The sequence below is a fragment of the Helicoverpa armigera genome, chromosome 6 (assembly GCF_030705265.1).
Source record: "Helicoverpa armigera isolate CAAS_96S chromosome 6, ASM3070526v1, whole genome shotgun sequence".
Lineage (NCBI taxonomy): Eukaryota > Metazoa > Arthropoda > Insecta > Lepidoptera > Noctuidae > Helicoverpa > Helicoverpa armigera.
Window position 1 is genome coordinate 1,105,060 of NC_087125.1, and position 72,089 is coordinate 1,177,148.

Sequence of the window (72,089 nt, forward strand, 5' to 3'; positions counted from 1 at the left end):
CATACAATGTAGAATGGCACAATTGCAACTTTCATAATTTAGAATGAAAAACAAAAAACATCTCCAATTTTATAAACCTCTGAAAAGTTGTCAAAAAATACAATTACTTAGCTACACAGTTATTTTTGCGTGACTTCTCTCTGGTCCGCACGAGCGACTCTCGTATGCTTGTTAAAAAGGTAAAAACGTTCCGCATGAAAACATTTGCGAGTCGTAAGAATAACTCGCACTCTAAACAATAGTCCGGCGACCCTCGCCATATATTAGGGCCTCATACAAATTCAGGACATTAGTCAAGCCTCGTCCCTTTCACACAGACCTCACATATTAGCCTCCCCGCAAAACTAGACCGAAATAACCTAATGCGAAATGGAGGGACACAATTTTGACTTTTTTGCTCTAATTAAATACGTCTGAGCCTTTGGAAATTGGTATTAATATTAAAATGTACGTCTGCGCGATTTAGATATACGAGCTTAAGTTAATTGTATCGTGAATATTTTAGTTTGCTTAAATGTTTATGTAAAAAATGAAAATTGTATAAACACAGTATGAATTCTAAATGGAATCTCAGAAATCTCGGTAAAATAAATACTAACAGGCAAGAAGTAACCAATGTAGAATTTCTTATACATAATCTAAGCTATCCTGAATAATTCAGAAAATTTTAAAAATATTCCGATTTTCGGTCGCAGTTTCACGTCTAGGACTAGAACCAGAGAACGGACTAAGGCAATTGGTCCCTCGCAACGTGGGTTGAACCGCGAAGTACATCAATTTTACAACTATAATAACATTTTCTCATTATAATCCGCAGGTAGCCTCGCACTAGGTAACTGTAAGTCATGTTGTGAGAAAGGTCTGAAACTCTGAAGCTATATATATTCAGGCATATGAAAATGAAATAGAACTTCCCAACTATATTTGTGCGGAGCATATAGTTCCAGCAAGTCATGCACCTGATTGGAATCCTGCTCAAGCCGCGTAAAACGGAACGTGTGAACATAAGAAAAATTACTCGACCGTTCCTTATAAGCATAAACATTTTTCTAGAAAATAACTACTAATAATATTACACACAACCGTCGTTTTATTTTCCACACATGGAAGAGAAACTTAGTTTACTTTTTATAAAACATTTTCTAATGTTGTATGAAACATTTTGAAAAAATAGAATAGTGTACGGTTCGTTGGAGCTTGGAAAATGGGTTCTATCTGACGTAGATGTAGAGTGGTGGAAGAGACATTGTAACAGAATGTATCAACTTGTTGCCTTTTTTTAAACACACCATCATTGCAAAAGTCTTGAGATCCTTAAATGAAAATAAATGCAAATGAATTAATCCATAACTTATTAAGAAACCATTCCATGATATAAAATGCGGGAAATTAATATAAAAGTAGCTAATTAATTAAACTAGCTTTGCCGGCGGCACTTCCCGTTTCTAAGGATTTTAATTTGCCTCAATGAAAAGTAAAGTAGGTTCCTTGTGTTTGAGCTAAAATCCATTAAAGCTGTATCCACAGACTAATAATGAAATTAACTAAATATGCTATTAATACACACAATGGAGCGTGATTTTGTAAACGGTACAAACAAGGGGAGATAACAATATGAAACAAAAGAGCCAAAGGTCAACGTTATAAACAACAAAATAAATAAATTAAATTCCAAAAACTGTTTATAGCTTTGAAAGTATTCACAAAATGTGGAGTGTATATAAAATAGATATTACCTCGACTCGATCATACACACTACACAGTTCTCATGATGTATTTAAAGTCGCCCTCGGTATATCTAGTAACATGTAGATCTTGAAATCTATTCATCTCGTCGCCGAGTAAGTCAATGAGTAAAGTGAAAAAACTCTGTCCGTCGCCACTACAGCGCCGATCAATCTTCTCACACCAGAATTAATGCTGATCCCACTCTCTAGTAATAAAATTACTTAGAACGCCTTGTATATGTAGACGATATATTTCGATTTTTTCTATACTGTCATTATTTTGATCGAAGGACCATTTTCGCTTGAACCAAAATTTTACAATATGTCTCCCAGATCACGATAGCGCAGGAGAACTCAGATTAATCTACGTAGACTTCAATAGATCGTAGAGATGCCCTAGCTAAAGTGATCTCGTTACTTGCTTTACAAAGTTCTGAGAAATCCGGTCTACGTGAGATTAATCTTTTATAGATGAAGAGCTTCAGTTAAAATGTAATTGGAGCACAGCAGCATTCAAACATAGTGTTTGTTTCAAAATTTAACAAACAATACCTCCCGAGCAATCATAGTGAGCAGGATTCTCGTTATATGTTTGTACACTTTAAAATTCAGTTCGCATCTCAGCAAACAGCGGAGAGCCATAAGAGCATCATTCGGCGCTCAACGCGCTGTAAATCACGTAAATGCAAAAGCAAACGTTTATTGCGGCCTACACTAACATTTACTTAGGTAGAAAGGGCAGGTATAATAAAAATGATCGGAATTAATACAAAGGTCATGCTGGGCCGGCTGCCGTCTACCATTATCGTCCCACTCCGCCAAATTACATCGTATTTGCTATTCACAATGCCTTTCTGCCGGTGACCTATTTCGGCAGCGCGATGGTATTTTTGGACACGAATAGGTGGCGGAAACTGAACGTCTGTTTTGTTTGCGCCGACGAATATCGTTGATCGGCGGGTTTGCCTGCGCTTGTTGCCACGGTTTTGTTAAACCCTGATTGGGAGATCGCGCTTTGTCTTTGTGACAAACAGAAACACGTTGCTAACTTTTCGGGATTTTGTGATTACGCAGAATTGGAAGTCTTTGGTGTATTAAAAGTTTTGGCGCGGATTAAAGTCTTGGAGATTGCGAAACTAAAGCAGTGAAACTACTTCTGTTGGAGATTTTTATTCGGATTACTAGACAGAGGGATACTCGCATCCTTTTAAATTACATTATTAACACAGTTTTTGGATCATTCACGCCAACCCAGTAAACCAAAATTCGACAAGAAAGCAGCGCGAAGTAATAAACCATAAAAAGTTCAGATCAACACATTTACAGAAAAAACTCGAGAGATACGCGAAAAAACACACTCAAGTAGATCCCTTAAACTCGCTGAATCCCAAAGAGAAAAGTTACAGAAATGGTTCGCGTCAGACGCGTTTAAACGCATAATTGTGCGCGAGTGAGTTCTGCGGAACCCGACGACACAAGTTGGCGGAATGTCGTTTTAATCAACACGCGTCGAACTTAGGGATCTCTCGGTTCATAAGATTTTCGAGTTACCGTCCCTAGGGTGAGATGGGGAAGAGCGAAATTTTATTTTGTTTGCCCGATTTTTTAAATTATATTTTTAAGACATTTTTTACTTTGTATTTGAGCTCTCAATGCAACCATTTGAAGCTAAATGTACGTAAGTATCGTTTGATCAAACAATCGTAAAAACAAAAGGACTATTACGAAATAAATCTTAACAAGCAACACTTTTTTGCTTTCCACAAAAAGGCACCCTAACAAGACCGAAAAACCATAAAACGTTCAAAATCGAAACTCCGTAATCCCTTTCATTGACCATCGAAACTTTGTAACGCCAAGCACTTTGCTAAAAGATCGTCCTTTTAAAATATTTGGGGGAACTTTTTAAGGACTTTCGTAGGGTAGGTTAGGTAGTATTGTTACGTAAGTCTACCGTGATTAGTTTCTATCGTAAAGACATTTATTGGGATCGTTTAAGTATGTTAGAACTTTAGGGATGGAAAAAAGTAACCAGCTGTAAAGTAAATATTTATGACACTAAATGGTCTTAGCATTGGGAATTAAAATATTTAGTCCTTAATGTGGCTTAACATTTAATTGCTTCTCCTGCTTTCACAAGAATATAAATTAAGACCAAGAACCAAGAACATACATGATAAGATAGAATTGAACCTGGTTACCACAATCAAATTTTCGCAACATACAGAACCGTGAGGTTAAAACATTTCTGAACGACAAGTCGAGAATTCATCAAAAGACAGGAGTCGTTCGGAAAACTTGTGAAACCACCTTAGCCACGAATCTCAAAAGTTTTGTTCTACCGTTTTTTGCGAGTTTTCTGTATTTATTTTGGCGAAGACGGTATTTTCTTTTGTAAGGCTCTTAACTCAGAGTGACTCTTCACGTCGAATACTGGTCGCTTCGGGGAGTTCTTGAGATAGTGATTATCTCAATTTGAAAATAGTTTTAACGTTATTGAATATTCTAGTCCCGTTATTTGTGAAGTCTATTGTTTTGTGAGAGCAAATAGAACCGTTCAATGTGCATTGTAGTGCTGTTATACATGTTCTATTTTATATTTTTATTTCATAGTTCTATAGGGTTAACAATCACATAGGTACTATATTTTTTAGACTTATACCAATCTATTGAATAAATAGCAATCCTAAATATAATAATAATAATAATGTCGGGACACCTTTTTCACACACGGTCGGTTAGCCCCATGTTAAGTTATTAATTAACTTGTGTTATGGGTGCTAAGACAACTGATAAACTACATATAGCTACATATATACATATAAATAAATACATATTGTAACACCCAGACCACGGCCAACAAGCATGCTCATCACACAAATGTCGACCGAACCGGGAATCGAACCCGGGACCTCAGGTCCGGCAGTCCGGCATGGTGACCATTGCGCCATCGAGGTCGTCTAAATATAGCTATAAAGTTGCATTAATTAATTCAGCTCGATTATCCTTTAAAGTTACTGGTAAGTAGGTACTTACTATTGTTTAATACTACAAAACAAAATACGTTGTTACCACACGCACGATGTTCTGTCATAAATAACGCAATCATCCCATTTCCGACACTAAAAATAACTCCTAAACGAATAACATCTGCTTGGAATCGCAAAAAACTCGATGCCTACACGATTCACGTCGACGCACTCTCGATTACAATCCGAATAGCGATCGCGTTAGGGCGCACATCGATAAATCAACAATTCGATTATAATAATCTTTTACAGTGAACAGGAATCATCTTCATCACTCTAGAACGACTTTATTTCGGTGTGTAGGCTCTGTTGCTTCAGGATATTAATAGGATAAGCTATGCCTTTTTCTATTTTACTTTGCATTTCTTTTGAGCTTGAGTCACAGACAAGGCAAGATTTTTTATTATTGTCATTTCTTTATCTTACAACATATGATTTATATTTTTAAATATTCGATTATAGAAATAAAAAATATTTTCTATTATTATTTCAGTTACTACGTTGCATTAATTAGCTATTCTGTAAAAAATACTCTGTAGCTCTGCGATGTTTACTGATGACGCCATATCACGAAAACTTCACATACTTAGTCATTTCGTGCATACTCTTGGTTATAGATTTCAAACCGATTTAATTTTCAATAAACGAAATATTTAAATGTGTTGTGAAGGCATAACAACTTTCCAACAGCACTACTCTAAAAAAACTGATACCATCTAGCGCTACATTGCACATTCATACTCAAACCTCAACTTGAGCCAACTAATATTATTGGTGCAAAGAGCCATTTGTTCCTGCTGGAGGCTGCCAATAAAAGCGTTATCGCAGATCATTGCAATACTAAGATAAGCCGCCGCCGGCGCACGAGTACTAACTCATATTTCTATTACCGTAAATCGGAACCAACTTTACTGATACGCACTAGGGGATCGCACTAGGCATATGAATTGTAGGATGTAAGTTACGGTAGGTAATAATATGTGTGTCGGTAGTTTTATAAAGAGCCCGAGGGATTACTTGCCGCACCCGGATAAAAAGTATCACAACCTTATTCGAGAGTTTCTAGTTAATAATTATAAATTTTCATTCTGGTCCAATAGTTTCTGAGATTATTTGGACGTTGAAGTAAACAAAAATTATTCATTTGTGATATTGGTACAGATAAATGATTTGGTATAATAACTAACTGTTACCAGTTACGGAATAAATGAAACTTATAGTAAAACTTTGCAATATTTTTTTTGTGCTATTGAATTCACACACGCATCAACATTATTTTACACTCGGGATGAGTGTACTTTGAGTTTAAAGTCAGGATAAGGACTCATCATGCAGGTAAGTAAGTGGGTTAGTCTCAGAGACACCAAATGAGCTTCCTCTACCCACACAAGTATAGCGTGAGCCAAGTGGAGGCCTATTGTAAGCGGATCACACACTAACACGACGTACGCCGTAAAGATCTGTAAAGAACTGTGCGATTCCATGCTTTCACTTCTGTTGTAATACGCATGTTTTATATAAAATTATTTTTGAAATCTGCAAAGGAAGGGGACTCTTTTGTATACTTGATAGACCAGTCATAGCTGCGTTGCTGTAAATTAATGGATTGCTTGCCTAAAGTATCGGAAACTTACTATGCTAAGGAGAAAACGTAAAGCTGTCGTTGATAGCTATGACCGATCTGCCGTGAATAATCTGGTGTCACAAATCTGAATATCAGGAGCATGGTGTGTGAAGCAAGGGCGGATCCAGCTTCGGCGCCAGGGGGGGGTCACACAGTCGTGGTTTGTAGAAAATGGCTCGAGTTGAGTGAGTGCAATTTTTCGTATTTAAACCTACTACAGATACGTGCCAAAAAAAAGCGCGAGCGAAGCGAGCGCGAAAAATTTTGTTCATGTCGAGGACTAAGGTTGGAAAAGTGTTTTTATGTAGAAAATGGTCCGAGCTGAGATAACGCGATTTCTTGGAAATAATCACAGATGGGAAATTGAAAAAAGCGCGAGCGAAGCGAGCGCGAAAATTTTTTTTCAGTTCGAGGTCTAAAAGTAGATGAAAACGCTTTCTTGCTGTATAACAAATATACAGAACAAATACAAGAAAGCGCGATCATAGTAAGCGCGAGATTTTTTTCAGGTTGAAGACTAAACGTTTGAAAAGTATTGTGTACGCAGAAAAGGGCGCGTACGTTTTTTATTGCAGCAACAGTAAAACATTTTCTATTAAAACTTCAATTGTCTTACTATTGGTAAGGGTTCATGAGATCAGGCCCGTCTCTAGCTCATGTACCGCCTGGGTGCCATCGTCACCCAAGCGCCACCTACCTATGTATCTATTGAGTAGTACATATTGATCGACGTACTTTACAAGGAATATAAATAAGAACGTTCGAACGAAAGTCACTTTTTTGGTAGGTAAAGGACTTTAAAAAATGTTTCCAAATCATTGTAGGCTCAAACTGTTAGCCAGATATAAGTTATGAAAGTCGATACAGGACAACGCAGTTGTAAAAATGAGCGCGAGCGAAGCGAGCGCGCAAATTTTTTAATTTTGGGTCACAAAAATTCCAATAGTTTTAAAAAGCGCTGTAAAGTAATAAGTAGTCGGAAGCGCAAACTGTTTTGTTTTTGAGGACTCTATTAATATATTTTTTTGCTATATTTGACTTATGAAATTAAGTGTATAATATTGCGCGAGCGAAGCGAGCGCGAATTTTTTTGAGTCTACGACACAAAAGCACCTGTTTAAGTACATTGTAAAGCAACAAGTAGTCGTGAGCGCAGCGAACGCGAACTTTTTTAAATTATTTGTTTGTTTGAAGACTCACAAATCAGACTGGGAATTACGTACAAATAAAAAGGATCCGTGATTAGAGCGAGTACCATTTGTGTTCGTTGATTCGGTGCGTCAATAAAAATAATAAACAATCAGAAATACAGTACAGACATAGTCATTTACTCGCGAGCGTAGCGAACCAGAATTTTTTCACTTAGTTGGAGGATGTTAAAAGTTAAAAATAATCAAAATGATCAATCCAACAAAGCGAAGGCGACTTTTTTGTCAGTATCATGATACAATGTGGAACTTCCTTATCGAACGGGTGTAATTTCTTTGAAATTTCCCGGTGGTGGGGCGTCCCGCGGCGCCCCTGATATCGAGGCGCCCGGGTTATTCGCACACAATGCACCATAGGTTAAGACGGCCCTGCATAAGACTTATACATTACAGCAGGTAATGTAGAGAACCCGGACAGCGGATTCTTAGTAACAGGGTCCCGTTTCCTCCTTTTGGGTTCGGATAAAGAGTAAATAAGGAATAGAGAGCGAGCGTTGCGAGCACGAATTCTTCAGCAAAACTACTCTACCTGTAACTAAGTAGGTATCTACCTATTCACTCGAAATAAATTTATCTTATACATATAACAAAAACATAAAACATCGTGTTTAACCATTTCAATTATTGGTTCTCTTAGGTCCTGAACCTGGCCCAGGGGGGGGTCATGACCTTGTGACCTACCCCCTGGATCCGCCGTTGGTGTGAAGGAGTCTAGGTAAACTGCACCCGAATAGTCTGACCCTTTATAGATTTGCCATAAAAATAGCAGACATTAAAAACTTCTCCATACCGTGGGTGTTGTGTGGTCCGCCCTCGAGGCACTAATTGATTTCCACACAGTGGAGGTGGGTCTAACTGCTGGCCTTTTCATTTGAGCCATTACGCCTGAGCCCCGTGGGTCACGGCCACTCAATAAATCCTTCACCGACAACCGAACATGTTTCTGAATTCTGAATACACAACACACGTGGAAAGATATTGTTAAATTGGTAGGTATATTTTTAGATTTCTAAATACCTGTATTTAGAGTGGTTTAAAAATAAAAACATATAATTTGAGTTAAAAAGTCCTTGAAGACTCGATGAAACAGCTTATATCGTAACTACTAGCTCTAGTACTAGCTCTAGTTCAAAATATACTTCTAGTTCATTATACACTTACAATATAAGGGTATCATTATTTAGCAACTTTCAACTTTAAAAAACGAAAGTTGATTGAAAATTTTGTTGTTTGTAAGAAAATAAAAATCAATTATGTTTTTATAAAGAAATTGAGTGGAAATAAATAGGTACCTACTTATTCATCTCAAGATTAAGCAGTCAACTTACGCAAATATTAGACATTTAAATAAAACTACTTTTACGGATTTTATCGCGGTTATATTATATTATTTAATCCCGACGTTACGCGCGGTATTGCGGTAGCTGTTTGTAACTAATATATCAAGACGACCAACACCTTAGTCTGCCCGTGACCATGGATGCTGTAAAGGATCCGAAACGTCGGGATTAAATAATATAATATAACCGCGATAAAATCCGTAAAAGTAGTTTTATTTAAATTAAGCAGTCAATTTCAAAACTAGAAAAAAATTTGTATACACTACACATTTTAGACCAACATTAGTATCTTTTTACCGCAGTAATAAAAATCTGTTTAATTAAAAGATCATGATAACATAAATTTCAATAAAACTTTAATTTTAGAAATAATTTAGGATTACCGAGATAACAGTGGTGTTTTGCTTCTTCGTATGAAGTAAGAGTCCCCCATACTATTCCCGACGGGGCCAACAACTCTTCGCGGCCGGTTTATGGCGCGTCCTTATTTATACTCGCTCTGATAGAGACATCCCTCACTGTGTAGCTATTTTAAGACCTTCCTATAAAACAGTCACTCTATCAAAAATAGACTTTATATGAAAGTTCAATAAACTCGTAAATCATTTGTGTACATGTCAAAAACATTATTTCCTTTTTATAGAGTAATATTTATTTACAAATAACTTTTTACAATAACTTAATAATAAATATATATACAACATACAACTAACTTATTACCTAATATATACACTTACTATAAATAAAAATATTTAAAAAATTGCATCAAAAAACTCCTCCTCATCGCTGCCCACCGGGAGTGTACCCAAGAGGCTGGCAGCATTGCCACGTTGGATGGCAATGCTTACTTTTTGGCCAAAATAAAAACCAGCCCTTGGGTCACCTGAAGTGTCAGCAAGTCGCTTAGCGATATCCTTATATAGGAGATGAGCACTTGGACCCCACGGCCCGAGGGTTTCAACCCCAAACGGCTCAAAGGTATAGTTACCCACCAGGGTACTATATTTGCGCCGTTTGAGGTCCTCTGCAGCCGCAGCAGCGGAACCAGCACATCGCGCCGAGCTAGGAAGGTGAGATGGTGCAAGAGTATCGACACAGGTCGCGTCCCATACTAAAGACCTACCCATCTTCCACGGGAACAACGACATACCGTCTGGTCTCTTGCCATCGTCGCGTACCAGACCACTGGGTTCTAATATGGCTGGAACGCCGACGGCAACAAGAGCGCGACGGATTATGTCATTGATATTCGCATGCCGTGCAAAACGGCCGGTGCTGCTGTGGTGTCCAAGGCTGCTGACAGCTTCACCACATGGGCAGCGGTGAGGAGAGCAGCACGGAGCACCCAAACGCAAGCAAATAGCTAGCCGGAAAGTGGTGTCGTCAAACAAGGTGCCTATGTTTGACGACGGAAGTGCCAGAAGCCATAAACCCGACTCCCATTCGCCCACAGCCAGAAGGCGCGCTCGCTCTGCAGAAGAAATTGACGTATTAATCAGATTATTCCGTGTAGCTCTGCAGAGCGGCTCATCCCACTGTCTCTGAGAGGATGGGTTGACGGGTAGATCAATATTCGGGCAGGTGATTTTCCAAGCCTCTACAGCCTCAGCCAGGCATGGTACCTCGCAATTGACCAGTGTGGAAGGGAGAATTTTCCTGGTCAATTTCTCAGTACCACGGACGGAGGATATAAAGGCCGGTAAACTTATACTAGAAATATTATATTTCCTTGTCAATAAAAAGATGACAAATTTTTGATCTGCAAAACGATGTGTTATTCAAATCAAGTTGCTAAAAAACTTGAAACTAATGGGGATGAACTCCATTGGTATATTTTCCACAAGTAAATTATGCCTTATTTCCACTTTGTTCGAGCAAATGGATATTTTTAGCAGTTCTCTGAAACAGACAATAACTTTTTGAACATGTGATATCATATTCGATAAAAAAACTCAATAGAAAACAATGTTTTCTGAACAATCAGTTTATACGTTGGTCGATTTCGTTTTCTAGTTACACTACAAACCCGATTTAGAAGTTATTAATTTTAGAATCGCGTATTTCAGTCGATTTATTTCGATGGAGACTATTCGAGTGCAACCATAGGAAAAAACCTAGTTTCATAATAAACTTCATACTCAACAAAAGTGTGCAGTTAATACATACTCGCATCTCGAGTACCAGGCGCGCAGAGATCTCAGGAGGTCCCGGGGGACTCGCCACCAGTCAGCGAGGACTTTATGACGCCGCAGCCCATTGAGGATAACTTAGATACGGGAATACTATGACATTCTTCATATTCGGAGTAGCTAGTATATTACTAAAATAATGATGTGTGAAATCATAGTCTCTGATTTTGTAAGTGGGATTTGGTAGACTGGGGTACCCTTTATGTAAACTAAACGAAATAAAGCTTACTAATCAAAATGGGAGGAGCTCGTGGTCGTTTGCTTAAAACGGACCTTCAGACAAAAATGTCACGTTACGATCACGAGGGCAATTGTAAGTCTTTTTGAATAGGTTTATAAATACAATTTCGTAGATATAAGACATAGATTAATTCATCATCAACCCCAACTTTAAAAACACCGCCATTGTTTTCCAAAAATAACAAAAAGATCACACAGTTGACCGAATAATTAATACATCTGCCCTTGAATGCAAGACTCAGTCTAACCAGTCTACCTCAGTCTAGACTATTCTTAGTCACACTGACGTATAGTGTTACCGATAATACTTCGCGCCAATTATTTACTGCCTTAGGCAAATGAAGTACACTTGACAAGTATTGCTTACGTGGTTCGTGCCAAATAATAGACGCTTGTTTTTGACTTTCAACAGTTTTCTATTGTTCACTCGTCATCTTGTTATCTGCTTCAGAATATCTATTAATTTAAATAAAACTACTTTTACGGATTTTAAATAATATAATATAACCGCGATAAAATCCGTAAAAGTAGTTTTATTTAAATGTCTAATATTCGCGTAAGTGTCAGAAATCAATATATCTATTAATATTATTAGGCTTTGTTTAACGACTTTGGTTGATCTTCAGTAAATAAAAACTCGATATTATTTTGAAGGAGTAACTTCTATACAGTTAATATAAAATGCAAGTATAGTCAATGTTCAATAGAATACATTGTCCGCGTAGCAACTGGCTACGAATCTACGAGCTACGGCGTAGCTAGATGCTCTACGATTGAGTGGACTTGAAAATAGTTATGAAATACTTTACTATCCTTTGTGTTCCTCTAATAGTTCATTGAGTTAATAACAGTTCTATTAGTTTCCAGGAAATTCCCATTTTTAGGCATGTTTTTTTAGGATTATGATCGTTTATAAAGGTAGCTTCCTTCTGTTTCAAAAAAAATTTTGAAATATTCTTTTCTTACTAAAGTGCGTAATAAGAATTATGTAAGAATCGGGAAAAATATCAAGCGATTGACGCAATCAAACCATTGAGCCTCAAAACGTGGGCTTTCAATTGTTCCGTGAGCCCGCAATTTGTATAAGTTACGAAGGCAGTTATAAATAGTTCGAAGTTTATCATCACGCCCACTGTTTATATAATTATGACAAAATTGAAATACCCAGAAGATTAAATCTACCTACTTATATCGAAGCTATATTTGGTTACAGCCAATTACAATGAGTTGGTACGAAGGTATTACGATACATTCAATGATTGGGAAGATGCAAGGTTAAATATGTAAAAGTCTTCTAATTATCAAGTATTAGTATTAGGTGGTTGAAGGATTTTATATGGTGATTAAAATTATAGACAAAATAAAAGAAGCTAAAGAATAAAGGATGTCTGTTTGAGCAGTAATGAATAGAGCATGCACATTATGAATCATTAAAAGAAACTTAACCAATAGATCATTTATCACATCCCAGTCGCTATAAAACCGAGCTACCAGCAGATACACCCAGCCTCTCACAACTCCGCGGCGTCTCGGCGAAGTCCCGCCAAACTTCCATCAACAAGTTCGTCAAAAAGTATGACATTGAACAAACACCAAACAAACGAGGCACATAATGAAATATGTATATTTGAGAAGACAATCAGCGTCTCCGTTATTTTTACGGGCATCGGCCCGAGCCAGATGTTACTTTGACAAAATTTACATATAACCCCCCCCCCTCCCTCCTTGCTTCATTCCATGCCCTCTGTTCAGGAGTTCTCGCTTCGCCCTTTGATCCCGCAGGCACCCGAACCCTCGGTACAAATATTAATAGGATTTTTTTGTTGTTCTTATTATGTTAATACGCTCCGCCGGTTATGTAAGATGCCCGGGTCGTATTAGAGGCCCATGTATCTCTTGTTATGGGTTTGATGCATGGCTGTGCAAATAATAAGGACTTAAATGTGCGACTGATACGCTTGTTATATTGTCTGCCTCATTGTTATATTGTACGTGAGCAAAATATTCCATTCGTCAAAACTCGTGACAGGCAAACCCTGATTGAGCAATTTCGTCAAAGATGTCGGATTTCAATGGCTATTATCAGGCAACCCTTCGCCCTTGTGTCGGGCAGACATGCGAAATGGCTGCGTTCGCATGTAACCCTAGGACTGCTATTAGGCTCGACGTTTAAGACCTAAACACAATAACTCGAGTCCTCGAGACGTGATTATTTCGTATTTACTGACTCGTTAAACAAGATGTATGTGTACAACGAACTTATGTGAATATTTAAAAGTCACTGCGGCTTCGCTCGTAAAATAAAAGTCGAATTCATAATATTTGGCTTACGAATAATATTTTGACTGTCATTATGTAAATCGCGGGTACAGCAATAAAATACACAAAAACTTTAAAATAAAAGCTTAAGTCTTTACACCTCGCGGCGCTCGAATATTTTTAATTTTACTAAAATATTTATTTTTATAAGTCGGTATTGAGTTGAAAAATAAGTACATAATAAAGTTTTTTTTTCTTCAATTTTTATAAATGAAGATTACGTTTCATAAGAAAGCTACTTAACTGACTATTATTGAGGAAAAATATAGCGAAAAAACCGGCCAAGTGCGAGTAGGACTCGCGCACGAAGGGGTTTCGTACCATTATTTATAAAACCGCATCTACCTGAAGTTATCGAGCAAAAAAGTGTTGTATGGGGGCCATACAACAAACGTTAAACAAATAAAACTTTCACTGTTTCTGCCATTCAGATATTCACAGCTTTTAGCAACAAATATCAGCGGTTATTAGCGATCATCTTTCGGCATTCCAGCTCACATGAACAAATATTGAGCGAACTAATGATTAGTTTCCAAACGTATAGCGGGAATATTGCCGATCCACTTCTACGAATATGCGATGACCCAAGCCGGGGTTAATTACTGAACTATTTCAGGTAAAATCGAGGAATACTTTGAAATAGATATTGTATGTATTGACTTAACTAACTCACACTAAAATAAAAATATCTACTAAATAAGTTTGATTTGTTTGTAGGATGTAAATATCATAAAGCACTGATAAAATCGGCACTCGCCTGCCATAACATAAAATTTCTCTGTCTATATTTGAAATACTTAGAAAAAGATCTGTTAGAAATGAAAAAGAAATAAGTTTATTTAGGGACTTCTATCCACGCTCAAAAATTACGAGGAACTGTACTTCATACTACGACAATAAAACGCCCTTTGCGACGCGTTTATGTGGTTCGGCTCTAAGAAAAGCTCGCTCCTAATCTACGTGTCATAATATAGTACCAACAACAAAAATAGCTATTAACCACTTCAATTCTTCTACTATGCATCCCAAGTGTTACTAAGAAATACGGACAGCCCATAGGTTCATTTCTCGGCAGCTCTTAACTCGCAGACACGTGGGCGCTTGCCAACACATACACTGCACTTATAAATTCCTAGTATGCATTTATCTGATTTCTACGGAATAAGGATTTGAGATATAACTGGAATGAGCAGTGCTGTTGTGTTCCCACTAAGAAATTATAGTAGGTATAACTAGCGTCCGCATATTCTCCCTCGTCCCGTGGGTACTATTTCGTGCATCCAGATGAAAAGTTGCCTATGGCCTCTTCGATGAATGGGTCATCTAATACTAAAAGAATTTTCCAAACAGGATCGGTTCCTGAGATTAGCACCATCAAGCAGGAAAGTGAACAAACTCTTCAGCTTAAATAAAAAAATACAATTAAGATTCCGTAGCAGAAACATGTCAAAACAATTCAACATTCCAAGAATGTTGTAATATTTAGGATATATTTGATCATGACCCATTATCAACTAGTTTATTAAACCAACATTGATATTTAAGTTTATCAATAAGCATAGGTAAGTGAGTTTAGAGCGGCGATACAAATATTGATAAAAGGCGTTCTGCAAACGTCGCCGTCACAACCCGGCGGGCGCCTGCAGGCGTTTCATTACGTGACTACACTGCTGACATACTGGGACACACGGCTCAATAGAATTACCAACATGGTCGTAACTAATGATTTAGTAATTTTGTGCATTATACTAGAGAAATGTTCTGTAGTATAGTCAAAATTGTTAAACTGTCATTAGGTCAAAATACATGCCATACCTACATTTTAAAACCAAGATAGAGACAAGAATGAATGAAATGAAGTACATTAATGATTATGATTCATAACAAAATATGGGAAGCTCTTTTTGTTGCTTGACAATTAAGTACTTTGATCTTCAGGCAAAAAATGATTGAAAATTACAACCTTTATGCTTTAAACTACCTTTTGAACAGCTCGCCAATATTCATAGCAGTGTGTGTTACACGCAGTATTAGAACGCGTGACGTCACAACTCGCTCCAAAGCGCAGCTCGCAGCGCCGAACTCGCGACGAAAATTAACGCTTAACACCTGCGTACTAATAACTAGTGCTTGGTGTACCCACATCGCTTCAATTAACTTAATTGCATATATTATTAGGTGTGAAACGAGAACGGCGTCATAATTGCCGACTACTGGTTGCCAACATTATTAATTTCATGCGATTTGATGGGATATTTCAACGCCGCAACACGCCATGTTAATTTGTGTGAATCATTTGTGTTATGTTAATTTGGTTTGGAATTATTTTATTGGCTTATTCGGCTATCGGACACGGAATACTATTGGAAATAACTGCAGTTCGTTATCATTTCAGTTGATTGTTGAGGAATGAAATGTAATTGAAAATGAAAACGTTTCAGACACAAAATGATTCCGAAAAACTTACAGGGATTCCGATGCCTATTTTATTTTTTTAACATAATGCACTCCAATAAAATCGAAGTAAACTCCAGTAATTTGTCTTGTGACGGACAGCAGTTACAATGTAACCAAGCCGTTACCAACCAAAACAAAGAGCCACAAAAGTATCTTAAAAGCCTTAAACCGATCCATCTTGCAAGCGCAGTGTAAGCACAATACGTTTACTCAAACGTGGGGATGATACTGCACCATCCATCATGCGGGCGATGCATTGACGCCGCGATAAATCTTCCGCAGTGAGCCAGCGATGTATACTGCGCTAGGCGACGATATCGCCGGGACGTGTGGACGTGGCTTTGGATTTAGGGCTCCTGCTTAATGTGTTGGAATCTTATTGGACTGCTCCTATTGTTGGCAGTCAGGTGCTGCACTCAAATTGGAATGGAATTTCTATATTTTTTTGTGAAGTTCCTTACGAGCTATTGGATTAGATAAAGTTTATTATACTTCTTTACAAAACCTGATAAAATTAGAAAATCGTCTTTATAGGTCTTTACGAAATCACATATCTATTTCTTTGCAATGACAGACTCCAATGCTTGTAAATAAACTCTTTACTGCTCTTTACAAACAGAGTCCAAATTAAACTTTTGTATCGTTATCTACTTAAAACGTTAACAGCCTTACGCCCTCGTCGCACTATAATTGTCATCATAGTACACTCCCAAGTTTTTGGAAGACGCACAAAGAAATACCTACTCTATCTTATGGGCTTAACCTGAATGACCGTGATAATACAATATGTGCCTCAAGTCACCTTCCAATTGTTGCTCTTCTGAGAAATCTATCTATTGCAACACCATATTTTTATGGAGGTCGAAAACTAACACTTACGTTAACGTGGTTATTAAAAAAGTTTACTTGGCCCTATTATTTATGAAAGCATAGAATCAATTTATAGATGAGTAACTAAAAATATTTATATAAAAACATAAACAACCTTTCCAAAAACAAAGGACATAAAAAAACATTTAAAATTCATCGCGTTGAATAATTTATAGTTCGCTTTCAAATCTGGCGATCAAATTATAACTCTTTGATCATAATACAATCAAGTTGCACAAACAAACAGTTCGTTCTATTTCATTACGTAGAAGCGATTATTCTTTTATTTTTAATGCAAATAAATACAGTTATATTTATGAAAGGATAATCCTTTCTGTTGAAGTTATTTACGCACAAATTGGTATTGATTCTGTCTGTGTCAGAACTTGCATGTTTGATGAGGTCTGCTCTAAAGATACGAAGATCTGACTGTCCGACTGTCATTAGCCAGTACTATTATTAGAGCCGTCTTTTGGGCTGCACTTAAGAATGACATTTATTAAATCTACATTATTTATTTATCAGAAAATTGGAGTGCTTTTACGCTAATGAATTCTAGGACTTATAACTGAAATATTTTTACGAAAAATTATTACACAAAACTATCGTAATGTCACATTATGTTAACCTAATTAATGTAGAACTAAAATATTGCATTTCGTTTCGTTTCATTAGAATCTTGACAGCCATTTCCAAGTTAAAGGCTTAATTGGTCTTTTCCCAACTATTTTCAGTCGGCTTCCAGTCAAATCTCACGCAGCTAGGTTTTTAATAAAGTCATCAAAAACCACCACCACAAAATACATCATTGTCATAAACCCCGGTACACACAACACAGTGACGTGAGTACAGTGTGCACCCGCCTTACGCTAGGCATATTCGCCGAGCAATACATATTCATGGTCGGTTTGTATTCATGAGCCTCGCCACTGATAGAAAAACATCAGCGTCTCGTGTCTACTATGAGGAATCAACTATACTTGCTGCTGTTTTACATGGAAATTGTACTTGGATTTTGTTCTTGTGTGTGCTTTGATTGGATGTCTAATAAAGCTACAATAAAATATTAGAGACCTAGTGGTCTTTGGGTACCTTTACTTTAAATCGTTTTTGCCGTTTTGATACATACCTACGTTAAGCATGACTTCGATTTATTTCCCAAGTAGAAGTCGGTACAAAACTATAGTACTACCTACAGAGTTTTTAACTTCCTTGTATTTTGACCATCTAAAAAATACGTATAATTATGTAAAATCACCGAAAACGTAACATTTTAGCTTTCTGAACCTTTTTAAAGGAGTAACTGCACTCGTCATAAACCTATTCTAATAAATTGCGATTATAAAAATATAAAATATCTGAATATTACATTAAAAGCACAAATGCTACCTCTCAAAAAATCTACATTTACAAATCATACAATAACATTCAGTATACTGCTCATTCTATTGATATTGAGCTGTATTCACACGAGCGGCGCACAACGGATCAAGTGGACGGTGCACGGCGATGTACACTGCGCTGATATGCTTAGCACACAAGCCGATTGTGTGCCCCATGTCTACTTCAAAACCGATATCAATATAAATGCGAATCATATCTTTGGACGATATCTTTACAAGAATTTATGTTTTATTTGAAGGAGCTTTTTTATCAAATGATCGTGAAATATTACTTTATGTTTTAATTTTTCTTTAACTAATCATTTCATTTCACATTGAGCCCATTACAGTCCCTAACTTGACTTGAGCATCTTAACTCTCTTAAGTTTGAAATGTGCATAAACATTCGGACTTCTGTCTTCCACATCGAGTCAATCCTAGTTTTTATCAGCAATATCAACAGGAAACTTGGCTATTTATATTTGTTAAGAAAATCAATTTCACAGCAATTGAACGACGTCCAAGCTGTCGTCTACTAGTTACCTGTACACTGCACAGCTATCTTCGTCCTTCGAGTTTTTTCTGCCGGCCAGACGATCTTTGAGTCTAGACGGCACAAAAGCAAAGAAGCGACTTCCTACTATTTTTATTTCACTTAATATATATTAAATGCACTATTGCAGCTCTCTGCTTGAGTGAAATTCTTTTTCAATTACCCACTTATTCTTTGTCACGTCTCGAAACTTTTCAAGGGAGATATTTTGTCGCAACTTTTAACACAAATTAAAAGTCCTGTAAATATTTTATCTTAGTATTCATTGTTAGCTTTTAGTGTAACTTTTTATTTTATCATTTTTATAATGGCTGGGAAATTGAGAATTTTGAGAGGCTAGAATATAATATTTTTATTTCTTAACTTTATGCACAAAGAATTTTGTAGTAAAGTAGGCTATAAAATTCTCAAGTAATCGGTTACTTATTAATTTTAAAGACCTAATTAGGTACTTACTTTGTAAAACAACTCACTAACCATCATTTATATTTTTTTCAAAAAATATATTAGCAAAATTAAATACAGCCATTTCTTCGGCTCTCCTTAAGATGAGTTACTTAACTCGATCGATGCAGCCTTTTTTAAATTCTACCCTAACACAGCCTAACTGCTGTAACACATTAGTATAACGCGAATATTAAGAGCCTTAAATTTCACACAAAAGTACCAGCTAAGTGCTAGAAGGCAAAAAGCTTTTTTTATAAAAACTCCAAAGTAAACGTTTGTAATGTACCTTTTTGACAGAATAATGGCACTCATTTAAAATGCGAAAAAATAACAGAATTATTGAGTGAAATTGCGAATCGTAAAATCTGCCAATTTAAATGTAAATGAAGAAAAATATAATTTATTGCGCGATTTCTTATTCCCTCAAGTTTTGCGATCAATTTATTTTCAACGATTTTGACGGCTGCTACTGTTACGATACATAAGTTAGTTAGATACGTTACATTATACCCAAATTTTATTAGCTGTCACAAAATTACAATAGGTACAGTAAGCTGATAAAATTGTTAATAAGGTTCTTATTAAATTTTCAGCATCATTTTTATGCCAGTGCAATTTAATTCAGAAAGCATAGATATTATTAACGCACTTTATTAACCAAACAAACCTTTGTGATGAACGAAACTTCAGTGTGAACCCCCAAACTACATTTTACACCTCTGTCAGTAGTTTAAGTGTCACGTACACTGGCGCTAAAAAAGCAGCACGACAGACTTTAAAAAAACAGCGTTCGCTAAAAAAGCGAAACGGTCTGAAAATCCGAATGTAAAAATATCTGAATCAGTCAGGTGTGCGCGATGCCTTTCGGGGATGGCCGGCCGTTTCTTTGTGCAAATTGGGCAGTCGGGCTTTGTATCGCTCACTTTATCTAACGGTTTATTTTAATCGGTCTACAATCTACAGACGTCGTATCAATATAGAGAAAAAATTCTTTATAAAACTTTGGCTTTAAAACTGCGAAGATTAGATAGTATTCATGAAGCATAACGAAATACAAAGATAAAACAAATTTTCTATTATACATCTGTTTCATATTAAAATGTCCGTATTACAACAAAATTCAATTACTAACTGCCTTCACAATACTTCAATGCTATCATAATACGGAACGCAGACTCAAAGACGCTTTCAACCGTCTAAAGCCAATGATACACTTGTAACGAGCAATTACAGTTTTCAAAGTTAGGGGTGGCATGTACGGGAGTTGCTTGAAGCTGGGGCGGTCTGACGGTCTGATGGTCTGACGGTCTGACGTCAACACGGGAACGCTTCTAGTTTGAGCGACGTTACACACCGCTTTAGGTAATCGTTTGGACGCGTTTAGTAGCGCAGTGCACTCCGCACGTGTGAACTGATGGACTAGAACACTTTTTGTGCCAGTATTGTTTGTGATAAAAGTAAAAGGGACTGCTTTATGGTCGGGACCTTCTTGTGGTCAACGTAAATTATAGTACGATAGTTAGGATAAGGTGCACTTGACTTTTCGTGCGTTACTTACTACAAAGTATTTTATTTCGGGACTAGCTTCTGCCAGCGGTTTTATATGCTTCCTGCACCTAAGTAGATAAAACGTTCATCAAAATCCATCTCTTAGTTTTTGCATGAAAGAGATCAAACAATCTAAACATCTAACCATCCATGCATGCATACAAATTTTCTTATCCTCCAAGGATTCTTCAGCTATCTCCACGAACCACACAATAAATAAATCTACAGGCAAACCATCACGCACAAGTTTGACGATCATAATGATAAACAGTCGATCACGCCTGTTTTCCTTTCATTCCCATCATAATAGAAATCATTACCATTATCAGCCCCACCTGTTCCCGAGCTTGCGTACAACGCGTACAACTTAACAAATCATGTCTCACACTCCATCGATACGTAATACTCACCCTTCTTGAATCCGATCATACAAACTCGGATACAAAAACGCGAACGAACAAACACGGATCATAAAATAGGAAGCAATTTGAAAGGGGAGGTACCTATGAGTTACGTGGCTAAAATAAGTGTTTCATAGGCCATCCAATGTTTAAAAATATAATATTTGTCTATATGTCTAAAAAATGTAGCATGTTTCAACCTGAACAGGTAGATTTATTATTTTAATATAGACCATAACAACCCTAATAAGATCAAATGAACAATTGAGTTGGAATAATTCAGGAACAGTTTCAGTTACAAATGTAGTAAACTAAGTACACATGTAGTGATTTTTTTGGGGAAATATTTCTATTACTTTATCATTTTTGCATGCCGCATTGTTTCGCCGATCTGATGGGAAGCGGCAACAAATGAGAGTGTTTTCACGAGCGATGTCCTCTTGGCTCGCGTTGACAACGCGTGACGAACGCGCGCGTCACGCGTGTCTTGACGTGACGGAGCGCCGTCATCTCGTGCACAATATAGCGCGGTGGGCTCTTACGTAGGGCAGATTATTGAATGAAAGTGATTCATCTGAATACAAAGCGATTGTATTCAGATGAATCACTTTTGTAAGATATAAACTGTAAGCTTTGTATTTATTAGCTAGTTTAGTGACCTTTAAAATTGATTTTGCTTAAAAAGGGGTGGCGAAGGGTGGGTTTATTAACTCTTAAAGAAATAAAACTATAATTGGTATAAATATTAACAACTAAAATATGTTTGAAGAAAAAAATGTTTCCTTGTGATTTGCACCGGCTAAGTGAGTGTTAATTGGGACCTTTTCTTCCACCGGGCGAGCAATCCTCTCGCCGTACTCGCTCACCGGCCAAATCGCTCCAAATGCCAATTAATCGGGTCATTAGCCAAAACAATGGCGAGCTGGAGCAAGACGAATTAATCGCACATAAAAATTAAATTGCTCAAATTATTAATCTTTTATAACAATGGAGAAAATACCATCTTGGCGACTGATCTCCTTCGTAATAACTTTATATTCTACAATTCTCATCACGAAGACTCATTTTTATTTTAGATTTGATATAAAAATTCTGAGAAATATTTTTTTTTAATTCTGTGCCAATAGATAAGCTGTCTGTTTAGGCCCACAAACAATTTATATGCCTCACTTGACTTAAAATAACATAAAAATATATGTGGAGTGTTCGCATTCATGGAACTGTCATAGAGGGCTCATCTTGAGAGGGTTAATTCGAAAGCCCCTCGCTCGGCCGCATCAAGAATAACAAAATCCACTACACAAGGAAATGATTGAAGGGTCGGACGGCTATATAAAAGCGGGATTTTCTCTAATAAAACAAGAAAATGTACATAATAATATAAACTTATATAAAATCAGAAGATAAGAGTAAATCCCTCAGACTTTTCTGTGAAATTGTGAATTACGGGATGATTTCTATAATATGATCTTAAAAGCCGTTGCCAGGGAACGTTTCTAGTGAATTCTTATAAAACGCATATAGACAATCAGCGTCATGTATTTCTTAAGTATATTGTGTGGAACGCTTATCTTGGCATTTCCAATATTTTCATTGAAAACTCTAGGTATTTTATTAGGATTAAAATGAAAGAAAACGAGCTAATCTAAAAGCCTGTCTCGCGAGCATTTCATACTAAATGTTAAAAACCAACGCAACGTCAAAACCACAAGACGCTAAAAGTTCTTTTAAAAACTAATTATGTAATACCGTTTAAACAATACCTATATTAAAATACACTACAATATGTGTTCGTAATCGATAGTTAAATAAACAGAAACTTATTTTGAATACAAATTTACTGAATATAATTTATAAATATTGATGGAAAGCATCGCAGGCGGGGACCAACAGAGGCTTATTTATAGTCATTTCGGTTGTGCACCATTTAGCAGAATTTTCGTTGGTGGCGGTCAAGGTGGTCCCCGCCTGCGATGCTTTCCATCAATATTTATAAATTATATTCAGTAAATTTGTATTCAAAATAAGTTTCTGTTTATTTAACTATCGATTACGAACACATATTGTAGTGTATTTTAATATAGGTGTTTATTAGGATTGATCAATATTATTGTGGGGCTTGTTTTACTCTTTTTAGTGTGCAGTCGGGTATTTTGTTTTTAATAATAATTCTTTTATTTATAACTTTTTAGCTGTTTTTATTTAACGAAAATGTTGTAGATGTAGAAGACTATGTACCTTACTTTACCTTATGCGTGTGCCCGCATTCGGGCTGTATACTCGAGCATATCCCCCTCCGCACCGCGCCGCGCGCCGCATGCCAGGCCACGCCCTATCTTTTTGCTTGCTAACGCATGAGTTGCTTTGCGTTGACGCAGAATTAACATGTTCCCGTGGGAATTTTGAGAAAAAACGTATCCTATATTAATTACTCCCGTGATTGAAATGAATCTAATGATACCGCATACATATTTTTTTAAAGGGAAATTTAGAAAAAATATCCCGTGGGACTTTTAGGATAAAATGTATCCTATGACACTCCCGTAATCAAGACAAATCTAACGATACCTCATACATCAAAATCCATCAAGCCGTTTAGGCTACAGGAGGTCACAAAGGAACAGACATACATACATACATACATACTTACATACACTCGAAAAACATTACCCTCCTTCTTTGGCAGTCGGGTAAAAATAGATGTGTAAAATAGCTAAGGTATTTCACACTTGAGTTGCTCCTGAAATTCACGACTCTAAAGGTATTTTATACTTTTAAAGTAACTTTTTATTAAATAAACTATAAAACTATTACTTTTTAATAGATAATATCAATAAGAAAATCTTCAACTAGCTTCAAGAAGTTCGTGACCCTAAAAATAAGTACTAAAAAATATTGTTTGTTTGCTAGATCACGCCAAACTTAGGCACTACTGGTCTGATTTGAAAAAGAATATAACTGTTAGACAGCCCATTTATTTATGAAGGTTTTTTATCCAGGTACCTATGGGACACGGGAATAACTGCCTGAGGAAGCTAGTGTTAAGAATAAAAAGTGATTTGATGACTCCAGACCGATTTCGGTCACGGCGACTGCCTCAACTCCGTACAGATAATTGTCGCTGGTGTGCTCGCATATGACTACAGTAGCCAATCTTCTTTGAGAAGGTCCGCGCACATTGCGGACATGTGAGCACACCATTATCGTAATTGTAACTGATTGCCGCGGGTGGTCGGGCTTTCAGTTCGTCGCGTCTAGAATCAAGCTCTGCCCGACGACGCTCCTCAAAGTCAGAAACTTTGTTTCTAACTAGAGCTCTCCAATCAGGCCGTTGGGCTGCTAGCCCTTCCCATTGCGAAGGCTCAATGTCACATTTTTTCATGTGACGTTTTTGCACATCTTTATATCGGAGGAACTGTCCGCCCTGCTTTCGTTTGCCCTCCTTTAGTTCGCAATAAAAGATGCGCTTAGCCACTCGCTCCTCCGCCATACGTGACACGTGACCGCACCATCTAAGCTGTCGCCGCATAAGGTAAGCCTCAATGCCACCGACATTGGCTCGTCGCAGCACTTCGGTGTTTCGCACACGATCAGACCATCGGATCTTAAGTATTTTACGTAGACATTTGAGGTGGAATTGGTCTAGCGTGCGGATATGCCGGCGGTACACAGTCCACGTTTCAGCAGAGTATAAGATGTTAGGCAATACTATTGCCATATAAACCGATATTTTTGTAGCCAGTTTAAGATCATGGGAACAGAAGACCTTGGCATCCAACTTGCCGAATGCTGCGGCAGCAGCACCGATTCTGCTGTTGATCTCTACATCAAGGTCGCACTTCGATGTTAATGTGCTCCCCAAATAACGGAATTTATCGACCTGCTTTAACGAGTCCTCACCGAGTCTTATAGTCAGTGTCTCGTGACCGTTATTGTCCAAGGACATAACCTCCGTCTTCTTGACACTGATCTTCAGGCCAAATTTTTGACAAACCTCGTGAAAATTGGACATCAATTGTTGCAGGCTTTCTGGGGATTCCGCCACGAAACACAGATCGTCAGCATACATGATCTCGGTGATCAGGGCATACGATACTTTAGTGCGTGCCTTAAACCTGGCTAGATTGAAAAGATTGCCGTCGGTGCGGAAACGGATGCGAACTCCATCGGATGACAATTGTAAGGCATCGCGTACTACGACTGCAAAGTACAACGTGAACAGTGTAGGCGCAAGCACGCACCCTTGCTTCACCCCACAGGTAACGGGAAAGAAGTCTGACTGATCGTCATCGACAGCGACACAGCACTCCATGCCATCATGCAGGAGTCTCAGAAGCCTTACAAATTTATCCGTGCATCCTAACTTATTCAGTACTATCCAGAGGGCTTCTCGAGGCACACTGTCAAAAGCCTTCTCAAGGTCGACGAAGCACAGGTATAGCTGTCGCCCCTGTTCACGGCTCTTTTCTTGTAGTTGACGCAATGAAAAAATCGCCTCACAAGTACCACGGTCAGGTCGGAAGCCAAACTGGGTTTCCGGCAAAATCTTTTCAGATAGGGTCATTAGGCGGTTCAGTAATACTCTAGCAAAGACTTTCCCAGGGACTGATAAAGAGAAATACCGCGGTAGGAGTTGCAGTCAGAACGGTCGCCTTTGTTTTTGTATAGAGCACAGATGCGAGAGACTTTGAAATCTGCTGGAATACGTTCCGTTTCCCACAAATGGACAAAAAGTTCATAAATGGCGGAATGCAACTCGTCACCACCATATTTGATCAATTCTCCCGGTAAAGAGTCCATGCCTGCCGCGCGATTGTTTGGCTGTTGTTTAATAGCAAGAACAATTTCGTTACGTGACAGTGGCTGATCCAGCAGATTTTCTACAGGTAATTGAGGTATCGAACTGATGTATTCTAGATCTGCTGATCGATCACAATTAAGCAAAGAACAAAAGTGTTCTGCCCACCGCTTTAAAATGGCGTCTTTGGATTCTAGAAGGTCATTACCGTCCTTGGACTTTAAAGGAACCTTCAGCGAATTTTTGGTACCAATCAGTTTTCGAACCTCGCCGTAGAACTCTCCGAGCTGATTAGTGTCAGCGAGCCACTGCATATACCGAGCTTTTTCCTGCCACCACCGATTTTTTATTTCCCTAGTTAGTTTCCGCAGCTCCAGGTCACTCTTATTTATCTCTGCAGCACTTCTGCCTTGCTTTTTTTCGCTACTTTCCCTAAGAAGGGCACGGTGTTTGCCGATTGCAGCCATGAGAGCTTCATCATTCTCATCGAACCAGTCCTCGTTCTTACGGACTTTAAGACCCAAAGTACTTTTAGCGGTGTCCAGAATATAAGAAGATAAAGCTCCCCACTCAGCATCAGCATCCCTCGCACCGTTTCTTAGTGATGGAAGCGTACTAGCCAAGGTTTCTACGTACTGTTGTCTAGTCCCGAGATTCTGAAGCAAATCTACGTTTAAATGCGCAGGCTTCGCTCTGCCTGATCTGCGGGGACGACGTAGGCAAAGATTCAATTTAGTGACAACAAGCCGGTGATCAGTCCAACAGTGTGCTCCTCGCATTACGCGGGTTATTTGGACTTGGGAAATATCTCTTTGTCTTACAATTGCGTAATCAATCAAATGCCAGTGTTTTGATCGTGGGTGCATCCACGTTGTCTTGTGCTTGGCGCGAAGTCGGAACATAGTGTTCGTAATAGCCAAATCGAATTGAGCACAAAGACTAAGCAACAGTCGGCCATTACTGTTCATGTTGCCTGTACCGTGTCTGCCTAAAACTTTAGGCCAGGCTTCGTAGTCCCGCCCGACCCTGGCATTAAAATCACCCAGTAGTAGGATCTGTTCACTGGGGCGTACGCGCTCGAGACAATGTGTCAGTTCCTCGTAAAATTTATCCTTGATGTCATCAGACTTGTCCAGCGTTGGAGCATAGACACTGATGACATTAAGATAATTGTTATGGTCAAGATGAAGGCGCAGTGTGGTCACGCGGTCAGAAATGTGAACAGGATATTCCTGGAGATGCCTCAAAAGATGGTTTTTGATAGCAAAACCAACACCAGACCGCCGCGGTTCAGAGGCAGCAGTACCTTTCCACAAAAAAGTATACCCGCCGCCGTGTTCCACCAGCTCCCCTTCGTCAGCAAGATGTGTTTCGCTGAGAGCAGCCACATCGACATTATAGCGATGAAGTTCTCGTGCTACTATGGCGGTTTTTCGCTCGGGACAGGCGTTGGCATCACTATCAAGAAGTGTCCGAACGTTCCACGCGCCGAAAGTCAAATTGGTAGATGGTGTTTTATTTTTATTTACTTTAGGACTTCGACCACGCAATAAATAGATGCAGAGGCAGCCGTGGTTACTACCCTCTCTTAGGTCAGGGTGAGCATTTTTTGGGACACCTTTTCTAGTCCCCTCCCTGGCTGAGCAGGGAAAGCAGTGCCTCCCTAAATAGGGCTGCTTTGTCGCCCTGGGTGCTGCCGAATCCATTCTGTCACCCCATGTGCAGAACGAAAGCGACCACGGCGTACATACATACACCCCCAGAGCCGCCCGTGTGCAGGCATCAGACAAAGCCTGATTCGCATCAAACCAGACCTCTCTACCTCAACCCATCGCCACGGGACTTAGCTGTAATCGGAGTCCATTTTCGGAAGCAGTCAGGTGCGCAGGAAATATTAAGGTGCATAAGTGTTCGCGCAAACACAGATGCACACACTCGTCCTCTCCCTCCTATCCCTAGTGGAACGGAAAATCGCTACGACTAGAGGAGAGTTTGGATGATATGTCTGGCCGACGGTAACTATACGCTCTCTACCGTCGCCCTAGGCCTTCCACAAATGCCGTGCTGCTACGCCGAGTCCGCCAAGCCCGTCACATATCTGCTGTGGGTTGCCTTCCTCGCCGAAGCAGACTTTTGTACAACGCGGGAGAGAACCGCTATAATACATTCGATTGTACATGTCGAATGCAAGGCAGTTTAACGTCATGCCCAGGTTTTCACGCCAGGAGTTTAACGTAATAACCACGAGTTATTGATGCAGAGACAGCCGTGGTTACTCTCTCTTTTTATACAGGGTTAAGCCTTTTTTAGGACACCTTTTCTAGTCCCCTCCCCGGATTGGGGGAAGCAGGGCCTCTCTAAATAGAGCTGCTTCGTCACCCAGGGAGCTGCCGAATTGCACTGTTAACCCAATGCAGTGCAAAGCGACCATCTACCCTAGGTCGCCTGCGTGTAGACATCAGACAAAGCCAAGTTGGCATCACAACCGGACCTCTCTACCTCTGCCCATCGCCGCAGGGCTAAATCGGAGTCCGTTTGGCAGACCAAGTCAATTGCGCAGGAGATATTAAAGTGCACGAAACGTAGCAACGACAGTGTGTGCGCATACACAGGTGCACTCTTATCTCTACCTCCCTGTATCCAATGGAACGGTAAACCGCCACAACTGGAGAAAGGTAAAGACGTCCCTAGGCGTTAGCATGGCCTCTAACGCGAACCATGAGCCATGAGAAGGGCTGTGCCTGGCCGGGATCGCCAGTGGATCTTAGCAGGAGGCATCTGCTTGGGATTTGAGATTGAGGGAGAGGAGGGTAGGATACTGCTGCCACGGAACGGAGAGGAGTGTGACAACAGAAGCTCGAGTAGTCGGGGTCGGGGCGGTGACCGCCGCGCTACTGACGGCGCTCGCCGCCGTGCTCGGCACTGTGCACGACACTGTGGCGCCCTCCAGCGGACACGCCAGGTACTGTGGAGAGCCTGCTCTCGCACACGTCCGGCACCGGCGGTGACCGCCGCGCTACTGACGGCGCTCGCCGCCGTGCTCGGCACTGTGCACGACACTGTGGCGCCCTCCAGCGGACACGCCAGGTACTGTGGAGAGCCTGCTCTCGCACACGTCCGGCACCGGCGGTGACCGCCGCGCTAAGTAAGTTTAGTTCAGAACAGCGCACTTGGAGTGCATGATATAGTAGACGGAGCGAAGGCTACTTTATTCACGACGTCACCGGCGCCCGCGCCAAGTTTTGATTTGTTGCAATATACTCACCTTTACTTGGTATAGAGTGCATGCTTATAGGGAAATCTACTGAAGCTTATATTTAGGTTTCAGTACTAGTGGTTCAAATGTGGTTCTTCATTCTTTAAGGCTACAAGCAAGTTAAATAAATACCTCTCATAACAAATTCTATATTAAACTAGCTTTTGCCCGCGGCTTAGCTCCCGTCAACTGACTTCTCTACTTTACCCTATTTTTTTTTCATAAGAATTTTTTCCTGACAATAACAAACACAACAAAAAAAGAATTAGCCAAATTGGTCCAGGCGTTGTTGAGTTATACGCTTACCAACACATTTTGCGATTCATTTTTATATTATAAGATATTGTACCTATTTTCTTTATTATGACAAGAAATGTGTTCCTAATGGAAAAGCATCTACCAATTAAGTTAAAAATGCTAATAATAGTGACCCTTTTGACTGTGGACAGTTAGACTACATCTGATAAAATGATGAATGATTATAGACTTCTAATAAAATGTTATGTAGACAGACAGGTTAACAGAAGATTAGAAACTCTCCGCAAACACAAGACAGTCCGTTTTACCGCGCGAATTACGGTCACCATTCAAGTTCTGTATAAATCTGAACATTTTTCCTCTCGCGTTGAATCCAAAGTTTATAACTTCCAAACTGTGTTGATACATGTGATAGAGATTACTAAGTTTAACTCTCTTTGAAGGGCCTCTGTGTTTTACTTTTATTTAAACCTCCTACGCAAAAAGAGAGGTGTTATGAATTTGAAAGCTATGCGGCACCTTAGATCTTAAACTTATTTTATAAACGTAATAGGATGCAAATCTCGGACTGTTGTTTTTGGATTAGGTCGGTTGCGTAGGTAGTTTCAAAATGAAAAAATATATATTTTTAATGCCCCTGTCGCAAAAAGCTAACATTTAAAAGGTCACAAATAATACTATTCGTTATACTTTCACGACAGGGAACTACCAACTTTAAAGCTTATAGGTAAAAACTTGACGGCCTTTTATATTTTAGTTTTATTCTAATCTAGCTAGTTATAAGGCTTTTGGATTCCGCCCACCAGTACTTAGCCGTAAATAGAGGCCATTAAGGTCACATTAGACGTTTTAACTTTCATTGTTTGATTAAATGTTTGTAGTAAATAAAGTGTTTATGGCCAGTTTGAATACCTGCCTGTTATATAAATGTAAATTACTTTTCTACTAGAACTAGTTTTAATATTTCATTAATTGGTCAAATTCGTGTCCATTTTTATACAAACAGCGTACATTAGGGTTTTTGAAACAATATAACCCTAAACGGGTTATTAAAAAAATATTATTCTATGTATAGTACTGTGGATACAAATAAATGAACCTGTATTTATCTCATAAATAAATTGTAATCAAAAACATAGCATTCCAAGAAATATAAGTAAATAGTACTCATCCAATGATCCCGGCTATCTAAATGGAACAGTATAGTATTTCATAGGACTTTGTTAGTATAAAATGTTTATTGGTCCGTATAATTAAAACATCCTTTCTCCAGTGGAGCACAATAATTGCTTCGGAAAAACCTATTTTACCGATAACTAGTTAAAATCAACATAGAAGTTGATAATCAATTCCAATTAAATCTGTAGGTATCTAATTTGTTGCTGGAACGACTATTGAAAATGTTACTTTTTTCCATAATTACTGGGCAAATTAAGATCATTTCAACCTGTTTAGGTAAATTCCGAATATGTTCGGCATGATATTTTGACTTTTATTTTTTGCCTACCCTATTTGCTAAAAATAAAAACATGAAAATTGAGAACCTCTTCCTTTTAGGGTCATTGGTCACCAGAATTCCAAAGTAAATTCATAGTTGAACAATGTACTGTCTAATTTTCTAGCTACTACAGTTAAATGACTAAGACCTTCGCTTAAGTTCCTCATCCAGAGACAAAAGGAAACACCTAAGAAACTAGCATCTTAGACAAACGTTGGTAACAAATAGAACTTTCTCAGTTACAACCTGAAGTTAAATTAATTAGAAACCTGACCGGCATATTGGATCCACATATCACACTATATTATAGGTACACAGAAGTTCTATACTCATGTGCAAGTTATGCAAAAGGTTATAGCCCGTAAAACAATTATTTTACTCGTGTCAAGTCTAGCCCGCAAAAAGTCATAAATAAGTTATGATAAATTTTTCAATAGTATAATAATGTGGGGAAACTTCCATCAACCAACTTATTCTGAATTAGAAGACTATATCAGAAGAAGAAATCAGTACCCATTTTTATACGCTTATAGTCTCTACTATTTAGTAACTTCTAGTCTTTAACGAAAACGTGGATGATTGATGTAAAAATCAAAATGGGTTTTCTTGGGTTTTTAAGAAGATTCTTAGCCCTTGTTTCCAAAGTTTTGAAGAGTGGTTCTTTTGTGCTTAACTGCATAGTTGTCCATACCCTAATCCAGCCAGCGCCATCTAGTTGAAACAAGGCAACAGCCTGCGACTGGCTGATAAGCGGGATATTGATGCTCCCCAGGGCTGACTGATTCCCGCCACTAACCATTTTTATTATTAATATTAGATCACAGTATATTTACTGGGCCCTCAGGAGCGAAATTGAACAATATTTTTGGTATTTCTGATCTTGCTGACGCTGTGTAGTGATGCCATAAATATTGGAAAGCATCCATGACGACACTTTTTCATCTCTTTTCGTTTTCTTTTTTGGAACTGATAAAGTGAATTGGTTTTGTACGGTATCCCCACACTATTATAGATAAGACTAGGTCTCATCAAACACCCTAATACGAAGAAGAATAAGCGAGTTCAAATCTAACCAACTTTATATAAAAAGTTATATTTCATCAGCCATAATCCTTAAGGAAGTCATCAAATATTAATCCTTAATAGCTTAAAATAAATTAATAAGCAAACAACACTGATCGCTCAATTTAAACTTTTAAATGCTCATAAGTCGCGGCAAAGTCCCCTCTGGTTCAACACTCAACAGTCGTAAAGCTAAATAAAAGCAAGACACTGGGAACAGCCATCCATCAGCAGACACACATCTCGGAACAATTAAATTGGGATCTGGGAGCGTCGAAGTCAAACCTCGTACTAAGCCCAAGATAATTGGTCCAGATTGTCTCCCATTGGCAAAGTTTAAAGAATTGACTACAGTTATCTGGTCGGAATTGGCAAGGGTTAATGTGGGTAGGCAGCAATTAAAGTTGCTGATCCTCAGCCTCGTTTGTTCTCGTAATGCTGATACTCTTTGTTTTTATAGCTTTGGGAGGATTGAAATCATATTAACTGAGATTATTGACGCGTGACGTTTGGGCGCAATATAATTAGGGAATTGTTTATGGTGTGATGGCGTGATAAAGTGTCTGGCCTTTTAAATTGATGGATTATCAATTGTGATTTTGAATCAAAACTTTAGAATGTTCGGGTGTTGATGGTATTTAACATTGTTTGCAAAATATCCTCTTAATCCCTTTTTCCTTTATCAATAAAACTGTACTGCCTGAAAGATTTCTCTTGATTGACGCATTCTCAATTCCAATTAATTCGATAAAGGATTTATTAATTATAATACCGAGAAACCAACGTCGGACAATAGTAAAATTGACTGATTAACTCAAATAACTGCAGACAATACGCTGAACAACACCTCTAGCAAACAAAAGAGCGAAACTGCGCTCCGACCAACATTCCGATCCGAATTCCGAATACCAATACCAACTCATAATTCCATCAGGCGAAACGAAATTGTACTGCCAATAAAATACGTTTAACTGTGTTTTCAAACCAGAAGTAATTGGCAGGAGAGCGGGGTCTGAAGGCGGGGCGGGGGGGTGGAGGGATTCTTATTGGTAATTACCGGGCGACGAGGCACGCAGTTAATTCTGACGTCTGCTCGGAAAACTCAAACAAAAGGGCGAAGACTTCAAAGGACTCATTAAGTTGCTACTCAAATAATGGTGGCTCATCATAGACAGCGGAAGGTTCGCTGCAAACTACTGATTTTGGCAACTGTCTTTCATAAAAAGGTTTAATATCTAGAACACGGTTTGCTTTGTAGCATGGTGGAGATATTGCGGGATGCTGTTTAGACAGTCTCTTTAAACCCATTTTATATTTACGTTACTAGGAAGCTGCAGTAAATACATTAAGATTTTAATTGAAACACTCAAAGTATGGCATTTATTTTTGTTACATTAATTAATTAACAGATAAAATTATAGCGAAATAAGACCATCATTATTAAAATAATAATAAAGTATCTTCTGGTACAATTATCTCAATCAGTGGCCAACGTTGACCTTAGATTGTAACAAGTCAATACAAATAGCTAATTTAGGTTTACATATCAAGTTTCCGTAGTGTAGCGGTTATCACGTGTGCTTCACACGCACAAGGCCCCCGGTTCGATCCCGGGCGGAAACAGTGACTTTTTGCTGACACTCTACCAAATATTGATAAAACAAATTGAAAGTCCATACATATTTTTTTACGATGCTTAATACAAACAACAACAGTCGGACTGATCAGTCAGTACACAGGCATTTTCAATTTCAAGCCGCAACAACAAAATCAATCTGCGCCGAAAATAAAACGGTAAACGAAATCACTGAAAATAAACTGAATACACTGATTAAAAGTTACGTAGTACAGGAGCCGGCCTAACGAAATGTTATTAATTGCCCTGCGAGAGGTCACATTAGACAGCTGCCCACAAATTGACAAACACATCTCAACTATGAAAATGTTGGTGAAACTTTTAAATTAAATTCGCCACGCGCCGGACGGCGTATAATCGTTTTAAAAATCACCCAAACTGAATATTTTTTGAGATAATTGATTGCTCGTTAATTCTGGATTGAAATTGCGTGTTATTATCGTGGGAGCTCAATAATTCCGTGGATATGAAAGCAAGTAGTGCTATTAAATCAGTGACTATTGGAATGATCATGACGGCTCGCAGTGTGCATAGCGCGTTCGATGATTGTAATTCAATTATATTACTGCCGATTGATAATATCCACATTTTAAAAATTTTTGGATTAATAAGGATTAACTTATATTCAAGATTGTTAATAAGGTAAATTTTCTATGGCAACTCAATTACTCGTAATCTAAGTCGATGTAACAATAGGATCAAATGATAATGATTTTAACTAACAAAAAACATATTTTATAAATACAATTGCAAAATTTAAGCTGGCATTATTATTTCCTTTATCCACGAGTCGTGCGAGTCTAAATACGACTTCAATAACGTTTGTATATCAAAGAAAAAATCGTCTCTTATTAAAAATATTTTTTTAAGCGCCCGCCCCACAAAATCCTTGGCTGAACGTGCGTAACAAAACCTGCAAAAATACGGTACGTTTTTACAGCAGGGACATACGAACATGTAGATATGTAGATTTTTTTTTAGCTACGCATATGTCACAGTATAAAAATTACAGAAAACAAATATGTTTTACATCATTTACGATCTTTAACTGACAGGTGCTCAATATATAAATCAGTCTAATTATCAATGTCCATCGCTTTTCGTCTCTGTGTCAGAAATTATAATCTCCAAGAGAATAACTTAGTCATCAAGTTGTAGAAGTTGACAGCTTGCAACAATTTCAATTTTAATGGCACTATTAGTGACCCGATGGACAACTATTATGTTGACCCGAAGACTGATCGTGATCCAATTTTACTATGCGGCCAGTATTTGGTGAGTGGACAGAAATTATCTCTTTGACATCGCAAAATATATCTTTGTCTCTAGATACCTATTAATTAATGTGTTAGTTTTCTTAATTATTTATTTATGTAATGCAACCATTTGATTTCTTTTCCCACATTTCAAGTAATCTCTACGGCACACATCAGTTTACGTGAAAGCGTAAACAGTTAACAGTTTTTTTTTATTCTACCATTACTACGATTTCAAAGCTACCAAACAAACAAAATATGCAGTTACAAATCCAACAGCCAGTTACCGTTAACAGAATATCATTTAAAATTCAGTAGTAACACAAAGTTGTCCTACCGTGTCAGTTTGTATAGTGCACCTGCGTAGATTTTAAACCCTTTGAATTTACTCCGTACTCCGTGTCCCTCCAAGGACTCGCGTGTATAGCTACAAGTTTATTACTAACTAACTATGTTATGTAGATTTAGTTGGAGCCTTTGAGTAAGGTGGGAAAACTAGATTTTTTATGAAAAGTCTGAAGATTTTGTTGTAAATGACGACTGATTTTTTTTTGGTATTTTGCGGAGATTGCTGGAATAGTGTCTTGGGATTGATTCATTAAGTAAAATAAAAATGCGGCTAAATATATCTAAATTACTCACAATAGTACCTATCTATTTCATTAATTTTCATAAAGTCAGTTGCTAGCATATAAAATAATCCTGAAAACAGATAATAATTTTCAAAAAATAGCAAAATTCGTTTGTGAACCCGGATATTTTGTATCACAAAATAGTAAAACAAACGAAATACACGAGTGACTGTTTTAACACCCGACAGTGTAAAACTATGTAGATAGTAAAGTTTATGAGAGTGTAGCGGAGCCATAACTAAGAGAATTCCTAAACTAATATGTAGACAAATCTAAAATGGCATCAAACAATTCCGCGCCAAATTGTAGCGTTGTGACGTCACACGCTACGGGCTAGGGATGTGAAGCGATTCATGTTTTATTCGACTTGAACTTAATCGAATCAAAGCGATTTAATCAAAGTCATATATAACATTGATCCTGTTACTAAATAACTGCGTACAAATTGTGATTATGAAGCCGACTATCAGTGATTGTTTCATAAATGAAGTTTCTATTAAAATCAACAAGTTGTGAACGAAACAAAAATGGAATAGCCAAGAAATAAAAATATTTCCGTAACTCCTTCATAGAACGGGTAGGAAGTTTGTTCCGAACTAACACATACAGGTGTTTATGATGAATCGATTCCTATAAACTTTGATTCCCCGTAAGTAACGGCTACACAACATATTTCTTACAACATCATAGTTCTCAGATCTACCCCTAAGAGAGACCTTCATAGCAAACAACACTGGGGAAAAACTGACTTGCTAGGTAAATGATTTTGCTGAATTCGTATTCGTTACGACTAGTAAAAATGTCAGGTACTTAAAAAAAATGATTCTAATGAACAAATTATTCGATTTAAACCAATCGATATATTTCGAAGTCTAGAACTCGATAGTCAACCGATTGTCGGCGACCATCACTTGACCAAAACAAATGAATTGTATGTAAATGAACGGGTGATTAGTGAGCACCGGCGGTGAGCGATCGAATTATACTTAACGAGCTCCGCTGATTGTGGCTATGCGTTTTAAGCCCACCCGGGGCCCGCCGGGGCCCCTGTGGGACCCGCCGCGCCTCACGCGCCCTATTTGTCTCGTTATTTATTTATTAATAGCAATGACGATCGAAGGTGCTTATGTGGAACTGAAGGAAATCCTTTATTAATAAATTAAGTATGCTTGCTACTGTTTACCGTCATTATTTAAACGCCTTTTAGCTAAACTGTTACTGAAATGAAAATGGTTGCAAAATTAAAATTGGAATAAAAAGCCACAAATAAAAAAAAAAATGAATAATTTTAATGAAATATTCGAAATTGTAAATAGTAAATAATGGCCTTACAATACAACGTCACCGCGGGCGATAATGGGAGATTACAGATAATATAATAATGCTACAGATTATGTACTGCGCCCAGCTAATAATCAAACAGCGCTGATGGCACCGTGTCGCTTAATTCATTAACCGATTTATGTATTTACTATACGTACCACGTATGACAGACCCAGGAGCGCGTGTAACTTTTTAGATGTGAGGGACCACAACAGTATTTGTGACCTACATAAGTTATCATGAGGTAATTAAACTCAGCACTAGTTAAAAATAAATCTGCGATGGCTAATTATCTAAATACGGCTAAATAGGTTCTACTTGTTTACGCAATCATTTAAGACAACTAAAATAACGGTGTTTAAAAAGAGTTCGCAGTCGGTAGGATTCGAACCTACGCTCCCAGAGGGAATCTGATTTCTAGTCAGACGCCTTAACCGCTCGGCCACGACTGCTCCGTGGTGATAGCTTAGAAATTATTATCATATTCGCTAACCGAAGCTAGATTACTTTTATTGGTTTAGGTGGCAAAAAGTGAAGGTTATTTAATAATTTGTACATACAGACATGCATACCGCTTATGTTACGCAATGGAACCGATTTAGAAATAAAAATTACATTGAAGAACAAATAGACAAGATACCAACGGTTGTAGACCCCAATTAATATGTATTTAAAAAAACTCTGACCTGAAATATGTTTGTAGGTGCACCTACCTTCAATATGTTTGTTGCAGTTAATACGACTTTGGAACACCCTGTTGTATGTAATTTCATACCTGCAACGTAATACTATTACGTTGTAAACTAGCATTTACTCACAAAATCTAGGACATTAGTCAACGCTCTACTTTATAAGCAGCTACTCGAACATTTTTCAGTACCTTTTGATTATTTATCAAATAATATTTAAGATAATACTTCCAGTAATTGGGCAAGACAATTACCGTTACCAAATCAAACCTTCCAAATACGAATTATAATTAACCAATGACAATCAGAGAGCACACGACCACACGTACCTGGTACCTTAACCAAGCAGAAAAGGTGGTAGCAATTATTGAAGCTATAACCGGTCGGTACCCGGGTAGTGCCCGGGCTAGCCATTACCCGGGTAACAAAGATGGCTTCCTCCACAGAAATAATTGAGATCTGCTCAATGCTGCGTCGGCGAATCCGGGGTCTGTCTTATGTATACGTGGAAGTACACAGGAAATTGAATGGGAGTTTCGAGGGAATTTTTAATTTTTGGAATGTGATTTGATGGTACCGACATATAACCGAGTGTGAAAATTTAAAGATGGCCAAAATGTGGTCTTAACCCACAGGCGAGATCCATTAGTTAATCATCACTTCGTGCTGGCCCTTTTTACCTAGTTCTTATAGAAACCCCTCCACTTCCGATGGAAGTTGAAAATTATATGTAGGTATATGATTTCAGGACGTCGAAGACACTGGATGCAGGTCGCTTCCAACCGGTACATGTGGAGATGTAAGGGGGAGGCCTCTGTTCAGATGATACTACTTTCTATTTCTAAATCGTCTTTACGTTACAACCGTTGTATGTTAATAAGAATAATATAATTCCTACTTATGTGAAGCTAGAGTTGTACTGCAATTAATCTTGAATTCTAGCAAAGAGCGAGCAAATAACATGTAGCAGCAATGTATGTTCCCTTTCGATAGCGAAGTCAAAGAATTCTCTTTGGCGATTAGAGGCAGAGCGTCGTCGCATTTAGTGCGCGACTCAAAGCATACTTGGCATCCATTTTATTATCTCTTAGTACAACGTTTTCAGTTCAAATATGTCGTTATTTGCAATGTTGTTACTTTCCCGTTATTGTGTTCTGTAGAAAGTTCTGGAGAGCCCTTCAGATGCCAAGTAGGTACAATATGATTATCCAGTGTGTACTTTTGTTAGGGAATTCGATGTTACGTCAAGTATTAATACATGTGCCTTTGCCTTCGCTATAATAAAGACGATAATGCGGAGGCTTGGAATGAAAAAAACATAATAATGTTAGTGGTTTTCTATTGAGGAATTCTTATTAGCAAACCTACAGACCTAAGGATGTGGATTTGGATTCTTAGTAACGAGCTCTGGTTCAAGCTTCATGGCTACAAAGATACTATAATTGGCTTCACATGAGTACACGTTACACATCTGCCCACCCCCAGAGAATACTTACATGATGTAAATGTAAAAAAAGGCTCTGAATATGGATAATTAAACTTAATGAAAACCTGTAACAAAAACTTTTACGTGTGCCCATGTCCAACAATCTTTTGTACTTATACTAAATGTACGTTATTATAATATTCTAGAGATCATCACCATAGCATACGTATTACATCAACTCTATTGCGTAATTTGGAGCGTTGCTAGTGGATCTCATCGTGTCTATTAACCAAATTATTAAATTACCTTCATTTCTTGCCAACTGAGCCATTAAAAATTTGTTTACTTTCTAATAGCGAATATGTTCGTCATTTCTGATTTTTTACCATGTAGCAGTCGTGGCCGAGCGGTTAAGGCGTCTGACTAGAAATCAGATTCCCTCTGGGAGCGTAGGTTCGAATCCTACCGACTGCGAACACCTTTTTTACTCCTGAAATTCATCATTGACAGATCATATTCGGAACAAAAACTGGATAAATTGCTACTGCATAAGCATAGTTCAAAAGTAATCTTATGTTTTATTACATTACAAAGGGTGAGAAAACTCCAAAAATATTTTCAAAAAGTCACTAATTAAATTTTGCTTAATAAATTCACAGAATTCACACTATATGCCGAAAATATTGAAATAATAACGGTAACCAACGTTCAAAAGCCAATCAACAGGCGGTGACATCAATCGAGAAAATGTAGCTGCAAAACTAATTACCTACAGTCGTTGTAGTTTGGACATGTCCAAATGTACCGTCCATCACACATGGAAAAATGTACAGTAAAACCATTTAACCCATAATAGTATAAATCTGAAGAGTCTGTTGTCTGCATTAATCTCACGAACCATTGATGATCTCGAACCAGTCTTACAAAGGGTATCAGGTATTGAGAGGATTAGATACCTACTTATTAGATAGGCAGTCTCTCCATGTGGCACGGCAATTGAACACTCAAATGGCACATTATGGTACTCAGCTGTATTTGCTTAAACTAGAAGTCGACTCTGAACGTAGTTACTATGTTGGGGATCGTTTTACAGTTACAACTGTTGTGAGTCAAATAATGAGTTTTTTTTTATCCACGGGATTTTAAACTAATTCTTCTGAGCTACCCGCACAGTGGTCGAAGCGAGTGTCCCGGAGCAAACAGGGCACAATCAGCGTAAAACAAACGTTACCGGCTGGCCGCTGATTGCAACCTCATAAACTGATTTAGGTGGCTCCCTAATATTTCACCAGGCCACTATGTTAGTGTTAATCGTTACCAGGTGCTTTGGCGGTCTGCATGGGAGGCATATGGATATGGTAACTAGTGGTTAGATCAAGTGGTTAGATTATATGGTATGTTATGGGCAACTTTGGTATGTTGTTAATGTACCTATAATGTAAAGCAGCGGTTTATAGAAATAATGAAGGAGGATGATGGTTTTGGAAAATTAAATATGATATTTTGTCACATTGCTTTTTCTGATAATTATGGAATAACAGAAAAAATATACCCCTCTTTCCAACAAGAATGAATCGTACATACCTAAGTAGGTCACAGAAAAGATACTCCTGCACATAGGTACCCACTTTAAAAATAAAGGAAGGAATTGATTCCACCCTTTTCAAACCAGTGGCGGATCTACCGTAGTGGGTAGGAACTGTGGGAATTCCCACAACCTTAAATTATTTCTGGAATCGCACTTGTTTCTTATTTTTAGGTACTCCCTTATTATTTTTCCATAAGTACTACCCCGATAAACTCCTTTTGTGTACCTACTCTCTTAAGTACTTATTATTTATATATTTCCTTATGTACTCTTTCATAGACCCAACCATTCCCTCAAGTGCCTGAATTTAATTAGTTACAGCCTATTTATCGTCCCACTGCTGGGCACAGGCCTCCTCTCACACGGAGAAGGATTGAGCGTTAATCACCACGCTTGCTCAATGCGGGTTGGTGATTTCAGACTATATAGTCCAGGTTTCCTCAAGATGTTTTCCTTCACCTTTTTATCAGCCATTGGTGTCTAAGATATACTTAGAAAGTACATACAAACTTAGAAAAGTTGCATTGGTACTTGCCTGACCTGGATTCGAACCCGCGCCCTCATACTCGAGAGGTTGGTTCTTTGCCCACTAGGCCACCACGACTTTTTTAAATTTAATTAATGTGTTTTTTTTAAACCACTTCCGATGAATGTGCCAATCTATTTTAAGAGCTGGATCCGCCCCTATTCCAAAGTCGGTCAATAAAGAAAGGTGTGACGCACTCTATACTCGAGTGTAAAGAGTGGTGTTTTATTGTTCCGTGAGAATGTAAACCGCGAGTGTTAAGAGAGGGTTCATGACAATGGTTCAATTGTTCAGGTTCAACTGATGACGTAGGTGAGCTGATTGTAAGGCTCCAATTGTGTAAGTATCGCTAACAGTTCCAACAAAACAAACAAGGAACAAATTCAAATCAACTCGATGAACAATAATAATAAAAGACAGAACAATAAAATATGTCGACCGTTCCTTTGTAGGAATCCATCCTGGTTAGTAGATATTCTAGAACAGAGTTAAAAGTGATCTAAATAATCTACGATCTTAGAAAAGGTTACAACAAACCATTAACGTAATCAGCAGCAATCTTTGGAGAATTACGTAAAGCAGAATTTAAAACAGCCCAAAAATCCCAACCAAAAAATATTACATGAAATATAAACAAACACAACACAAACAATACACCTAAACTAATTAGTCTTAACAAAGCAACAATATGAAGTGCACATTCTCATTGAAATTCTACGTTACTTTCATAGAATAAAATTACCTAAGAAACAGCTTCGCGTTTCCGACTCTCAGACGAAACTTTGTTCCTACTATATAGAAGCAAGTTTTGATTTATAGGCAGACCAGCACGAATATAAAAGTGCACGAGGAAATGTAGTAGAAGCCTTTTAAAATTCTGACGTTTCTGCTTATAGGTAGTTTGGGAGAATTGTTTTGTGTATTATCTTCACTGTTTATGGGTAAGTTTAGATCTTATTTCGAACTAAATTTTAACCTATACTATTTATCTATACTTCATTACTTATATAATAAAGAGGCTCCGAAACTACTGTACCGATTTGAAAAATTATTTCACAGTTGGAAATTACATAGACTATATTTTATCCAGGAACGGGCAGCAGTTCCCACAGATAGCGCGTGAAACCGTGGGAAAATAGATAGTTTTTGATAAAAATGGTAGTTAGTTATTTGAAAAATCAAGATTGTATATTTTCATAATCTTTATAATTTAGCTTTATTAATTATATAAGGTAGTTGCGTATTCTTATACAAAGAAGATGAGTTGACAGTACTTTACTGTACCTACTACTATAGTTGTAAATTTCAATAGATTTTAATTTGTGTACAGAGCTGCTATACCACTCTAACTAAATACGCCTGATAATATTATGATTAAAATAAATATTTGCACTAATAACCATTTTAAATCTGTTACGTAAATGATACAGCATAAAATAAATTATAATGATAACATTAATCTTAATAATCCTTTCAAATACCCATCACATATTTAATTGATTAATTGACAACTGAAATAAATACACGATAATAATTTTACGTTGAATTGATAATTTTACACGAGTATCTAAATACAAAAATAGTCTGGATTTTGTAATAATCCATTGACGCTATTCATAGAGTTGATGGAATTTAAAATAAACAGTAAATTCATAGTCCTTCACACAATGATAGATTTGAAGCTTTTAATAGCTGAAACTCAAATATACGCAGTTTAATATTACAGAACTCAAACACATTGTCAATGAATAATTATGTCTATTTGAAATTTAATAGGTATATACCTAAAAACATTATATCATTGGACATGGAAATATTTTTTTCGTCATCAGAACACTCTGTTCTGCATATATCATTATCATCATCACATCATAATGCTGAAGGATCCTATAAACCTACAAATATTTGTCAGTACCTATATAGTTTATTATATTACCATTCACCCATTTACTTTTACGGGTACGAGTAACGATGAACTGTACTTTATAAGTCTCCGGTGGATATTAACAAATCATTGCGCCTTTCACCGACGCGTGCGCTTACAAACAAGTTTCATTAAAAAAGTGAAAGTAAACATAGGTATGTGAAGATCTAAACGTATAATTTGTAAATCTGTCATGGAGCAGTCGTGGCCGAGCGGTTAAGGCGTCTGACTAGAAATCAGATTCCCTCTGGGAGCGTAGGTTCGAATCCTACCGACTGCGAACTCTTTTGGGTGTGAAAACTTTATTTTTAGTTTGACCTATTTTACGAAAATCGTGTTTCAGCTCTTCGTGAGAAAATAAATCTGTTTATTGTGTTTTGCAGTCTCTTGAGTGAATTCTCTTTAATTCAGACCATTTTGCTCAGTCTTGAAGAACTTGTACCTAAGTAACAGCATATAACAGACAGCTTGCCGCTGTCGGTCTCTGGATGGGTGAACATCTTAAGATGGTAATATGTTCCTCTGAGTTTTCAAAGGCACATTCAACTATGGATCCTGGCTGTCATTTAATTTTGTACATCTTTGGCAGTCGTTACGTATAGGCAGAAAGTCTGATAACCAGTCATACCAACAGACATTGGGTTGCCTGGGTAGGATTGAGATGGTTAGATAAACAGTTGCTTTATGTAAAAAAATGGTACCTACCTAATAAGCTGCATCCTAGTTAGACTAAAAGCCGACTTCATCACACTTAGTTTGAGAAAATGCTAGGCTAGATTATGATGCATTCCACCCACTCTTCATCAAACTTCTCAGTCCTCAGTCTGGCGCTGATCTTAAAACCGATTCATAAAGATTACAAAACATTTACAACAGCCTTTTAGAAGTATTAAAATTCTCAATGATACAATTAAGGTTTTCGCCATATGTAAGTGCACTAAAAGCCTTTCACTTTTAAACTGGCAAAATTAGCTGTTCGAATATAAAAATCACCAAGTAGCAGTCGTGGCCGAGCGGTTAAGGCGTCTGACTAGAAATCAGATTCCCTCTGGGAGCGTAGGTTCGAATCCTACCGACTGCGAACATCTTTTTATAGTATCCAAGAATGTAAACAAACGAATAAACGCATAAATTGGTTTAACAAATTGTAAAAACGTGTAAATAATTGCACCAAAAGCCAAGAGTTGCGAGTTGAGAGAGTTATTATTTTTGTGTATTCCTTGTTTATATCACTTCAAAACACGACTATTAATGTTGCGTCCTCAGATATCCATACAAAGATATTACACATGTATGTGTGTGTCAGCAAAAAACGTATATTCCAGGTGAATAGTGCGCCATGGCACAAATGGTGATAAGTTAGGGTAGGCATCTCTTACGAGCCCATTACTTCACCCTCATTTGACTCATACAATATGCAGGACTGGCTGGATTCGGTATACCTGTGTACTGTATGCTATAGCTATGTTTGAAACCGTTTTGATATAATATGAGATCAACAGTTAGTAAAACAAAAAGACCTCGAATCAATAATAAGTTTATTTATCCGACTACAAAGAACATGTCTTCAAGTGTCTTACGTGCCTATGTTTTGAACAAAGATATAAATATCTTCGAAAGCATTAGTTATATTTTCATACAAACAACATTAGCAGAACGAGCTGAGATCAAAACACTTGGAACTATAAATAATGTAGGTAAACTGAATCGTATTTTGAGGAAAGTTTCAGGCACGCACGTAATGCCAGGCGATACGTGATCTAGGGAACGTTTCGTCCAGAAATAGAAATACTTAGGTACGTACTAATTTTTTGTGTTTTTCCACAACCCTATATAGGCTTTGATTATCTAAACTGATTCTCACAATGCAGACTTCTTTTGTAATATTAATGATAGATTGGCATCGAACAAATTCGTGACATTTAAAGTACCTATGTCTTTGTTTTACAATAATCTTTCTGCAGTGGTTTCACCCGTTTCTAGAGCTATATTATTTTTGGAAAATTTCATCAAAATCTATTCAATACTTTTTACATAAAAGAGGAACAAACATACATACTTTCACGGTTACAATATGAACAGAATAGGATTAAAAACTAGTCGTTTGAGTAGTCTATCGCTATCACTTAAACATTCTTAAAACTAAACTATAATTTAGAAGTAAAACTGAACAACAGCGCAAATAGTGTTCTTTGTTCGGCTAGTAGTAACCGGATTAGTCAATTAGCCGGTCAAGCCGGGCGTCCGGCATCCGGGCCGTCCGACCGCCGTACAGCACTACATCCGGGATCCGGACTACACTTGATTCACAACTACAGAACGGATACGAAGAACGGTTTGTACTTGATTGTGAAAATGAAAAATAAACTAAGATACAAGCTATATCTCTCAGATGCTCAGTGATTTGAAATTTTTAATCAAGCTCGCCGATCAAACTATTAATTTTCTTAGTAGTTCAAATTATTATTATATAAAAATACTCGTGTAAGTTCCAGTAATTATAATATGTTATTTTTCAGTCCTATCAACAAATTATACGCTGAGAATATTTCCCTTACAATCTCAATTTTGTCGACCACAAAAAACAAGACATTTTTTTAAATAAAAGGTCACAACAAATTATCCATCATTACAGGGCCAGTTTACATCTGTTGGTTAAAATTATAATAATCTGTAGAATGTCTGTGGAGTGTAAGGAGCCCGTAAATAAGCCAAATAGGCCGTTTTCGAGTAGTATCAGCCTTAGTTGTGGCCACGAAAATATATGGCTGTGTGTTCAGGGTTGGTTTGACTAATTTTGGTATGTAATTTACATAGTTGGTTTATCTCTTAAAATGACAAAGTAGTAGTATGATTTTAATTAAAATTGAGTATTTGCCCACAGTTTTACGAAAATCAATTAAATATTGGAGTAAACTGAAGTTCCATTTTCTCAACATTAAAATACAGGTCAATTTAAAGCAAACCACAATTTTCAATAAACATGAGCAATGAGCATATATATTTACACACATTTTATTCACATTAATTTTTGGGGCATTAATTTTCAATTTCCTTCACAGAAATATACGCTTTTACAAATAGTTTATAGATAAGTACTAAATATAAAAATATATTTTTTGCCAATCTTATCCGCTACAGCGAACTTGACGGCCGCACAAAGTAGCGTCCTGTATTTAGAATGCGTATTTATTATTATTGTTTTAGTTCCGCGTCCACTCCCGAGATTTAGCGTCGGCTTACTGCGACACAGTGGGCAGTGGACAGTGGGCATGTGGATTCCTATCAATTTGATTATGTAGGGAAGATAATGGAAAAGTTAATTATTGATTGTAAGTACATATGGAAAATTTTTTTACGTAAGAATACGAGTATGTTAAAGTAGTCTTTCATATTCTTCATAATTGCATGTTTGCAAAAACCACATATATAATTATTGAACAAAACTGAAGTTTTCAGTTTTTAGTCTTATAAGAATTCAGAAAAAAAAACACAGAAAACATTGACTAAATAAATACTAGCACAAAAATCTATTAAAACACCAAACACACATGTTAAAGTAATCGTGAAAACGGGAGAAAAACAGCGTGTGACGATTTCCGGCCCATCGGCCGTGTGCGGCCTGAATACAGCCTACCGGAAGTACGTAAGCGGTGGGTACACCGACTTCCGGTGGCGCGACAATCCCTAGCTTTCGGTGAAATAACTTTGACGTTGACGTGGCAAAAACGAGGCTTTTGCGGACGTTGTGTTTGTGAGCCTCGGTTCCCTTGTTATTAACTAACTCTGCTAGATAAGTAGCTATATTATTTTGGTGTTCCGACTGAGATTGTTTTCGTCACAATTCTGATGGGAAACAGAAAGAAAATGTTTCTTTTGTTTTTGGTTTGTTTAGTTCTGCAATCTTTTGTAAGGTAAATAAGTTTGCGTGTTTATACCTATGTTAGTTAGTAGTTCAAACTAGGCTATACTTTACTATAGGCAAAACTAGTTTGTCCTAAAAGAAATTGGGTTTGGCCAGGAACACATACACATTTGCGTCCTTTTTTAAAAGTTTTGTACGTAGTACGAAAATTGTATCTCATCAAAGTTCGTATTGACAACTGCTCGAGTTAGAACTGACTTGTAATTGAGCTGAACCGACATTATAACAATTAATGCACTACACACAACATTACCAACCTCACAAACACACATATAACTAAAACAAGCACAAACACACACAAGAAACTAAATAAATCTCAGCTACATATGTTTATTCCATGGGTGTCATCAGTCCCTCAAACTAATCCTTTGTCGGGCGATCCCATCAACCGGGGCTGCCATAAAATTTACGTACATACTACATACGTTACATACATACATACGTTACACACGGACAGAAGTTGTGACTACAGTGTCACGGAGATTGAGGAAACTGCAGATGTGGGAATGTGGTGTAATTAGTAAATATAAAAAACAAATACGGGCCTAGATTAAGAAGCAGCTTTTAATTTGAAGTCGGTTAAAAATGTTGAGTATCTTTATCACGAGCTTTTGGATCCCAATATAAATGTGGGTGCCTTTTCTTTGCTTGAATGTTTCATTAGGATAAACATGAAAACATAATCGATTATCACACACAGGTACGACCAGAGGACGCCAGTGCTTAGCGCTCGTTCTTTGAAGGTTAAATTGTCATAGATTATTACGTAAGTATTAGTTCGAAAATACTACATTCGATGTGTAATTTTTAGTCACTTGTTTCTAGGTATTAATTTGGTTTCATAGTTCAACACATGAAATCTCAGACTAGTGGTTAAACAGTAGGTACATTTGGCTTGTCAGGGTAACATTGCTGTCGCCTGTCACAGCCTCTCAGTTGATATTTGTGAATTCTGACAGCCTGTCTAACTATACAACATCGGCAGCCACGCTAATTGGATTGCTTTCATGCGAAATACCTGAATTTCAGACATTATTTGGTTAACTACAAAATGCTGGCCGTTTTCCTTAAATAAATAAATATTTTTAACACATATTTTGATGGCGGAAATATAGTCCATATTTTACATCAGATATTGCGTGAAGTGCATTTTTAAAGCAATTTTTACCTTTTGGAATGCCAATATTTTGAGCCTAAATTGAACTTTTCCATTTATTTGTGAGAAAGTTAATTCCAGTAAAACTTTGTGTAAAAATTCAGGCAAAAAAATATTCATAGTTATCATATTTATCTTATGGACATCAGCCCATTTTATATTATTCCACTGTTGGACATGTTCAGTGTTTGCACCTCGTCTTTCCATGTTGACGCAAGGCATTGTAAGTAAAAAACAAATGTCCACTCCAATTCATTGCACAATTTATCTCATCTGAGACAGTAAAGCCAGCAGCTGTAATACAAAACACAATTACAATAAAAGGTTTGAATGCAGTTTGAAGCCGAAAGTTTCGCACTCCAACAGATATTGTATTCGTTAGCAACAAACAAGTGTCATTAGAGCGGCGACACTAATTGCGATTGCAAGTTGTGTGTAGTCCATGGTTTATGGCGGATCAGCTGCCTGGAAACTAATCTTGGAATGGACGGCACTGCAGTGCGCATCGAAAGGCTTAACTGCAGAAATACTACTCCTCATACATAAGACTGAGAAGATTTTACATAGAAAATATCACGGGGAAGCATTTTATAAGAAGAAGGAAAAGATAACTCAATGTAATAATGTCACACACTAGTTTTAATTAGAGTATGACGTAGTTAGTAGGAAATAAATAATTACATTTATTTTATGTGGTACCTACTGATCACTGAAGACCTTGAACACTGTTAAAATATTAAATCATCTCATACATTGCTTTCTTTCTCCAATATACTATGTATGACCCCGCATCTAGACAATTCACATAAACATTTTAAAAGCTAAACTTCTGCATGAAACTTACAATTGTGATTATTTTATTATACCGCTCCGTTATTTGATTTACCGGTAGATTTTTATAAAATTACATCACATAACATTACGTCATGTCGCGTTTTCTCCCGAAGGATTAGAACTATAATAGTTTTCTGCAATAATTTCTAATCTAAGTCATATTATAGTAAATGCAAGTGTGGATTTAGGGCGTTTAGTTTCATGAACTAATGAAGGATGCCAGAATACTTAAAAAAAATGGAATATATAGCTATATCATCGCTATTGGAGTAAACCAATAAATTATTTTATACTTATTACATTTAAGTTTACTTCCTATGTAACCTTATATCCTCAAAACCGTCACCATTATAGGCACATACAATATTACATACTCTTTATACAAAATAATGATGTCGATATCAAAGTATCTTTGTTTACAGCCCCAGCTTCCAACAAACTTAATTACATACTGTGTCATAACTCAATATAAAGCGCGCCGCTCACAGCGCAAGTTTTAAATTCGTTACTGCTAGATCAATGATCAGTGTGCGTTGTACCTTGAATTTATTAAAATTTAACATTATTCATCTTATGTGGCGCAATAATGTGATTTAAATTTATTTTTTGTTTTACGAAAAGGGTATTAAAATAAGAGAGTGCTACATTATAACGGAAAGGTTTTCAGTAAAAAATACCAAATATCCAAAATATAAAAGCTTTTTTGCTGCACTTTCGATATTCTATAATAACCATTTTAGGGTCAGCTTTCAATATTTTCAGCTGCATAACGTTTACGGAGAGTGACTCTCTATAAGTACCTAGTTTATTTTATTTATATTGAATTAAAAACAAAAACCTGATATATTCTTAGATTTAATAGTCAAGGTCATATTTAAGTTAATATTTAAATTCTCTTTTTTGTTAAACATCAAATTTTGTCTGAAATTGCACAAGGCAGTCGTGGCCGAGCGGTTAAGGCGTCTGACTAGAAATCAGATTCCCTCTGGGAGCGTAGGTTCGAATCCTACCGACTGCGAACTCTTTTTGATAGACTGATACAGTATGAGTTGTAAATATGCTTCATAAACATCTGTTTTTTGCTCATTTTGACATAATATTGCAGTCTTATTTCAATGGCAGCAGAAGCCCAATTATTAAAGTTTGGCAATAAGTATTTACGTTTCAATACCGCAAACAATTAACTGTAGGTCTACATTTTAATTATATAAAAAAACCCCCGACTCAAAAAAACTACGCAATTAAACCCTATAAAAAGCAAAAAATAACTTTAAACACTACGTAAGTACCAACTAAAGCATGTCAGACTAAACCAAATTTTGAGGTGTCGGGGGACCGCTCTAATTTATTAGCCTAACGTTAAAAGTAATTATATACTACTACATTATATATACTACTTATAACTTTGTATATAATTGTGTTAAGATACGTGTTTTTTTATACGAATGTTGTAATTAGGTAGGTATCATTTGATTTGTGTAAGTATTTTTAAAGGTAAAAAGCGGTCCCCCGACACGTCAAAATTTAGTTTAGTCTGACATGCTTTAGTTGGTACTTACGTAGTGTTTAAAGTTATTTTTTGCTTTTTATAGGGTTTAATTGCGTAGTTTTTTTGAGTCGGGGGTTTTTTTAAATTTATAATTTAATTTTATTTCACGCTTTTTGAAGGAGCTCCTTAATTTTTCCTTCTTTCATTTAATTTCTTTTATCTTAAGATGGGGTCGCTATATGCGATCTCGGAAAAAGGAAGCTGTTTAACAATCCTCATGACAAACTGGCTCTGGGAGAATTGCACAGATTGAGAAACAATAAAGACTAACCTTTGGTCATACTAGATTTTCAGCAAAAATATAAATCGGTTTATCCGTTTCATTCCGGCATTCCAGGGTTTCATCCGTCACATCCCATTTCCAGCATCAGGTTCTCGTCAATTAGAAACATGAAGAGAACTCGTCAAGACAAATTCAACGAGCCCAAACTCGATGCGTTTACTAAAAGGCAGTTCAGGGTTACGTCTCCTATCTTCGTGCCCTAACAGCAGACCAGCTCAGTGGTTCCAGAAGACATTAGTGTTTCAAATTTCAGATCCCAAATATGCTTGCAAGTAACTGAGCGTGTAACATTCCTATCACACCTAACAAACGAGCTGATGACCTTGAAGACCTGAACCGATTTCCACCAATCATAGCTAAGAACACTCCCGAATGACATTCCTTTCAAACAAAAAAAACCGCATTACAATCGGATCATCCGTTTAGGAGCTACGATGCCACATACACACACACACACACACACACACACACACACACACACACACACAGACACGTCAAACTTATAACACCCCGTCGTTTTTGCGTCGGGGGTTAAAAACCAGTTCTCATTATGAATTAATAAATAATTATAAATATGAAAGTATCTGAAATTCCGACATGTACCACGTTTTCAATTATTTATCACTTCAAAAATCAACTGCAACTACATATTTCCAAAAATACACTTAATAAATATATTTTTAGATGCGTAATAATCGATTAAACAAAGATTATTTTTGTAACGTAAAGTGTGTAAAGTGTCATTAAACAGAGAAAATTCCCCTTAACCCCAATATTTAAGAAGTGGCCATTTAATGGGTGGATTGCCATAAACCCGTGGGATATTACACAAAGGGACTAATTTGACATTAGCGTGACGAACTCGTGTCAAAGAGAAGGGTTTATATTAAAAATACCTCGAATGCCATGGGGTAGCTGTCGATTTAATTTTTATCGAATTCGCGTTTGTTTTCAGAGCTTTTGTTTAATTTTTTTTAAATTCAAATAATATATCAAAATAGACAGTTTGTTAATATGTAAGTGATTGCCCGCTATATTTTAATAGACCAATATCTTTTATACTATGTAACGCGACTACCCTACATGACTTAGTTCCTAAGTCTAAAAAAACCGCATATTAATAAAACAATAGAATTACGATGTTATACAACAGTATCTATCTTTACAAACATTGTTATATTGTGTAGGAGAACCAAAACTACACTGTTTTGAACCTACTACGCTAAGCAGACCCCAAAAGCAGAACCTGTAACGAGTTCAGTTTTTAAAAGTTCTTTGTCATTTTATTACTTTACCTGATTAAACCCACTGTTTTGTGTGACACTCTATTGTGACCTTTTATGAAGGCTACCTAACTTTAACATTTATATAAAAAATAACGTATTTATATTCAAATTGATACCATAAAGATACTCAAACATAGGTAAACATATTTTTGAAGTCAATTAATCCAAATTAAGTGTTTGAAAGCATAGGTGCATGTAATACTTTGTACATAACATTTGTTTCATATAGAAATGTACTACTGAAAGATTGTTAAAATACGAAACAATTGTATCATTACAGCCAGTGTAATTTTTCAAATAACCTTTTTATTTACTCAATTACGTTGCCGCTATCCTGAATTATTACTGTTACAGTAAAACTTGAAGAAAACCAATTCTATATAATAATTAGTACTTGACTAATTTTAAAACAGTTTGAAAACTTTAACAATTAATGCAAAAAGCACAAAAGTTTCGCAGCCGGTAGGATTCGAACCTACGCTCCCACTGGGAATCTGATTTCGAGTCAGACGCCTTAACCACTCGGCCACGACTGCTTGTTGCAACATGTCCGAAAATAGCCGTTACAACCAATAACTTCGAAGTGCATTATGCATTTTTCTGCATAAATATTATCAATTTTTTTGACCCTATGATTATGAAAGTGCTATAGCACTTAGGAGCAAATTGTATCAGAGCTTTTATGAAAATTGCGAGTCAAAGTTATTAAGTTTGCATTTTTGCTAAAATAACTTAATTCACCAGCTTCAACAAAAACAAATTGTGAAAATTCTATCAATTTAATTAGCGATGTCAATAGGAAACCTGCAGCATATTTGTAAGCTTCCAAATTGCTAATTAGTTTCTAGCGAGAAAATTAATGCTTCATAATTTCAGGCTACCCTATAATACAGAGGTCTGTTAATCAAAGCACTAGGGATCCTATACAAACTACGTCTGACGGCCTTTCATGCAAAATGTTGATGTATAGACAGACAGGCCGACGTTCCTACTCGTATTTACAGCTAACACAGTTAACTAAGGGGAATATTGAGTTTTCCGTTTATCGACTAACTAGTATGACGTACGCGTAATCTGAAAAAGCAAAATTCGCAGTAAAACGTAAATAAATAACTTTAGCATAAAACAATTTCTCTGGAAATTCACGGTTCAATAAAAGCATGTCATTAAATATTTAATCGCCCACTTATTTTCAATCTGAGTTGTATAAACTGTTTTTCGTTCGTACATATTTAATAGATACCTGTGTCTCTCCATAACTGTAATTAATGTTTATTTATTCTTTAATAACCACTGCAAATAGCCATTATTAAGTAAGATACAACTAAAATAAAATGCTTCTTTATTCAGTACGGGGTGTTCACTTTAGGAAAAATAAGTACTTAACAGTAAAATGCTGAAGCTGCCCAGTTCAGAAAGCAAGTGGTATAAATCCGGGCATTAGCATAGAGATCGATGGGGGATTTGCCCCGGCCCGACAGTCCGGGGACTCGCCATCCCCACCCCGTCCCGCAGTGGTCCATCCGTTAGTAAAGTCTAAGTTTTGGAGATAAACCAGTTTCCAAATAGAAACTTGGATTTATTAACCTGTTCGTTCTGTTGGAATTTTGAACTTTGTTTAGTTTTTGATTCGGATTTTGGCCAGACAAAGCAATTTCTGGCATATTTATTTTTGCGGCGTTTTTATCAATGTTCAACTCAAATCATGTTTTTTAGCGATAGATAATATGACATAATTGCAATTATTGAAAAATAATTATATCTAGATATGTTAACGTAATCTAATTTAATTTAAATTTTCAAGTAACTAAAGAAAAGCTACTGTCATGTTTCCAAATATCGTGAGAAAAATAATCCAAATTTGCCTTATTTTATTTAATAAGGTCGTCCTTAATTTCCCACCCGCATAGTTTCGTTTCAAGAATACAACAGTAACATGAATTTCTTAAGAGCGGCAACTAAATACGTTTTCTTAGTACGCCAGCGCATAATTTTTGTTGGAAACGAGTTGCGACCACAGAGTAATGAACAAATGGAGTATTAGACCTAAATAGTTGGTCAAACATTACCATCCTTTACAGAGAACCCTCAACTCTTGACTGAAAAGTTACAAAATTTAAATATAACTGGTAAGACTTTTGTAAAGAAAGCTGCTCATCAAAATACTAAAATAGGCACATAAAAACAAATGACAAATGGTAGTCGATCTGATTAGAAACACCACTTTAATGAGTCATGGTATACCACACTGTGCAACATAACGCGTGTTAACACTCTATTGTAACTACATATTCTATGGCAAACACCTCCAACAAAACGTTAGTTACCCCTAAATGAGCGTTATTGCAGCCATTTGGACAGGGGTAGCCCTAATTTAGGGGTGTATTTCAAAATTAAAAAGCTGGGCTAGACTGAATTGTATGTATGTTTGTAAGTTCCGTATATTACATCAGAATATTTGTGCAAGTTGATATTTAAACGCTTTTATTTCTTTAAGACAATAAATCAAACGAGTCACCGATATTTTTTGTTTTTATATCATTCATATTATTTGCATGAAGTTACAACCTACTGTTACCTTCTTATTTTTGCAAAACCTAATTTTATCCGCCTTGAAACCAGGGAGTTAACATATAGAATAAGAATATGAAAAGCGATTTTCAACCTTTTCCACCGATCGCCAAAAAAAGGAATATTTTAATATAATAAAAGAGATTCCTAAGCCTTCCAAAAACGCTGTTATCTCACATTTCATCGCGTTCTTTATCTCGGAGCCGTGACGTCACCGGCGCTTATTACCCGCCCGATCGTAGGGACCTCTGTGAATTCCCTAATATTCGCAAATTGTTCTAAAATATCGCGCAAAAGATATATGAAGTTGGGAAATGAAAAGGAATTATAAAAGAGAGTTATGTAATTTGTTGAAATGCTGTAATATTTATAAATACTTTACATTTTTGATTAAGCAAAAATTATTATCAAATGAAACAAACATTATACTAATGTAGGACACATTAGTATAATGTTAGTTAAGAGTACGTTCACACGTCGTGGCGTTGACATGTTAGCAAAAATTCTATTGCGAGCATATAATGAGTTTGCTGACTAATTATTGTGATTACAAAGGTTCTAGTTGGACCGGTCTAACTAAATCAACTTTGAGCTCGCGTGCAAGCAATGTAGAAATAAGCTTACGTCTAAGTGATTGGCACTATTGTATATATTTTAAACTTCAATCAGTAAATGAGACATGTAAAGCAAAAAGTAGAATTTTCTTTGTAGATAGCCTTTCATGCATGCATCAAATAAACTCATTAGTTTCCACCGTGGTATCAAGGCCTGAAATGCGCTCCACAAGCACGCCAAAATCACAAATTAGCCGTACACATTTACAATTAGTTGCGAGCGAGGTAAATGCACATCGCCTCGCTTGGCATCGCGTGAGGTGCGCCGCGATATCGCGCGATCTCGCGCTATTACACGGACGCCTTCCGACGATTCTTACAACTCACTCACCAACTCATATATTACCGCTATCGTTGTTTACCTACAACTAATACTAATATGCTGTTGCAAAAACTTATGTTATGCAGATTATGATGATATATACGACTTAATGTAAAATTCTATGCAAAGGACTACAAACTACTCTAAGGAGTTTCTCCTAATATTCTAAGAAGCTCTTATTCTACACGTAAAACAGTTATTTCATAGAAAAAAGCTTGCTTCTTCCCAGTATGGTAAAATTACACCCTCATGACCTCAGTATATTGGCTTCAGTGTTTACAGCAAACTTGGTGCTAACAAAACTTCACGGAATATACATATTTTCCATCAAACACAAACTTCCACACCGCACTAATTTGCTCAAGAAACCGCCAGCTTCTTCGAATGTTACGTATCATGAACCTTCTGAGGACGATATTTCCTATAATTCCTTCCTTAATCAAACATTCTACCAGGAAAATACAATCCTTAAGAGTTTCACACAGCTCTGGGCAGTTGTAGGAAGTTAGCTAATGAAAGACATGTACGAGATTCAAGTTTTAATGATCATTATAATGAAATACTGCTGTTTAATTAAATATTTACAATTACTATGTGCCTAACAATTTGCCTCCAAAAAGTCTTGATGAACAGTAAATTGATTGTTATCAGTATATCGTATCAAAGTGTGTTCCTAAAAGCAATACAAAACAAACAACAATATCGCGAAATCAAGACGAACCCAAACATTTTTGCGTCGGCAGCTCGGCGCGGCATCTAAACGCGAATCAACATAAATCCCTACATTATGATTGTGAAATCCGAAGTGGTGAGCGCGAGGCCTCGCGAGACGCGGCGGCCTCGTGCGGGCCCCGACATATGCCAACGCTTAGCATTTGTATGGCAAGCAGTTTGCCAGCGAAGCCCGACTAACAAACGATGCTATGGCCGATAGGCTGCGAGAATGTGCGGCCTTACCCGACCTATGAACCCGCGCCGAATATTCCATTTGGACAAAGTGTTTTCTATGACACTTTATTTGATGTGGCGTTGATTTGCATTTTTTGTACAATTCTGTGAGGTTTGGGATAGTTTTTTTGTTCAGTTTGTAAGGGGTGACAAGAATTGCTTTGACTCTGTGTCGTGTAAAATAGGCGTAAGATCTACAAACAAGAAGTAAATAAATATTACTTTCGCAGTAGGTAAAATCCCAAAGTTATGATTTACCAAATTACGAAGCCTCAACATTGAATTAAATTTTCTTGGGGAAATCTTGCACCTTGTTGCATCGCGCGCGCTGCAGCATAGGTGCCTCGAGGTGGCCGGCTGCATAATGAGTGGTAACGAGAGCATTGTGGCCGAGACCTATCGTTCATTCCCGGCTGTGTCACCTTTCAGCAAAGCCGTTTGTTTGCTGGAATATGGCTTTTAATTGTTTGAACTTACTGTGCATACGTAATGATTTTACTATAGTCATTTAATCTTCCTCTAACTTAAAAGCTCTTGCCCGCGCAAAATCCTGTCCATTTTGTTATTCGGGAAGGATAGAAATCAAATACATCAAAAATTATAAAGTTCAACAGTTCTCGAGTTATAAGTGTTGTAAAACAAGACTTTGTTTTATAAACAAAGATGTAAACTGCTCTGATTTTAAAATCCAAGACTACGTTTTCGCAAAATTCATAAGACCGATTATTCCACTTCGCAAAGGTTTCTAAACATAACGTATCCTATGTTACAGGCAGGTACAGTCTAGTTAAGATATAAGGTAGCAGCATGGAGTTACACAACATAATTACATCAGTTCGCGAAGAAGGTTCGTACTCAACTATTCATATTAACATGTATCAGGTCTCATCTTAGTTGCCTCGGGCACAGTTTGACCCAATTGCCCGAGACTTTGGGACTTCAAATATCCACTACCAATTGATATTCTCTTTTCGATTAATTAAATGAATGCTGGAATCACAAAGTAAGTTTAAGAGGACGAATTGGAATTTTTGGCGCCAAGGATGTCAATTTTTCTCAGTAAATACAAAACGGATCAAAATACAACTTGGTTACCTGAAAGTTCATGATATAAACCTTATTTTGTTAGTTGTAGAAACATGATTAGGTAACTTTTATAACAGAGAAAAATATATCAAACATACCTCTTTTTAAAAAGAGATTCACATATTATGGGCAAACGGGACCGATTAAAGCCTCTTAACTTTTTTAGTAGTTGAGTATATACATACTCTTTAAAATTGTAGTAGGATTTTTTATCAAATTATCATTTCTAAATAATAAAATTACAAAACCATTTTGTCGCTTACGACTTTTAGTTATAAGCTAGCGCGCGTATTGTTATCCTCGCCCCGCTCAGACGCTCCGACCCCTTTTGGCGCCTTAGATGCGCGTGCCGGTTATGGAATTATTGTTGACCACTTCCTCGCCTTAAGTAAGGTTTACTTTTCAATTAAGTTATGTTTGAATAACAATTATTGGGACGACTCCAATTTGTTTTAGGAAGTGCCTTTTTCGTGGTCGTAAAAGAAATTTATCATATTGAACGTAAAACTGTAAAACATTTGTACATACTTTGAGTTATTTTTAGACTTCAAAGTAATGTAAAACATACATATTTTGAATTATTTTTAGAGTTTCTTAAAATATGTAAAAAGAGGCATGGGGTGAGTTGTCAAAAAGGCACCAAAAACTTACGAAAAAGCGATTCTATTAAAACAACGTTCAGCGTTAGTATTTTAACAAGACTCCTGGAAAAAGTTTTTTTCTGCACTTTTTCAGAAACAGTCATCATTATAAAAACATATTTTTTGTTCTTCTTTAAACTTGTTTCTTGTAATGAATTCCTGTTTTCTTCTATTTGTGATCATTTTGTTTGTGTGTTTACTGAAGACCTACAAGTATGCTGCTGTAGTATGTAAGTACGTCGTTTACTTATATCTAGAAACCATCGTGCTACAATGTTTTTAACAAACAACACTTCCAAGTGCTACTGTAAATTAGACCAACCTAACGTCGATCAATGCACATATTTTCTAGCCATGAAAATGTGTCAATTTATTACCTTTGAACTATTACCTTACATATAATGTTAGTTGTAAAGTGTAATATGAATCATGTGTCAGAGCCGATACGGATCGCTTCGTAAGTCAAACAAGCGCAGCTCGCGTGCGCATCGCAATCAGTCGCGCGTTATCGCTCGATCTCGCGCGGTATCGCCCGATCTCGCGCGGTCGCGAACCGCTAATTATCGCAATAGATGCTCACCTCCGATTAGCGAAGGTGTCGAAACGCCTCCTCGTAAGTTCAGCTTTAAGTGATCTGTATCGGGGTTACAGTAAATGGGTTGTAAACAGACAGACTCTGACATAGTCGATATATCAATTATTTAAATACGTCGTTGGAATCGTTTAATTCATTTACACAGCTGTAATTCAACCTTTCGAAGTTCTATAGTTGTAATAGTCACACAAAACCCATTGTGCTTTCAACACCTGTTCAAAAGCGTAACGTAAAATCTTTTTTCCTAGAAATGAAACGTAGGCGTTTAGGTGTTATCGCCTACTGGAAAAGGGATATATCCTGAGAAGCCTTCATAGGCTCAATTCTGAAACCGAATACCAGTGATCCCTGAGTTCTAAAGTTGCAACTATCCATCAACAATGACTAAAAACATCTCTCCCTATACACCTAATATACATATGTAGTTTGTTATTTACCCCTCATAAAGTTCCTGTATTTAACAATCTTACTTCTCATACCACTTTGAAAGCCATTAGAAGTGGGTTCCGATGAAGTTTACGGCAGGCAGCTCATCTTCGAGAGTTGTATTACTGACCCGGCAACCCGACGCTCACCTGTCTTCATAGCTTTAAGACCCGTACGTTTGAAGCGAGCTGTTTATTCCGAGCCACACTGCATTTTGTATGGAAATAGTGGTGCTGTGTAGGTAGGTACATTGTGGATAAACGGCCTTCTGGGATTAAAGTCTGAAGTATTTGTGTCTTTTTAGAGATGTGAACGATTTTAAAACGTAGGTACTGAAACAGGAGTAAGACCACATTTTTTATCTGTATGCTTATCTGATGCTAAAAAAGCTAAAGCTACATATTTGTTCGCTTAAACGCGGTAAACTCAGGAAGCACTGGATCAATTTGAAAAATCGAGTAAACTAGCATTTTTTTTATTTGCTTACTCACTATTGTATTTATTGTATGGTATTGTATTAATTATTGACGATTGAACGCATATAGGTACTTCAATATACTATTATGCATTATGAAATTATATCGGCTACATACGTACAGTATTTAGTTTTGTATTTCAAAGCATTTGAAATTTCGTGCCTTTTACTTAAATAGTTTATACTCATGTACATTGTATGTATTCGTTTAATGTATCCAGACAGTCGGTGCACTACAAGGCACATAATATAGATATGTATTAAATAGTATTTTCCTAGTATTCGATAATAGTTGTTTTAAGCAAAAAGAAAACAGTTACTGTTGTCATTTTAATTGTTCCCCCGAGGCACAGACTGTTTAAACTAAAACTATTACAACTGTCTAAACAGAACACGAATATCTTTTTATTTTATAGTTTCAGAATAGATTTGTTATGTCATTCTTTCAATTTGAAATAAGATTGAAGAATATCAAGCTTCAACTATGCACATTATGACTACCAAGAAATTAATGTGATGCTTGCAGAAAGTAGTAAGGAGATACAGTTAATTTCCATTTTGCTGAAAATACTTTTTAAGCTCTCTAAGTGATACCTAGAAATCCCTAGATCATAGAGGCTTCCTATCTTAGTAAATAGTGCATTAGTAGCATATCTTCTCGGAATGCCTAGAACTAGGTTTTTTAATAACCTACATACTGACAGCTAGTTTATGTTAGGTACCATGAGCAGGTGTAATTTAGTATATTTACTCACAGTAAGTCATGGACGAAATAACTAGGTCACAAAAAACTTGAATGCTAAATAGTAAGCTAGCTATAATCATATTTTAAAATTATGTCATTCCGATTTCGTCCAAAAAACATCCAAACCTGGAATATCGAAGCCTTCATTGAGTAAGCAATGCATAAAACCCGATTGGGCGCAACATTTGAACGACCATAAACGTATCACTTACAAAAAGGAACAGCGGAATTATTCCGGTAAGTCGAAAAGTACAATACATACAAACAACGAAACAGCCGAGGGGTGCTAACGCAAAAAGGCGGTTTGATTTCAACTTGATAACGATAGGCGGGGTTCATCCTTATACCCCGAAAACCATACCACAAACGAAAACAAAAACACAACGATATTCATTGCTTGAAAACTTCCAAAAAGAGATTTCAAACTCGGAACATACTCGGCAATGTAAAGACTCTTTTTAGAGAATACGGAATACATTGAAGGCTGTATAGTTGTAGTATCCCCGGAAAGCTAAAGGTAAACAGCAATGGTGTTGATTAATCATTGTGAAATAGTATCGCGCGCACTGATAGCGATGTTACACAGATTTTTATGTACGAATGTTAATTTATGTCAGTGTTTTACGTGTAGGGTTGATATTTGTAACAGTTTAAATTTGATGGGTTTAATTGTTTTTCGTGTTGGTTTTTGTAAACTCACCTGGCCTGGCTTTTAAGCAAATGAAATAACTAGACCTGTTTCATGAATTATTTTATGTAAGGTGTAAAAAGACTACGTAATCGAGAATAATTTTGAAAAAGTTTTGAGCATTATTTTAATTATATGTATTTGTACACTTATGTTGGAATCCTTATGTTAGTGTAGTAATTATGTTGTTTAATGCAGTGAAGGTTCGTAAATGTAACGACATTTTAAATTGTGGGTATAGCAACTGTAGTTATGTAATTTGGGTCAGCAATTTAGAAAAATACACATTTACGGATTTTTTTCACTCCTCATAAAAACTGGGTCACTGACCTTTCACCAGCAATGCTGAACGTAAGTTAGGTTAACTTAGTATAAGTTCAAAAATCAGAGTTTGGGTCCAGAGCGAAGTGGTCTGAACCAGATATTAGCGCAGCCGACCACCGGAAGTGGAAGTTTCTGTTAGTTAAGTATCGTCGCGTGGTGCTAAGTAACCGAAGGGCGGATGTTGTGTACTACAGCCTTATTGAATATTGTGTAATAACCAACTACCTAGCATGTAGACATAAACAATCTATTTGGGCAACTATTGTCTATTTCATAGCATGTTAATCTCTCTGGCTTCGGATCAGACGCTTTACCTTCAAAAATAGCCATCAAAGAAACTTAAGTTGGCTTTTCTAAAATCATAAAGATAAGTGAAACATGGAATAATCTACATGAAAATAAAAAAAAATGTAGACAAAAGAGAATATAATGAGCTAGCATAAAAATAGATAATAGGTTTTATTTTATATCCTTTCAATGTCTGCTCATTTAATATGTACCTATGTAAGATTAACCTTGTATAACAAAGCTATGCTGGGAGGCTTATTCGGGACCTACATAACATAACTCCTAACTTATGTAACTTATGTACTAAAGTTATCTAACACTACCTAGTGTAATGTAACTTCATATCAAAGAGTCCAACTAATTTGCAGTAATTAGTTTACTCGAATGTATATTATAACTACTAATTATGTTCTCTAAAATGATCTGATGTCATTTGATTGGAATAACATATTTTACACTGTATTTTTAAACATCAATACATATAGTCTTCTATTTTCTCAAAATACCTGACTAATTATGGTAGGTACCTATGATTTGTTATAAACATTCAAACAATAAAATACACGAACCATAGACACCTGAACGAAGTAGTCTACCATAGCCTCCCTCAAACATGAACCACATCCTACGCATCTAAAATTTTGTTAAAGATCTTTATTTTTATTTATTCTTTATTGTACACAAAAACATATAAAAATACACACAACACAGAGAAGACATGTACAAAGGCGAGCTTAACCCAGAACTGGGTTCTCTAACAGCAAACCTTAGAGCGATAGAGAGATGTGATAGGGAAGAGAAAATTAAAAAGGGGAACTATATTTTTTGTCACCAAAATTTATTTTTGTCATCAAGTTGTATCACCTAATAAATAGATTTATCGCCGCGAAATATTTTCGTTCTCAGATAAACAAAGAGTGTTCCCATGTATGAATTACCAAATTATTGTCAATATAATGTATAAAATATGAGATGGATCACCAATAAAATTGTAGTACATTACATGAATATAAACTTCGTTCTTATAATAATAGTTATATTACTTAAATAATAGCTTGGTGCTCAAAATGGTAGATCTGTCACCAAATAAATCGATTAATCGATCCCTGACTGCGACTGCTTTTTATTTGTTATTTTGTCACCAATACAGTAGTTACATTTTATTTCGTTCAGTTATTAAAATAATGTATTCGTTACCAATTTAATACATCAGTTTATAATTTTAATGAAAATATTTTCAAAGGGAAGAGGAATGGAAGGGAGACAAATTGGCCCGCTTTCGGCCTCAACGAATGGGTTGTAGGTTGGTTGTAGGTACAATCATACGATGCTTATTTTGACTTTAATTAAGTGTTTTATTTACTATTCAGCTAGAAATTTAATTTAAATATATTTATACTACCTGTGGAAATTAAGACCCTTGGGGGAGGCACATGGGCAGTGAAGTAGTAGACTCTTTTGGTTGAAAGGATGATGACGACCACCCTACATTTTAATACAATTCATGAAATTTTCTAGTGATATAATATATGATTTATTGGTGATCTCTTTAAATTAGTTTGCCTAAATACTATTAGGACAAACCTATTATAATACATACAAAACCATTTATTTGGTACTTGACCCCATATCTCCATGATTTTCGGTAATTTATTGTGGAATTGATTTTATATTGTTTGGTGATACATTTTGGTGACAAATCTACTATTTTGAGGGCAAACCCTATTATTTAAGAAACACAAAATGAATTAAATTGGTGACAGTTTAAATCATACCCATTAAAAAGTGCACAACATTAAACAAAACAAAGATAAAACTACATAACATAAAATATATACCTATAAATAAAACATAAAATATAATAAATAAATAAATACATACATACAAATAAGGTCATGTTGACAGGAAATGTTCTTTAATTCGTCTCTTGAAGACATCTAACGATGTGCTGTCACGTATACTGTGAGGCAGAGCGTTCCAAAGCCTCACAGCGCGAACAGTGAAGGATCCATCATAACGGCTCAAAGTGACGAACAAACAAAATATTATAACCATTAATAATTAATTTTAAACAGATTTCCAACCATATAAAAGATAGTGCCACCGGTACCTCAGCAACTTAAAATTCAAATCATAGTAAAACCTCCGCCGTGGCTGGTGGTTGACAATTGAAAGGGTACAGTTAATTACAAAAGGGCGTACACAAGCTTCTCATTTCCTCTCTAACTCCGCCATTGAGAGGTATTCCGTCAGCGCACACTTTATTATTTCTGCCTAGTAAATTAAAACCTTTGACCCGAGACCGCACTCGCCGACTGCAAAGAGTACGACTAAAATATTTACACTCTACCACTAATTAATACTCGCTGCTCTAATATAAAATGGTAGACTAATTAGCCTTTAATTTTTGAACGCTCATACATTTTTATGTATGTGAATATGAAGATAGTTTTGAGAAGAATTTGATTTTAGTCACATTGACATAGTTTAATTAATATTACGTGTGTCGGCTCTAATTAGAGCCGGTTTTAATTAGCGGTGCACATGTGAAATTCTTGGTTTCTTTTGTAGAAAGCTCATTGATGTAGCCTTTTAGAACGAGCTTATTTCAGTTACATATAAAAGTCTATTTGTCTTAACACTTTTCATGCACTTATTTTATTTGAGTTGAACAGTAAGTCAAGACATAGTTCCATTCTTCCATGTCGTATAAAAGTACCACCATAAACTCTTATACATGAACAGTTATGAGCTACTCACACATATAATACTCCTATATAGCACACTCATACCAGGTAATAGCAAAACTCCATCACGTACATAGTACAGTCGCGGACATTCACTGAACATCTACTTACATACCACTGCATCTTTGTAGTGTAACACCAATATGAACTCCAAAGGAGAAAGGAAAATTTTGATTTTAAACCTAACCTGATAAATGAATGGATTTATCATTGACAACTTATTAGGATCAAACTCTGTGGACTATTAGCTTGAAAATGTTTCGACCAATTTACCGATGACATTATTCGGCAAAAACCCAAACAGTGCTAAATAGTTCAACGATGTATGTCCGCGACTGTACACAGTACATGCTATAAGTCCAACACAAAGTGTGACGTCACTCCGGGGCCCATAACCGGAGTGTAGCGGTGCATTACGATGCATTGGGACAGAGGTGCACTAACAGAGGTGCACCTCTTCTCGTGTCTAGTTAATATGTTATGATAGCTCTCGTGATGCACTACAAATTAAACAGGTGAGAAATTAAAAATATTGGCTTGGAGATTTTTTAGTAATTTATCAGCTTTCACAATGCAATAAAAAACCACTATTGTTATTCAATATCAGTGTTTGATTTTATGATAGATTTAGATAACAAGTTAACTTGATTATCAACCTACAAAAATAAATAATTGCAACAATTGCATTTAAAATAAAACTGTTGTTAAAACTTGTCAAAAGCATCATGACGTCATTAACGCATCCGAATTATTAATTAATCTGAAATTATTGGCTTGTTAGTCAACCTGAAATCCTATTAACAATGTAATCACCTGATCACAAAAACACACGACAACCGTCAATGAATTATTTATAAGCGTTGTCCACATTTATGTACTCTGCGATGGTCACCCGTTCAACAAAATGCGGATAAATAAATCAGCATAAATAAACCGACATCGATAGGCACGTACCGACCACAAGCTAGGTATAAGATGAAACCCAATTACGAGCTCGAAACAAGACAAACAATCAGTAATGAATGCAATCAGAACACCTTGTAACATGGGCCCCACTTAGCACAACTTGCATCTGACCACAAATCGTATCAAATTGTATCAATTGACCGGCCCTCGCGCCGCCCGCTTTCTTGGCAATTAAAGTTACGCGGAGACACGCCGGGGGGGAGGGGGCACTCGCCGCAAACTTGCCCGAACTTAGCCGGAGTTACCCGAAACTTGTCCAGCTTTATCCGCCGTTACCCCGTACGAACTTACCCGCCTAACTATCCGATCGACTCTCACAAAAGCTTTACGAGTAATTTGTTTAACAAAAGTCGGACGCTTAGATTTACGACTTGCTAGGCTTAAAAGGAAAACAGTTATAAGGAGCCCAAGTAATTGTACTCGGTACATTTGTGAATTAACCGTTGCTGTTTTAACTCGTTCATTATCTTTATGTTGTTGGCACAGCGATAATGTTTTTCTTCTCAACGTTTATTTTTGAGGCAGGAAAATAAAAATAATGGATTAAAAAACGGCATTAACAGTATCACACTCCCCAGATAATGATTACGTCTACCTTCCCGGATTAAAACCGGGTCAAAGGATTAAAAAGATTCCTCTCCTTTGTCCGTTTAAAATAAACAAAAGACATTTCCCTAACAACCGGGTTTTAAAAAGTTGAGTATTCTGTGAGCGTTCCATCAATTAGTGAGAGGACATCAAACAGAGATTGTGAACATCCCGCGGCCGGAGATGTTGCTGCTGATTTATTCTCTAATCCGTTTTATCGATAATGCTTTTTGTGCAGTTTGGAAGATTGCGAGTTTCTTCACGGCTTTTGGTGAATGACTGCCATTTATTTTGGGTACAGCTATAATTTGTTGGTTGCTCCGAACATGGATAAGTTTGCTACATTTTAGAGCCATCTCGTGATGGAAGTTATGGGATTTCAATCAAGTAAAGTAGGTGAGTAGTGTACTCACATAATGTTACTTATACATAACACATTGATACTGTTAAAGAGACCTCAGAATTTACATATAATAAACGACCATTATTAAAATGTTAGAGCACATTTTAGTAACAACGCCCCATCGACGAAAGTACCAAGATTTATTCTTCAAATAACTCCTTTGATGTTAAATGCAAATACACAGTCACTTATACAGAGTGATGCGAGAAACTTATCTCTTTAAAAAAAGTAGAATTTTGCAAAGTTTCCAAAGTCGCGTGAAGTGTGGCAAGCTGTTAGGAGCATGAATATTCTGAAACTAATACATGGAGACAACGGACTCCTTCTGAAACGCTTCTGATGTTCATCCTTGTTATTTGCATTTTAAAAATATTTCCACTTGCGAAGTTGTGCGAAGTTCGGCACTGCGCCTAACTACGCCACGCTTATGGATGCATTTGTTGTTCGTGCATTCTTAATGCTGCTGCACTTTTACGTATTATGTACGTGGTTGATATTGGTGATGATATGGTTGTGTTTAGAAAGCTTGTAACCTTTTTTAATTGCTCAACTAGGGGAGGATGGGGGAATTGCGGACGCTGAAGGGAAATAACGCACAACATTCGTACTATCAGTAATAATCAGTCTGTCTTGATTAAATATTAATCTTTAGTTATTCATCTACAAAAACAATTATACTTATTATACGAGATCAGTCAATAAGTATAATATTTTTAGCAAAAACAAAACCTTGTCTGTCCGTAATTACCCGTAGCGCTCGGGGTAAATTCGGACTGACCCTGGGTTAATTACGGACAGCATGGGGTATTCACGGACTAGGTCCACATCGCTACAAAAATCACAAGTAAAGCCTTTAGAAGAACTTCCTACAGTGCAGTTCTCATGAGCCCACTTGTCACACTTTGAACACATAATCCAACCTTCGGCGGGTGGATCACTGTACTTTTCTTGACAATAAATGCAAACGTAATCAACATTTCAACATCAACATTTTAATCAAAATTTTCAGTTCGTTTTCTTGTATTCCGTTTAAAATGGATTTTAACCTCTCTTTGGTATTGTAGAAACACTGCCCTTTTTCACTTGGTCAAACACAGTAGCTCTGGTAATACCATATTTTTCTTCCGCCTGACGAAAAGTTATCTGGTCTTTTATTTCTTGCACAGCTTTTTGTATTGATTCGATGGTGTATGATTGTTCTTTTTTCTTATATATATTTCCGAGGCATTCAAAAATGAGTAGTTATTGATTGATTTCATAATAGTTTATCGAATTAGGGGTAATTGCAGACGTACGTATTTACCCCGCAAGGCTTGTCCGCAATTATCCCCACTGGGTATTTTTAAATCAAAGAGAGAAATTTGTAAGTTATGAAAACGTTCCATAAAAACAAACATTGGCGCTGCAAACCCCATTGACAAAGCTATCCATAGAAAATATCACTTTTTACCATCACTTAGTATACAGACTTGTCCCTTGAATTGAAAAACACTGAAAATTAGATCATTATGTACTTTTTTTAAAAAAATTACCTACCGTTCAAACTGTGCGCAGCCGGCTGTCGTAAGTTTTTGCGTGGCACTAAAATGGCTTAAAGAAACAGATGACAGCACCGGGCTGCCGCGGGGGGAAGGAGTGAGTAGATACATGCTAGTCCGTTTTTACCCCGCGTCCGCAATTCCCCCACTCTCCCCTACTCTTAACACAAGATGATTAAAGACACCATTGCCTTTCAATGTATTTAAATATGTGATATTAGTATCTTTAAAACCACAGGTTACTTTATTTAAACAATCTTAATTAGCACATCTTAATTGAGAATAATATAAACGGTTTATAAGCATTGTTGGCTAATAGTCCGCACAAATATTAAAGTTCATGAACTTACGCACAATGATTCAAGTTATAAATAAGTAACAAAAACATTATCTCCGAAACATTTTCCGTTCATAATGAAAGTTCAGAATTACAGGTTACTCGGGGCTAGCCTTAATTACGGCAACAAAACCGACTAGACACAATAGATTTGTTTCACCCAGTTATGAAATACTTCTCGCTAATTAATACAATAAACCATTAAAATGGACACTTGCTATTGTATTAGATGCTCTTTGAAACATGTTATAAAGTCTAAAGTTGAATAAAGTTTTTCTCTGAATAATTTTGTGTACGGCGTCCGATTCATCAAAGTCTATGCCTACATGATAGGTACTCACAGATACGAGTAAGTTATATAGGTACATTCTTGTTACGTGTGGTCACTCAAACTCTTTTTACACAGAGAAGGATTAAACATATATCGCCACGCTTACTCAAGGTTGATAGGTAATTTTAGACTTTTAAAGGTTTGCTCGATAGGTTTTCCTTTGCCTACACTTAGCTATTTGTGTTTGTAGTTAAACTGGACCAATGGAATCAATGGATAAATCCTCAAAAGATACCACCATAAGCCATAATAGGAATTTTACATATAATATAACATTAATGACTAAGTTATAAAACGCTGTCCGGTTCCCGCATCTGCCGGACGGTGCGCAACAAATTCATTCTCACTAGGTGTTTGTTCACTGATTTTCATTTTTCTACAACCGGTAACGGTTCAGTAATAATCATGTAAATCATAAGCGAAAGCGACTTAAATATTACATCAATATTATCATTAACATTTTACAAACTTCCACTCATTGCACCACTTCACTTCCTATGGTTACAAATCTACGGTATTGTTCGCACGAGTTACCGCAGCCCTGGTACACAAAAGGCTTCTGAAGGAACAGAGTTTGGTTTTAGTCAATGTCAAAGTCTTAAACTCTCTCTGGCTGCAAATACAATGTGAAAGAAATATTTCCTATACTAGATTTCAAACTATAAATTTATGCCATTCAGATATCACTTCCTCTTTACTCTTTACAGCAGAATCATTATCAATATGCAACACAAAAGTTTGCTCATAACCCGCTCCGCTTATCGCCGGCGCCTTATCGTGTAAAGTTTTTATTATAAACAAGACAGGCGTTGTTTAGTTGGGAACTGCAATTAATGCCGTCCGCTGTCCCCGGTGACCATCGCGGGGGTTAACGACAGAAGTGTCACTGTTAGTTATGCAATCATTGCGCAATAGTTGCTATGGGATGGGAAACGAATTTATGTAAATTAATTTAATTTTGTTTATGATAATTACAAGGAGTATTACTACAAATATGTATTTGGATGCTTTAAGAAACCGTTAAACAGTGTTAATGTTTGCAAGAAATAATAACCAAAGGAAGCTAAATTACTAATTTCTGGCATTTAAAAATGGTTAAAACTATGTACACGGGGACTTGTAGTATGTTTTCTGTCTGCTTAAGTTGTCTCTATTTTGATAATTTTCTATAACTGATGTCCTTTGTATTTTAATTAGATATAAAGCCCATCAACAAAAACTACACATTGACAACAGCAACTGGTCGCAAATCGTAGTCGTGTGATGACGTCAAAAGGCATGCATTTTATCTCATCGCTAATTAAGATTTTGTCTATAAAGCAACGCTCGTTCATTCAATTAAATTGTTTTTTACAATTGCAAGCGTAAGATGATTATTTAATTAGTAACATTTGTTCGGCAGAAGTTTTGCTTACATTGTAACGTAATTGAGGGAATGTTTGCTGAAGATGTTATGTGTAATTAAACGGCATTTGTTTTCCCGGGAGCGAGGTTTATTGGTCAGGTTCGGTACAAATTAGCGGCTGTTTTAAGACTTTGTACTGTTTTCATATAGAATGTTGTTACTGTTAACAAGTTATTACTTACTATGCTGTTTTGATAATCAAATATTGCATCAAGTTTAAAGAAAGAGCGTTATAATATTAGGTATTTTATTAATTTGTAAATCTGTGTTGTAGTTACAGCGTAGCACTATTATATGTACCTCGTAGCATTAGGTGTCGTAGCAATAACAGACCACGCGTAGCGCGTAGCGACGTACCAACTTTTTCTAGTATAATACAGATTGACAACAGCCGAATCAAACCCTCTATGTATGATAAATCAAATTAAAGCACCTGCCGCTCTCAGTAATTTCTAGTACCTTTTTTCCCGTCCAATCCCGCAAATACTGTACGATAAAAGCTGAACTTACATAAGTAAATAAACAAGTATTAGGTGCACGATATAATCATATACAATGTTTCCTACTTTAATATGTTCGCTGCAGCGGTGAAGTCGACTCAAGAATGCACGCCGAGTGGTCCGCGAGGTGCGTTTATTGCATTTTTGAGTGCACCCCCTCCCCCCGGGCCTCAACCCTCACCCCTCACCCCCGGCCGGCCCTGGCCGCGGTACTGTTACCAGAACTCTGCATATTTCGGGATAAAGCTGGTAAACTTGGATATGGTTGTAAGATTATCGGTGATGTGTTCAATGGGTTGGGTTTGATAGTGAAGGAGGTTTAGGGATCTTTTCGTAGGGTTGTGAGGTGATTGAAGCTATAACGTGTAATGTAGTGATATTTTGTAATCTCGTGAGCATATTTCACATTACAATGAAAGTTCTTGCTATATGTTGGTATTCGTATACCCACTAAAAGGTGGAATTTAAGGTTTTCTGAAAAAAACCCTCAAATGAAAATAATCACGGTTACGGTTCATAAGATTAACCACTCGCCTAAAAGAAACTGTCTGCCTAAACCTCCGTGTTTGGTGTTCCTATTGAACTAAAACTTGCAGAAGCGCTTGTTTTCATCTCCGCATATCGCTGTTCCGAGGTCTCAACAGTAATGACTATCATCTTTAATCTCCTAACTTCGCTAAAAGTATTTACTTAAGAACATAGAACTAGAAAGGCAACACTTTGTACGCAAAGCATCTCTTTTCAACAAAATGAATATTACATTTCCGAAAGTTACATAACACTGTAGACTTATGTCAATACGTTGGGACCATCTTTTACGTATTATTATCTCCGACCCAAACTCCTTACATATTTTCACTTGGGCTAGCATCCACAAATCATATTAAACATGTACCCCTAGTCCAACAAGGAATTCCACAAAAATATTTTTGAAAGCGCCGACAATATTTTATTATCTGACACTCGAAACGTAACCATTAAAAAATGTCGATGAAAAAATATTCAGTTGGGTAAGAAACGGGTGGACCCACCCTCCGAGGAAGGAAACCAGTTATCGAGAGCAAAAAGTTGATAATAAAATACGGGTGGGCCGGCTGAACGAGAAATGATGAATTGTTGAAATTCCAGGAGCGTGTAACAATTCCATAAGTCAATTTGGTCGATACGTACCTAAGGGAAATTATCGGGAGGCTGATAGTCGCCGCGGGGAGCGTCGCGCAAGTACGATCACGACTGAATTAATATTTAAAACGTCTCCAACATAATGTATAGCGGACCGCTGAGGATTGTTTTGTGATTCTTTACCTAAACC

The 72,089-nt window shown here is 36.8% G+C and overlaps 7 non-coding genes across 7 annotated transcripts; 5 read left to right on the forward strand and 2 right to left on the reverse strand.

Moving 5' to 3' along the window:
* The first annotated feature begins 33,756 nt into the window (after nt 1-33,756).
* Nucleotides 33,757-33,829, forward strand: Trnav-cac (transfer RNA valine (anticodon CAC)). Its single transcript has one exon. It is a non-coding gene; the product is annotated as a tRNA-Val (tRNA).
* A 3,594-nt stretch (nt 33,830-37,423) lies between these two features.
* Trnas-aga (transfer RNA serine (anticodon AGA)) lies at nt 37,424-37,505 on the reverse strand. Its single transcript has one exon. It is a non-coding gene; the product is annotated as a tRNA-Ser (tRNA).
* A 2,055-nt stretch (nt 37,506-39,560) lies between these two features.
* On the forward strand, nt 39,561-39,642 carry Trnas-aga (transfer RNA serine (anticodon AGA)). The gene has a single exon. It is a non-coding gene; the product is annotated as a tRNA-Ser (tRNA).
* A 3,762-nt stretch (nt 39,643-43,404) lies between these two features.
* Trnas-aga (transfer RNA serine (anticodon AGA)) lies at nt 43,405-43,486 on the forward strand. The gene has a single exon. It is a non-coding gene; the product is annotated as a tRNA-Ser (tRNA).
* A 719-nt stretch (nt 43,487-44,205) lies between these two features.
* On the forward strand, nt 44,206-44,287 carry Trnas-aga (transfer RNA serine (anticodon AGA)). The gene has a single exon. It is a non-coding gene; the product is annotated as a tRNA-Ser (tRNA).
* Nucleotides 44,288-50,057: 5,770 nt separating this feature from the next.
* Trnas-aga (transfer RNA serine (anticodon AGA)) lies at nt 50,058-50,139 on the forward strand. Its single transcript has one exon. It is a non-coding gene; the product is annotated as a tRNA-Ser (tRNA).
* A 2,554-nt stretch (nt 50,140-52,693) lies between these two features.
* Trnas-cga (transfer RNA serine (anticodon CGA)) lies at nt 52,694-52,775 on the reverse strand. The gene has a single exon. It is a non-coding gene; the product is annotated as a tRNA-Ser (tRNA).
* Between the last annotated feature and the right edge of the window lie 19,314 nt (nt 52,776-72,089).